At 43.4% G+C, this 62,944-nt stretch overlaps 4 protein-coding genes across 4 annotated transcripts; 3 read left to right on the top strand and 1 right to left on the bottom strand.

Annotated features, from left to right (window-relative positions):
- Positions 1–9,679: 9,679 nt before the first annotated feature.
- On the top strand, positions 9,680–11,547 carry LOC132889670 (C-C motif chemokine 4 homolog). Its single transcript, XM_060926410.1, has 3 exons — positions 9,680–9,824; positions 10,951–11,062; positions 11,269–11,547. The coding sequence occupies exons 1-3, from the start codon at positions 9,755–9,757 to the stop codon at positions 11,396–11,398; spliced, it is 312 nt and encodes a 103-aa protein (XP_060782393.1). The 5' UTR covers positions 9,680–9,754; the 3' UTR covers positions 11,399–11,547.
- Positions 11,548–38,942: 27,395 nt separating this feature from the next.
- LOC132886198 (paraneoplastic antigen Ma1 homolog) lies at positions 38,943–40,412 on the bottom strand. Its single transcript, XM_060920772.1, has one exon. The coding sequence runs from the start codon at positions 40,410–40,412 to the stop codon at positions 38,943–38,945; it is 1,470 nt and encodes a 489-aa protein (XP_060776755.1).
- Positions 40,413–42,194: 1,782 nt separating this feature from the next.
- Positions 42,195–43,506, top strand: LOC132882869 (C-C motif chemokine 4-like). The gene is made up of 3 exons (XM_060915980.1): positions 42,195–42,316; positions 42,905–43,016; positions 43,223–43,506. Exons 1-3 carry the CDS (start codon positions 42,247–42,249, stop codon positions 43,314–43,316), a joined length of 276 nt encoding a protein of 91 aa, XP_060771963.1. The 5' UTR covers positions 42,195–42,246; the 3' UTR covers positions 43,317–43,506.
- On the top strand, positions 42,197–62,733 carry LOC132882860 (C-C motif chemokine 18-like). The gene is made up of 4 exons (XM_060915971.1): positions 42,197–42,218; positions 59,663–59,766; positions 60,896–61,007; positions 62,455–62,733. Exons 2-4 carry the CDS (start codon positions 59,697–59,699, stop codon positions 62,582–62,584), a joined length of 312 nt encoding a protein of 103 aa, XP_060771954.1. The 5' UTR covers positions 42,197–42,218; positions 59,663–59,696; the 3' UTR covers positions 62,585–62,733.
- The last annotated feature ends 211 nt before the right edge of the window (positions 62,734–62,944 follow it).

Here is a 62,944-nt window from a genome sequence, read left to right as displayed (position 1 = left end):
GGTGTACCCTGCCTCTTGCCCATAGTCATCTGGGATAGGCTCCAGCTCACCCATGACCCTGCACAGAATAAGCAGTTACAGATAATAGGTGGACTTTACCTCTGTTTACAACATTTACACTGTTGAATGGCAAAATACTCCACCTTCACAATGCATACATTGCTACTTATTTAAATGACACTATCATTTAGAGTAATGATTGTTAGTAGCATTTACAACATCTGAGAACTGTCCTGAGATCCTTGAAATGGGCAAGACTCACAGCAAATTCAAATATGTGTGCAATTGGATGGGTGGAAGTACAGTATGTGGGTAGATTCAGTATCATGGCATCTCCAAAGTGATTAGGCAGCAGAACATATGACCTGATCAAGACTGAAATAAATAAGGGTGTAAGGTAGTTTCTGGGGCTATTATTGTGGGTTAGTGCCTGAATTTTTTAGATGTCACCAGCCTGCTGACTGACCTCACTAAAAGGGACTGCCAGATCTGGTAGTGGACAGAGCCATGTGAGTGGGCTTTTGGTCAAGTAAAAGTGTGTGTGTGGGTGGGGGGGGTTGTGGCGGTCACTTTTACATTCTCCTGACTTTACCTTTGGTTCTGCAAACTGATGTGTCCGGAGGGGCCGGGTGGTGAAGGGGGAGTAATGCTCCATTCTGTACACCAGCCAGAAGCTCTCAGTAACAGAGAGTAAGTACTGGTATCTGCTACTGCTGGTATTCAAATTTGAGGTGGTCCACAGGCCAGAGGATCAGCTGGTGGTGGTGGATTACATTACATTACATTATATTAATGGCATTAAGTGGATGATCTTATCCAGAGTGACATACAACATACCCAGAGCAGCCTGGGGAGCAGGTGGGGGTTAGGTGCTTTGCTCAAGTGCACTTCAGCCATTCCTGCTAGTCCAGAGAATCGACCCAGCAACCTTTTGGTCTCTAAGCTGTTTCTATAACCATGAGGCCATGGTCTTCACCTCAGGAATTACCCCTCCTATCAGTGGAATATGAAGTAGCAGGAGGTGTGGTTGAGCATCAAATGTGGAAGGAGAGGAGGCTGGTTGAACTAGAAGGTTAAATGCAATCATTCTCACCTTTTGTTTTATTACTGCCAGTCTTTTATTACTGCCAGTCTACTTATTTGTGTTTCTTTCACTACTGTAACTAGAGAGAGTGAATGATGTAGCTGGAGTCTCACTTGAATGGAGTGAAAGCTGCAAGCTAGTGACGGGCCTTCTTCTGTTGGTTTGTCTTTTTTGTTGAGCTTTAGAAAGTGTCCTAAAAAGGGTGGTAAAATAAATGAGAGCCTGGAGCTCTGCTAAAATTCTGCCTGCCTACCAAGTCTTCCTCCACACCCATACACACTGGGCTGGACAGTTAGTTTGTCCCATTACACCAGATGTAAATACTCTCAAATTACAGCTGCTTAAAATTCAAATTAATTAAATATAATATACTGCGATAGACAAACCGGCTAGTGGCCTAGTGGTAGCGTGTCCACCTCTCGATTGTGAGTTCTATTCACGGTCGGGTCATACCAAAGACCATCATAAAAATGGTACCTACTGCCATCTGACAAGGCATGCTGCAATACAGATGTGAGTGGGGAGTTAAACTCTCAAGGTTACCAGAGGACTAGCCCCCCACTGTAACCCTATCTATGTAATAGGCTAGAGGCCGAGGGCTATGGAGATCGGCATTGCCTGATGTGCCTCATGGTGCGGGAAGGACTTTAACTGTGATAGACAGCTAAAATAACAATAACTTTGTCAAAGGTCAAATATGTATAGCCCTGACTGTATTTTTATTAAGTTCATGCTAATATTGTTGAGATGGGAATGTATTTGCATTCTTTCTGCCCTCTGAGACTTTGGCATGAGAAAATATTATTTTCACTCCGAAATAGAAGATAAAAAATCAAAATTGGCACAAATTAATAACGATACTGCCTGACTGTGGAATAATTCTGAAGTCTGTGGTAAAGCAGCCTTGTCATATAAAACGATGACCTAATTTTCTTCCCATCCACCCCCCCCCCCCCCCCCACACACACACACGCATTTCTCTTTCTCTGTATTTTCCCTTCTCATAATGTTATTACACTCCACTCAATAACCCAGTGACCACTACAATGGGCGTGTGTGTTTCTGCTGCTTCACACACTCCATACACGGCTGATTATAAATTGATTATTTGCCTATAATCATTTTTTTTAATTGACCTATGTGTTTTATTATTTTAATACCACAGATAACAATTACACTATTATCATTTATTAAAGAACAACACATTCTCTTTATCTATTTAGAATTACATTTAATATAGTGGAACATCTGGGAAACTCAGATCTAATCTCAATCTGCATGCTAATCCCGTCCTCACTGAATTGTTTCCCCTCCCCCACTAAATTCTGTTAACCACAAAGCACCTTTTCTACTGCAGTCATTTTTGCCCTGCACTCTTTCTCTCTCATACATTCAGTCTCATTTCATGTCTTGTCATTTTTATTTTCTTCATAAATACTGCAAAATGACCCTAACTGAAAATCACATGAACTTCACAAGATTCACATGTCGAATTTGCAAACATGGTTTTTACTCATTTCACAAGTTATGAGTCACACAGTTTCTACCTATATATAGTGCATGTGCTTTTATTTTCATGTACCGTATGAGGTTTTTCATCCATCCATCCATTATCTGTAATCGCTTATACTGTGTAGGGTTGCGGGCAAGCTGGAGCCTATCCCAGCTGACTACAGGTGAGAGGTGGGGTTGTTGGCTCCTTTGATCTCGAAAGATCATGGTGATCTGTGCCAGGGGTCATCCATCAGTTGTTGCTGCCGCTGGTAGTGGCACTGGAGTGATCTCTCCAGGGCGCAGGCCTGGGCGATGATATGGAGATCCTGGGATGCCCAATCGTCAGGATCACCCTCTCGGTTTTGATCCCCCTTTGAGAGGATCCCCCTCTCGGCAGTCTCCAATGGAAAGGACGAGCCGATACGGTTGGCGCCAGCACAGCTGCAGGAGTTGCCGGATGGTGACGCAGTGCGATGACTATCCGTCTTCAGGGCTCCACTCCGAATTTTTCTGTCGGGGTTGTCTCCCTTAGCCTTGTTCACTCCCATTGCAACCACAAGGCAGTGATGCTATTTGCCCATAGCTGGGGGTTTGGTTTGTGGGCACCAGGGCGTGTTCCACCATAGAGATGGGCCATGCATGCCGCACATTAAGGGGGCCAGACCTCCTCCCCTTGTCCCTGTAGTACAGCCAGTGTCTGATAGGTCACTGTTACCAGGTATCGGCGCGAGGAGCCACTAACATAGGACATTGCTGGTGAGAGGCCAATATACTGACAGGGCAAGACTTACGCACTCTGCTTGCCTTTTTGCGGTGCTGCAAGCAATGTTGCTAGTCAGCAGTGAGGGCTGAAAGCAAGACGTAACAAGCACATGCACACTTCACATGCACATGCACACTTCACCAACACACTAGACGCATCAACCAACCATTTGATACCTAGAGAGGTGGGGTACACCCTGGGTAAGTCACCAGATCATCACAGGGCTGACACGGAGGTTTTTCTTGATTCATTTATTTTTACATCATGCATGTGGTTTCATTTTTCCTCACCATGGATGACGGTTTTCAAATGTGATCACATACATGATATGGTCAAAGGTTTGTGCAGCCCTGACCATCATACTCATATATGCTTATTGAGCATCCCTGTCACAGTCTCGTGGTTCATGGGAAAATGAAGAACTGAGAGACAGGCTTGTGACAACTTGGGGTGAATTTATGATTTTAATTTGATCTTTTCAGTTATCTTTAATGCTTCACATACATTTGACACACAGATAAGGCATTGTGCTGGTTCTCTCTCTCTGCTCGCTGCTTCTCAGCAAGCACACAAAAAAACACACATTCATGGATTGCCAGTGATTATACGCAGGTGAGACTCATCATGTGTTGCCTGCCAGTTCTACCTGACTCCTCTCCACCCACAGCCGATTCTAGATTACGCCCCTGCTACCACATACCCTCACTGCCCGACTCAGGCCAGGGAGCCTTCCAACCTGCAGCTGACTTCCCTCTTGACAGTAGAGGTAATCCACCACCACCATCTGCACCTGAAGCCTATGGATCACCTCAGATTTAAAGGGCTGAAGAAACAGATACCAATGAGTAAGTCCCACATGGATATCCTTCATGCTGTGGAACCACTGGAACAGGGTGTGGACAGAATATAGACCAAAAGGCTGCCCCAGCATGTACTACAGGAGGGTGAGGACTGCACTCCTCAGTCTTGGGCAGGATGCAATTGCTGCCATCTTATCAATTTGAGGACACACCTGCTCATGACACAAGTAGAAGCCCAGGTATCATCTCATCTCATCTCATCTCATCTCATCTCATCTCATCTCATCTCATCTCATCTCATTATCTCTAGCCGCTTTATCCTTCTACAGGGTCACAGGCAAGCTGGAGCCTATCCCAGCTGACTACGGGCGAAAGGCGGGGTACACCCTGGACAAGTCGCCAGGTCATCACAGGGCTGCCCAGGTATCATACTTCCATTATTTCCAGATACAATTACTCACTATGACTAATACAAAGTGAGGCCCTCATGCAGTTTGGTCTAATGGCCCAATGAGATCCATACTCATTCTTTTAAAGGGGATTTCAATTAATGTTAAAGGGCACAATGGCACTTTTGGGGTGGTCTGTGGATTCATGACATGCTGCACACCAACTGCAAACTTTGTCACAAATGCCCGGCCAATAGAAACAGGCCAAGAGATAATTGAGTGTTTTATCCTTCCCCAAATGCCCCACCATGGGATTATGATAAGCCACATGGAACATCCTTCATGTCCCTGTGACATGGCACTGATGCAGATAGTCCTTGGGCCACCTCCCCAGCTAATGCTGCACTGGAATTCCCTCAAGTTTCACTATAACAGGAGGCATCCATGAATATGCATTTTAATAATGCATACTCAATGACACACGATATGTTCCTGATCAATCCAGAGAAGCTTGAGACACATCAGGAATCTGGATAAGGACTCCTGCTCCCAAAAGGGAACAGTGATCCTGGAACGGCCTGGCTTTCCCACTGCACCTGCATACCTGGTTGGGCTTTGCCTCAATCCTGGTGGGCATGGAAGATTCCACCTGTGCAGAGAGAGGGAGTTAGTAAAGACCTCAGAAAGGAAAGGGAAGCGGGTGAGGAAAAACTTAGAGAAATATGGATTCAGGTAGCCGGTTTTGGGGGAATTGTTCCCCACTTCTATGGTGGCAAGATAGTGACAGGTTGAAAAGAAGAGAGAGAGAGAAGGTGAGAAGGGGCATTTTTTATTTTACCTTACTCTGGGCTGTTGTGAATGAATGAAGGCAGACAAGAACCAGCAAGAGAGAATGAGAAAACATGACTGCTGCTGATGATGAGGATGATGAGGATGATGATGATAAAGATCACAATGCAAACAGAATTAAGGCAGGTATCACCTGACTCTTGAGTTTATACAACCTGATAAGAGGAAGGGGGAGAGTGTGGTAAACAAAAAATGCGCCTCTTCTACTAAACAGCCTGCTGTGGTTTTCACAGATCATCAGAAAGATCTGAGCAGCATTTAAGACTCTCTCACCAAAATCATCTTCCTGCATTAAACTCTTAAAATAAAAATAAAATAAAGATGAATAAATACAGCTTTGTACGAGTTAAATGATATCACTGTAGAGTCAGATCTTTTAGAAGAGAATGCCTTTATTGTCACTGCACAAATGTACAATTAAATTTTAGTTCAATCATTAGAGAACAAAGCCACTGCATATGTGCGCACCACCACTCTTGGGCACAGCCATGCTGTCTCATCAGATCTTATGATAACCAACACACCACATCACACACAATACACAGAGATAATAAATCATTAATATTAAATGCTTAAATATTTCCCTGACTGTGTTTGGAGATATAGTGGTGTAGTGGTTAGGACTGTCACCTCACAGCAAGAAGGTTCTCGGTTCGAGCCTAGTGGCCGATGGGGACTTTCTGTGTGGAGTTTGCATGTTCTCCCCCTGTCTGTATGGGTGCTCTGGTTGTCTCCAAAGTCTAAAGACATGCGGTTAGGATAACTTGCTACTGTAAATTGTCCAAAGGTGTGCGTGAATGATTGATAGAAAAAAAATCTATAATAATCCAGGAAAGGGAACAAGAAACCACTACTGTAATTCTTCCCTAGAAACTTTGATGACTGAAGCCATCAGAGCAGACCTGCCATCAGGCAGAACACTAAAGAAGAAGAAGCAGTGAAAACATGAATGCCCACACAAGTGAGCAATGAGTACATCCAGAGCAGTAAGCAGCTATGATTAAATTAAACTACATGTGAAACCTCATGAATTGTGTCTCAAAATTACATGTGAAAAATAAATGAAATATGAAAATAAATTAATCTTTAAAAAGCTCACATGTGAAAATAAAAATACATGCATTATCTACATGTGAAAAATGTGTGAACCATAACATTAAATGTCTAAAAACTACATCTGTGAATTCCATATGTGAGTCATGTAATTATTCACTAAGGGTTGATTTGAAGCGTTTGAAAACAAAATAAAAACATATGGAAAACATGAATAAGCCAACTTGCAAGAGAGACAGAGTGCAGAGCATTGTGGGGAAAATGTTTTTAATCGATGTGCAGTTTGTGGTCTACAGAATCTAGAGGTGGAAGGGAAGTGGTTTGGTGAGGATGAGACAGCAATTAGCACGCTGATAATGATTAGAAGTTGTTTGGAGGATGGTCAACAACATTAAATGTCGCGATACTTACATAAAAGGTATGTGTTGTCTTTTAATAAATTAAAAGTGTTCCTGTTTTCAAATTGTTTACACTGTTTACACTGACTCATGCCTGTGCTACAAAGTACAACTCTAATCACATCATCAAGTTTGTTGAAGATCCTCCAGTTTTGGGACTCAGCAGCAACAATGACGAGTCTGAGCACAGGAAGGAGGTGGAGAAGCTCACAAAATGGTGTAGCGACAACAATCTACACTATATGGCCAAAAGTTTGGAAACACCTGTCCATCACACCCATATGTACTTCCTGAACGTCTCATTCCAGATTTATTCCCATTTGGCTGTTATAATAAGCTCCACTATTCTGGGAAGACTTTCCACTAGATTTTGGGGTGTGGTTGTGGGGATTAGTGGTAATTGAGCTACAAGAAATTTAATGAGGTCAGACACTGATGTTGGGATGTTTGGGAGGCTCCAGTTCCAGTTCATCCCCAAAGTGTTCAGTGGGGTTGAGTTCAGTAAGGGCTCTGTGCAGGAAACTCGATTTCTTCCATTGCAACTTCAGCACACCATGTCTTCATGGAGCTCACTCTGTATGCTCCATGAAGACATTGTCATGCTGGAACAGGTTTGGACTCTTTGTTCTAGCAAAGGGAAACTGTAAAGCAACAGCACAAATAGACATTCTATACTAATGTGTGCTTTCAAATCTGAGGTAACAATTTGGGGAAGAACCACATATGGGCATGATGGTTAGTGCTACACATACTCTTGGATATACGGTTTATACCATTTAACACCCTGTTTTGTGTGTGTGTGTCTATAAAGTAATAGGAATCACTGAAAAGTGTTAATAAAATTGAAGCATACCATGAATTACAGCGCCTGCTTCCAGTTCCTCATTGTCCACTCACACAAAGTTGTTACACTGGTGCCAAAACCCGGGACTGAGGAACAAATGCCACTGTGGAGTTCGAACTAGTCAGAGAGCTCCACCAGATGCTTGGCAACGACCTCCAGCACCAGCATCATGCCCTCATCATGCTGTCAGTAGATCAGGGGCAGCGCTTTTGGGCTCTGCTCAAGGCCCAGGCGGAAGACCAGCAGGTGATCTGGAGCTGGATCCAGTCAACAGGTGCTCCAGTGGTCATCCATGTGGCCAGCGTACCTGTCCATCTGGTCAAGATAGGGCTGCAGGACAACCCCGAAGCCTTCCTCGAGCTGTCCGAGCATGTCATGGAGACGAGCTCATGGCCAACCTCTCAGTGGGCAGCTCACCTATTGCTGCTCCTGTTGGAGGAAGCCCAGCTCATGTCTCGGCAACTTCCAGCCACCAGCTTGCTGAAGTACCCCAAGCTGAAGCAGGCCATCCTACAGTGAGTCAGTGGCGGCCCAGAAGAGCAGCACCAATGTTTCCACTTGCTGGCATATGGCTAAGTGGGTCGGGTGTTTGCGTTTGCACAACAGCTCCAGGATGCCTGCCAACAGTGGCAGCTGGCAGGCAAGTGCAACTTCGAGACCATCATTGAGTGAGTGACACTGGAGCAGTTTGTCACTCAACTGCTGAGCAAGACATCAACATGGATCTTGTGTCACCGAGCAGCGTCGCTGGAGGAGGCAGTCCGGCTGGTTGAGGACCACCTGACAGCGTTTCCAGGAGCAGGCGCTCCCACAGCTTTTCATCCTCTCTCTCTCACTTTCACGTTCTCCCCCTCCATCTCCCTCTCTCTCTCTCTCCTCACCCCTTCCCTATTCCAGCTCCACAGAAATGAGGGCCAATTCCCCTGAAATCTGCTCCCTGTACTCATGTCTGTCCTTGTGTTTCTACTCTCCCTTCTCCTTCTGTGTTTGTGCCACCATTAAACTTCTCTCTTTCTCCACAGGTAGACTTATCCATGACCACCAGGACCAAGAGCGAACCTGGGCAGGTCTATCGGTGTGGAAGGAAGGCAGGGAATCAGCGCTTTTGCAAGGAGGCAGGGCTACTGATTTGTGTGCCTGATGCACCACAGGATTCCCCTGATCACAGAAAAGTGTTAATAAAATTGAGGTATACTGTGAATTACAGCACCTGCTTCCAGTTCCTCATTGTTCACTCACGCAAAGTTGTTACAATATAATGTGGTGAAATGCACCTTTACATATTTTTCAGTCACATACAAGTAGAAAAACGTATGCTCCGGCTATCTAGAGGGTTTTATCAGAGTCAATATTTTTCAGTTGATTTTATTAAATTATTATTTTTTTGATGATGGCAATTTAAAATATTTTTTAATGATAAAAAGAAATATTGTTTGCACTGCAAACACAGTCAGTGAAATAATGAAGCTGCGTGAATAATTAGCCATCTTCAATATTAATTATATATTATCTCTGTGGTGTGATGTGGCCACAGGCCACCGTCGCCACAGGCTTGCTCATTGGGGATAGATTAGGGATAAAATTAGCTCATGTTTTAAGTCGTTCAAATTCTGTAAAGCTGCTTTGCGACAATGTTTATTGTTAAAAGCGCTGTACAAATAAACTTGATTTGAGAAACTTGATTTGATGTGGTGTGTTGTTTTACATAAGATCTGAGTTCTTATGTTCAGGTTCACAGTTTCACTGCAATAAACCTGCATTTATTTGTATGTATTTTACTTTAAGTGTTTAATACAGGAGTGTGATATGAGTTTGATTAAAGAGTGTTAAATGCTGCCCATTTACTTCTAATTTTAGGTGAAAACCACAGATGGGTTTTCTATGGAAGAAGTGTTTTTTTTTTCTCTCTCTTCAACATAGTGGAACTTTTTCATCATCTACACACCCCAAAACCACACTCTCCACCTCCTCTTTTCAGCTTATATAAACTGTAGAGTCAGGTGATATTTGCATTAATACCATTCTGTGTACATCGTGACCTTCATCATCATCATCCTCATCCTCATCACCATCTGCAGTCATGGTCTTTCGTTCTCTCCTGCTGGTTCTGCTGGTTCTGACCTGCCTTCAGTCCTTCACAATGGCCGAAAGTAAGCTTGAATTTATCTTTTTTTATATTTAACTCTTTTTTAATAATAATAATAATAATAATAATAATAATAATTATTATTATTATTAGGTGGCACGGTGGTGTAGTGGTTAGCGCTGTCGCCTCACAGCAAGAAGGTCCTGGGTTCGAGCCCCATGGCCGGTGAGGGCCTTTCTGTGCGGAGTTTGCATGTTCTCCGCGTGGGTTTCCTCCGGGTGCTCCGGTTTCCCCCACAGTCCAAAGACATGCAGGTTAGGTTAACTGGTGACTCTAAATTGACCGTAGGTGTGAATGTGAGTGTGTATGGTTGTCTGTGTCTATGTGTCAGCCCTGTGATGACCTGGCGACTTGTCCAGGGTGTACCCCGCCTTTCGCCCGTAGTCAGCTGGGATAGGCTCCAGCTTGCCTGCGACCCTGTAGAACAGGATAAAGCGGCTACAGATAATGAGATGAGATGAATGAGATTATTATTATTAATGGTGAGGACAATCTTCAAAACAAGTTAGTTTCCGTTCTCACTTCCATTACAGCAGTTATAAACAGTCGTTCCCTCTCCATCTCTTTATTCTCTCTCTCGAAGTGAAAAATGCAGATTGTCATGTTACAGAGAAACTGCAAAGAAGCCTAAACTCCTCCATCCTGAAGATGTCAGAAAACCTAAAATTACAGCTTCACCTCTGACTGTAACAAAGTACTGACACTGAATAAACGACTCCTTACAGAAATGTTACATAAATGATCGCTCCAGAAAACTTCACCATACAAACAATTTCACAGATTCTTTTTACCTCCGTCATCTTTGTTGGAGGAGGTTATGTTTTTTATTTTGATGTTGATATGTGGCTTGGTGGTGGTACGAACTCGACCGAGTGCCCTTCTAGTTTTAATCTGTTTATGTGGAGCTGCTGTACGAGTTCCTGTGAATGAGCTGTTACCATAGAAACGATAGCGTATGAGAACGAGGGCATGAATATAAACCTGTGATTTGTATCTGCACTACTGTCAGAGCTGCTGTTATAGATAATTAATCAACACCTTTTGACCAATCACAATCCAGAATTCAAATTCTAATATGTTTTTATTGAGTATTTAATCACAGAACTAAATGTATAAATGTTTTCACACAGGTGAAAAGGAAGGAATGAAATGCTGTGTCAGTTACCAGAAGAGTCGAATCCCTGTAAAACTCATTACAGCGTATGAAGAAACAGGCATTTGGTGTGCACACCCTGGAGTCATGTAAGCTTTCACCCCCTCATTTATTTAAATTATTTGTTTTAATTAATAATAAAAGGTTTGTATTTTCCTGTCTGTTATTGCTTTATGGTTCTGTGTAATATAATCTCACTTTAAATGATGTTGGAGGTTTGGGACGTGTGAGAGTGTTTGAGTTTCTGATTTTATTGCAGTTTAACACTGATGTAAATCTTCTCTCTCCTTTGCAGCTTTACTCTAGAGAACGGCAAAGTGGCGTGTGCAAATCCTGAAGACAAGTGGGTGCAGAGGGTCATGGAAAAAAATGAATTAAAGAAGAGCGAGATTACAATCCTGTCCTCAACTCAGCCGAGTGTTTAAATCCTCTCTCCATTAATACATATTGTTTCATCAGATTTAAACAAACTTTTGTTTGAATTATTCTTGCATTGTTTAGCTGAATTACACTCGAGGCTATGAGGATGAATTTATTATCTGTTTATACCTATTAAAGCACATTTTAACTGGCATACTATGACTGTTTCTATTTCTTTATTATCACATTTTCACATTTTAAAAGAAAACTTGTGAAATGTCGTTCACCTTCAAAGAGATTAAAATGTTCATGCAACATCTTTGATAGCAAAATTTGAAATTTAAAAAAAAAAATACGCTTTTCTCTGTTCTCTTTTTTTCATTCTTTCCCCTTTGTTTCTCATATGTATGAGCTCCTCCCAAACTGCCAAATTGTGTTTGATTTGTTGATGGCCACATGTCAAATGATGGATACTTAAACTATAACTATAAACAAAAAGTTAATTAATAAATAAAAAAATATATAATAATTGGCATCCTGCTGTGGTATAAGGGGAATGAAACACTTTGGGAAGTGCAGCAGGATCAATTTCAGGGTGGGAACAGTAACTCTGTGTCATTACTGACTATTTTACAAAAATAGGACCACACATGAAGTTTGATCCCTCATTTAGTCATCAGAATGTTAGCTCTTTTCCACATGTAAAGTCAACTCGACTTGCTTATAATGGAAAAATATATAGAATAGAATAGAATAGAATGCCTTTATTGTCACTATACCCATGTACAATGAGATTAAAAGCAACTCCAAAACAGTGCAAACAGTGTGTAGAGAAAAAAGGGGAGGGTGTAAGGGGGGTAAGGTGCACAGTCCTGAGGCATATGTGTTGTGTTTCATATTATGGAGTGAGGTATTGCACATTATAAAGTATTGCATGAAGAGAGTCACATTATGAAATAAAGTATTGCACATTATAAATTATTGCATGAAGAGATTCACATTTAAAATAAAGTATTGCACATTATGAAGTATTGCACAGGTTAGACTATAAAGTCAGAGCATATTCGAGTTCAGGGTAGTTATGGCTTTTGGAAAGAAGCTGTTTTTGAATCTATTTGTTTTTGTCCTGATGCACCTGTAGCGCCTCCCTGAGGGTCAAACAGACCAAAGCCAGGGTGGGAGTTGTCCTTGATAATGTTCTTAGCTCTGCTAAGGCAGCGGGAGGTGTAAATGTCCATCAGGGAGGGGAGAGGGCAGCCAATGATCTTCTGTGCTGCCTTTACTACTCTCTGGAGCCTCTCCCTGTCTGCAGCAGTGCAGCTGCCATACCATACTGTGATACAGTATGTCAGTAGGCTCTCGATGGATGAGCGGTAGAAGGTCAGCAGCAGGTTGGGGTCTAGGTTGTACTTCCTGAGGACTCTCAGGAAGTGTAGCCACTGCTGAGCCTTCTTAATGACTGCTTCAATGTTCTTTGACCAGGAGATGTCGGCGGAGATGAGGACGCTGAGAAACCGGAAGGTGTGGACCCTCTCCACATACTCGTTGTTGATGTAAAGGGGGGCTAGGTCAGTGCTGTGCTTCCTGAAGTCAACAATGAGCTCTTTGATTTTCTTGGTGTTCAAAGCAAGGTTATTCTCTGAACACCAGGTTGCCAACTTCAGGACCTCCTCTCTGTAGGCTGCCTCATCTCCCTTTGAGATGAGTACGACCACTGTGGTGTCGTCAGCAAACTTGACGACGAGGTTGTTGTTGTGGGTCGAACTACAGTCGTGGGTGTAAAGGCAGTACAGGAGGGGGCTCAGCATACAGCCCTGTGGAGAGCCGGTGCTCAACGTGCAGGTGGAGGAGAAATCTCACAGTCTGGGGCCAGTTGGTAAGAAAGTCCTTTATCCAGGCACATGTGAGAGGGGGGAGGCCGAGAGTGTCCAGTTTTCTAATAAGGATGTCCGGGATTATTGTGTTGAAAGCTGAACTGTAATCCACAAAGAGTATGCGGACGTAGCTCTGCTGCTGCTCCAGGTGGTTTAGCACAGAGTGGAGAGTTACGGCGATGGCATCCTCTGTGGATCTGTTTGTGCGATATGCAAACTGGTAGGGGTTGAAGTCTGGGGGGAGGTGGTTCTTGATGTGCTGAAGAACTAGTCTCTTGAAGCACTTCATGACTACCAGGGTGAGGGCCACAGGACGGTAATCATTCAGGCTGGTGATGGGAGACTTCTTCGGCACTGGGATTATTGTAGCTGATTTTAGGCAGGGCGGGATGACTGCCTGAGCCAGGGAGAGGTTAAAGATCCTGGTGAAGGTAGGGGCGAGCTGGTGGGCACACGCTCTGAGCACCTTACCAGGTACACCATCTGGGCCGGCAGCTTTCTTGGGGTTCACTGCCAGGAGCACCCATCTGACATTGTGCTCCTGTACAGTGAAAGGAGTGGTGTAGGAACTGTGTGGTGGTGGGGGCAGGGCTGGAGCAGATGAGTGCTGCTGAGATGTTTCAAAGTGAGCAAAGAAGCGATTTAGCTCCTCATCTAGCGGTGTACTCCAGTGCAAATATATTTATAATATAAATATATTATAAATATATTATGTCAAATTACATTACTGTAGCCAAAGTTGTAAAATATATATTTGCCTCCTCCACTCTTCTCTTTGATTGGGTTGTTGATTGTCTTTACTTCACAAACATACCTTGACGTTCTAGACCAGGGGTCATCAGTCTTCTCCACAAAGGGCCAGTGTGGCTGCTTTTATTCCAGCCAGGGACACTTGATTTTTTTTTTTTTGCATTCCAAGATGAACTGATTAAATGAGTGGAATCAGGTGTGGATCCTGTTTGGTTGGAATGAAAGTCTGTAGGCATACTGGCCCTTTGCAGAAAAGATTGATTTGAAGACCCCTGAAGATCGAAGAGCCCTGACCTGGACTTTGAATATCATAGTTACAGCAATAAAAAGTCTTCTGTTAAATATGTGCCACCTGTTGTACATTGATATTAACACAGCAGGCTGTATCAGGAAAACAGAAGAGAGTTTGGTGTTTGAAAAAAGATGTGGCAATTTGCCTAGATCACTCATGATGTAACAGAGAACCTGAAACTCTGAAGCTTACTTTGAAAATTATGAAGCAGTGTTTCCAAAAGCAATGATTCAAAGCTTGTATTGAAATGGCAAAGTCATGTGATTGAGTGATGACCAATATTTTGTTCTATACACACCCACGTAACTGTGTCATCAGTGGTTCAGAAGTAGTTAAAACTGGTTCAAACCAATATGTAGCATTTCTGTGCACATAGAATTGAGTGCTTTAGTTTTACAAAAGTTTTACTGATACAAATGAAACAAAGTCACTTCTCTGTTCCATGTGAACCTATTCTTTCAAAGGCAGGGAGACTGTTAATAAGAAAAGGAACAGATTGAGCCACAAGACTGTTGAACTTTTCTAAAATAAAAATCTTTAAACTCCTTATATTCTACTGTCTCACAAGCATGTTTATCCATCAGTCACATCAGAAAAATATACTCTGCTTTTACACATGTTAAATCAGTCATATATATTATGTAAACAGGAACAAAAACATATGAGTTGGCCTCTGCTATTATTATTTTTTTACCATTAGGGGCCGCTAATGTACACTGTGTTAAACAAAGCTTTGAGCAATGAACCTATTTTTGACTGATTTGGATTAAAAGCTTCATTGGTTCAGAAAGCTTCATTGTCCCCATCGCCATAGATCCCGAAAAGATACAGATGGGTCCCAGTTAAAGCATAAACCAGTACAAAATTACTAAGGTGATAAAGTGTTATGAAGGCTTTAAGCTACCATGAGCTTGTGATTTACTGTTAATTTAATATTATGATTATGCATCTAGTCCTGGGTATGACTTTAAACTGCAACCGGTGGTGAGTCTCAGGTCCAGGAGGACTTGAGTACTGGGGAAAGTGGAGTTACCCCTTAATCACCATTTCTCCCAGGTCCACTCTGACCTGGAGTGGTGGCACCTGCCTGGGTTCCAGCTATGGGTTAAATAGTGCATCACCAATAAGATGCTGGCAGCAAGGTGCTTTTCAGTGCAATGGGGCAGATGAACCCAACAGGGTCAATGGTGCACCACCTAATGGCATGCAGAAGAGCCACTCAAATGGCCAACAAATGGTATCACTCAGCAAGTCAGTTGTCACTACGGGGCAACTTCCATACCCATCAGGTCTGTGGCACTTTTGTGCACCACTTGGCATCAGGTCTGGAGGTCCAGAGAGACAATACGATGGGCGCATGACATTATTTGTCTTACCTTACCATTCAAGGTGCTTCATTAGGAAAGGAGAATAAGTCTGGTGTGGGTCTTGCAGCCCATCTGTGTTTCTGCACATCGTCATGAAGTGGTCATCATTGCTAGCGATGGACAGCAGATGATGACGATGATTATCCATCCATTATCTTTCCTGCTTATCCCTCACCACCACCACCAAGCGCCAGGCTCCCAAACACCATTCAGCACTTGTTGCCACTGAACTCAAGAGGTTTGATATAGATGTCACCTGCCTCAAGCGAATGCCATTTACCTGAAGAGGGCAAATTCATGGACGGTGACTACATGTTCCTGCACTCTTGCAGACCCAGTAATCAACCTCAACAGGAAGGTGTGGTGATTGCATTTAAAACCAGCCTTCACTCATCCATGTCCAGCTGGAAAGGCATCAACTCCCAAATAATGAGGATGCATATTAAGCTTGGTAAGATCTGCAACACTACAGTCATCAGCGTTTATGCGCCGACCTTCAAACAGTCTCTCAAAGGGTTGACCCTTTTCTATGATCAGCTATCAGAAGTTTTGTCATCTGTTCCCAGTGGCGACCATATCTTTCTTCTTAGTGATTTCAATGCAAGAGTTGGCAGAGATACTAAAACATGGCCCGACATCATTGGCCCTCATAGTCTTGGAGAAGAAAATGAGCAAGGAATCATGCTCCTTGAATTATGCATCCGTTATGGACTCATCATCTCCAACACAATGTTCACCCATCCGGACATCTATAAGGGCACCTGGATGCACCCAAGGTCCAAGCACTGGCATATGCTAGATTACATCATTGTACAGCAACACTTCCATAGCGATCTCACAGATGCACATGTGCGCCGTAGCGCTGACTGCTGGACAGACCACAGGATGGTCTGTGCTCGCTTGAAGCTCCACTTCCACAAATCCACCCAAAGCCGGCAACGATCTGAACCTAAAGACCTCAACACCATGTGTCTTCAGGTACCATAAGTAAGTCAGCAGCTTGGTGACACCATAGCTTCCAGGTTGGAAAGCATCACAACTTCCAATCTCGAGGATCATTGGGTGTCTCTCCACAACACTCTGTATTCCTCAGCTTTCAAGGCTGCAAGCTTAGGGCTGCAAAAGTGGCACCATCGTGACTGGTTTCATGAGAATAATGAGGCTATCAAGAACTTACTGGAAGAGAAGCACAGCAGCTTCCAGGCAGTCCTCTGCGATAACTCATCAATCAATCATCAATGCTACAGAGCAGGGAGGAACAGATGCCAAAGAGAACTACGGCAAATGCAAAATCAGTGGTAGCTTGACCGTGCTAGAGAGGTGGAAGCATATGCTGAGAGACACAATGCCAAGAATTTCTTCAAGGCCCTGAAACTGGTTTCTCAGCAATGTACAGTGGTGCTTGAAAGTTTGTGAACCCTTTAGAATTTTCTATATTTCTGCATAAATATGACCTAAAACATCATCAGATTTTCACACAAGTCCTAAAAGTAGATAAAGAGAACGCAGTTAAACAAATGAGAAAAATATTATACTCAGTCATTTATTTATTGAGGAAAATGATCCAATATTACATATCTGTGAGTGGCAAAAGTATGTGAACCTCTAGGATTAGCAGTTAATTTGAAGGTGAAATTTGAGTCAGGTGTTTTCAATCAATGGGATGATAATCAGGTGTGAGTGGGCACCCTGTTTTATTTAAAGAACAGGGATCTACAGTATCAAAGTGTGATCTTCAGAACACGTTTGTGGAAGTGTTTCATGGCACGAACAAAGGAGTTTTCTGAGGACCTCAGAAAAACCTTGTTGATGCTCATCAGGCTGGAAAAGGTTAAAAACCATCTCTAAAGAATTTGGACTCCATCAATCCACAGTCAGACAGATTGTGTACAAATGGAGGAAATTCAAGACCATTGTTACCCTCCCCAGGAGTGGTCGACCAACAAAGATCACTCCAAGAGCTAGGTATGTAATAGTCGGTGAGGTCACAAAGGACCCCAGGGTAAATTCTAAGCAACTGAAGGCCTCTCTCACATTGGCTAATGTTAATGTTCATGAGTCCACCATCAGGAGAACACTGAACAACAAATGGTGTGCATGGCAGGGTTGCAAGGAGAAAGCCACTGCTCTCCAAAAAGAACATTGCTGCTCATCTGCAGTTTGCTAAAGATCATGTGGACAAGCCAGAAGGCTATTGGAAAAATGTATTGTGGACAGATGAGACCAAAATAGAACTTTTTGGTTTAAATGAGAAGCGTTATATTTGGAAAAAGGAAAACACTGAATTCCAGCATAAGAACCTTATCCAATCTATGAAACATGGTGGTGGTAGTATCATGGTTTGGGCCTGTTTTGCTGCATCTGGGCCAGGACAGCTTGCCATCATTGATGGAACAATGAATTCTGAATTAAACCAGCAAATTCTAAAGGAAAATGTCAGGACATCTGTCCATGAACTGAATCTCAAGAGAAGGTGGGTCATGCAGCAAGACAACGACCCTAAGCACACAAGTCGTTCTACCAAAGAATGGTTAGAGAAGAATAAAGTTAATGTTTTGGAATCGCCAAATCAAAGTCCTGACCTTAATCCAATCGAAATGTTGTGGAAGGACCTGAAGCGAGCAGTTCATGTGAGGAAACCCACCAACATCCCAGAGTTGAAGCTGTTCTGTATGGGGGAATGGGCTAAAATTCCTCCAAGCTGGTGTGCAGGACTGATCAACAGTTACCGGAAACATTTAGTTGCAGTTATTGCTGCACAAGGGGGTCACACCAGATACTGAAAGCAAAGGTTCACATACTTTTGCCACTCACAGATATGTAATATTGGATCATTTTCCTCAATAAATAAATGACCAAGTATCATACTTTTGTCTCATTTGTTTAACTGGGTTCTCTTTATCTACTTTTAGGACTTGTGTGGAAATCTGATGATGTTTTAGGTCATATTCATGCAGAAATATAGAAAATTCTAAAGGGTTCACAAACTTTCAAGCACCACTGTACATCCAGTCTCAATCCCATTGATGATGTAAATGGTAATCATCTTCTGGAAAAAGCCGACATCCTATCTCGCTGGAGGGAATATTTTGTCACCCTCCTTAACCAGCCAAATGGTGCCAACCTTTCAGTCCTGGATGACATCCCGCAGGAAGAAATCCTTACTGACCTCAAAGAACCACCAACAACCCTCGAGGTCACAGAAGCCCTGCAGCACCTCTCCAATGGCAAGGCCTCAGGTCCAGAATCGATCCCTGCAGAGGTCCTTAAAGCTGGAGGGCAGCATGTTGTGAACGAGCTGCAGAAGCTTCTGCTTACGATTTGGGATGAAGAATGAGTGCCACAAGACCTTAGTTACGACACATTGTAATCACTCTTCAAGAAGAACTGCCATTTCATCTGCACCAACTTCAGAGGCATCACGCTTCTCTCAGTCATTGGGAAGTTGTACGCTTGTGTGATCCTGAACCGCATCTGGACCATCATAGAGACACACATTCCTGAGGCACAATGCAGTTTCAGAAGTGGCCGCTCAACAAATGGCATGATGTTCTTTATGTGTCAAATGCTGGAAAAGTGTTGTGAGCAGAACCAGCAACTCCATGTCATCTTTATCGACCTTGTCAAAGCTTTTGACAGCATAGACAGAACACTCATGTGGAATATCCTACTCAAGATCGTCATACTGCCCAAAATTGTTAACATCATCAGAAGCTTCCATGATGGCATGTATGCCAAAGTCTGCATCAGTGGGAAATTAACAGACCCCTTTGAGGTTACCAGCAGTCTGAGGCAGGGATGTACCTTGGCACCAACCCTATTCATCCTGTTCTTCTCCTATGTTCTTTGTCATGCTCACAAGTCAATGCTAGACTTTGGCCTAGACATACAGCACAAGATGGATGGCAAGCTGTTCACCCTGCACCGCCTCAAGTCTAAGTCTACTTCAACATCGAGGCTTAGTGACTTTCTATATGCTGACGATGCAGCGCTATGCACTTCCACCCAAGACTCTCTTCAAAATGCAGCCATAACATTGCACGACTCGTGCAAATCGTAGGGCCTCAACATCAGTCAGCCCAAAACAGAAATCATGCATGCTCAGTGCTCTGAACTACCCCTGATCCTGCTTGACAACTTCCAGTTGAAGAGAGTGCATAGCTTTACTGACCTTGGAGGAGAACTAGCAGATGACAGTGGCCTAATGCCTGAAATCAGGAAATGGATAAGTCGTGCTGCATTCGCCTTCTGCTCCCTCAACTCTAGATGCTAGAGCAGGGACGGCCTGTCCATTTCAACCAAGCTGAAGGTGTATAACTATCGTTCTTCCAACACTACATAAGTAAAACCTGGCCGACACTCGCCAACCAGCTCCACATTTTAGAGGTGTTCCATCAACAGTCCTTACATTGCTTGCTCAACATCAAGTGGTGGCATCACATCACAAACACTGAGGTCCTCAGACGTGCAAAATCAACGACCATAGAGACAATCATCTGATGCAATAGGCTCTACTGGCTGGGCTATGTCTGCAGAATGGACGACACCAGGATGCCAAAACAACTTCTCTTCGGTGAGTTAGCACAGGGTTCAAGGCCAAGGGATCAACCTAAGAAATGCTGGAAAGAATGCATAAAAGATGATTTGAAGGCTTTTGGCTTTGACAAAGACTGACATAATATTGCTTTTGACTTGGTGCTCCAACATCTGTCAGGAGAAGCGCTCTCAGAACGCAACCTTGAAGATCACCGGCAGGCCAGGTGGGCGAGACAGCATAGGGAGGACCCCAACTGTCAAATGTGATGTGTATTATAGGAGCAGGAGGATCCCTCAGGCTCATGGGGGAAGCTGGAGACAACCCCATCTGAGTTCTGATGAGAGGTGGGGTTCACTCTGGGCAGGTCATCATTCTATCACAGGGCTACACAGAGAAACAGACAGCCATTCACACCTACAGACAATTTACAGGAGCCAGTTGACTGACTCCTATTGTCTTTAGGCTGTGGGAGGAAACCAGAGCACCCAGAGGAAACCCATGCAGGCACAAGGAGAACATAGAAACTCCACACAGAAAGGCTCCAGTCAGCTGCAAGGTTCAAACCCAGAACCTTCTTACTGTTAGGCGACAGTGATGACCACTGCGCTTCCATGCTGTCCTGATTATTATTATCAGTTGTAGTGATTATTTATGCACAGGTTTGAATAATCACATGGCAGTGTTACAAATGAAGACAGTAAACAGATGTAATTGCAGTAAGAAGTTTTATTAAGACTCAGGCAGACAGATCCAAAACATGAGGCAAAAAACAAAGTCAAACACCAGGCATCACTCAAGTGATCAGCAAGGAAAATGAACCAGGCAAATTCCAAAATACAGGAAGCAAAGCAAGATCAAAAACCAGAATTATAAAAAAAATATCACAAAATACAAAGGCTTGGTAAGTCAGCAAAAGGAACACAGAGTGTGACTTCACAAAGACTCTTTGTATGGAGTCTGCTTATATAGGGTGTGAGCCTGATTGGAATCAGGTCTGTGTACTCAATAGTCATGCGACTGTGAGCCAGCAAGTGTAAGTTCGTGTGTGTGTTGGGAGTTGTAGTCTATGGCAACCATGTTTGAAGGCTATGATGCATTCTGGGAAGTGGCATTCTGGGTAGATTCTGGTAAATGCATGACAAGCAACTATTTGGCTATTTACAACCAGTTAGGATTAGGGTTTGTGTGTAAATAGCATTGTTGGCTCTGGACACCTTGGTGTTTATCTTGTCTCTGTGTGGTGCGATGTACACCTGGGTGTAATAGCCACATTGTCTATTCACTCCAAGTACAAATCACTTTGTTGGCTACTGACACCCTGGGAGCAAATAGCATGATCCACTTTCTTCATATTCTTACATTACATTACAGAAATTTAGCAGACGCACATCCAGAAACTGTTATATAGAAGCCAAGAAGCCTTTATTTATCACATATACACTCAAGCACAGGCTTAAGCACACAGTGAAATTTAACCTCTGCATTTAACCCATCTGAAGCAGTGAACACACACACATGCACACACAAGTGAGCAATGAGCACACACACATACCCAGAGTAGTGAGTAGCTATGCTACAGCACCCAGGAGCAGTTGTGGGTTAAGTGCCTTGCTCAAGGGCACTTCAGCCCAACCTCAGACCATGGCTGCCTCATGTTAGCCTAATCACATGTCTTTGGACTGTGGGGGGAAACTGGAGCACCCAGAGGAAACCCATGCAGACAGGGGGAGAACATGTACAGTGGTGCTTGAAAGTATGTGAACCCTTTAGAATTTTCTATATTTCTGCATAAATATGACCTAAAACATCATCAGATTTTCACACAACTCCTAAAAGTAGATAAAGAGAACCCAGTTAAACAAATGAGACAAAAATATTATACTTGGTCATTTATTTATTGAGGAAAATGATCCAATATTACATATCTGTGAGTGGCAAAAGTATGTGAACCTTTGCTTTCAGTATCTGGTGTGACCCCCTTGTGCAGCAATAACTGCAACTAAATGTTTTCGGTAACTGTTGATCAGTCCTGCACACCGGCTTGGAGCAATTTGAGCCCATTCCTCCGTACAGAACAGCTTCAACTCTGGGATGTTGGTGGGTTTCCTCACATGAACTGCGCACTTCAGGTCCTTCCACAACATTTAAATTGGATTAAAGTCAGGACTTTGACTTGGCCATTCCAAAACATGAACTTTATTCTTCTTTAACCATTCCTTGGTAGAACGACTTGTGTGCTTAGGGTCGTTGTCTTGCTGCATGACCCACCTTCTCTTGAGATTCAGTTCATGGACAGATGTCCTGATATTTTCCTTTAGAATTTGCCAGTATAATTCAGAATTCATTGTTCCATCAATTATGGCAAGCCGTCCTGGCCCAGATGCAGCAAAACAGGCCCAAACCATGATACTACCACCACTATGTTTCATAGATGGGATAACGTTCTTATACTGGAATGCAGTGTTTTCCTTTCTCCAAACATAACGCTTCTCATTTAAACCAAAACGTTCTGTTTTGGTCTCATCCGTCCATAAAACATTTTTCCAGTAGCCTTCTGGCTTGTCTACATGATCTTTAGCAAACTGCAGATGAGCAGCAACGTTCTTTTTGGAGAGCAGTGGCTTTCTCCTTGCAACCCTGCCATGCACACCATTGTTGTTCAGTGTTCTCCTGATGGTGGACTCATGAACATTAACATTAGCCAATGTGAGAGAGGCCTTCAGTTGCTTAGAAGTTACCCTGGGGTCCTTTGTGATCTCGCCGGCTATTACATACCTTGCTCTTGGAGTGATCTTTGTTGGTCGACCACTCCTGGGGAGGGTAACAATGGTCTTGAATTTCCTCTGTTTATACACAATCTGTCTGACTGCAGATTGGTGGAGTCCAGACTCTTTAGAGATGGTTTTGTAACCTTTTCCAGCCTGATGAGCATCAACAACGCTTTTTCTGAGGTCCTCAGAAATCTCCTTTGTTCGTGCCATGATACACTTCCACAAACATGTGTTGTGAAGCTCAGACTTTGATAGATCCCTATTCTTTAAATAAAACAGGGTGCCCACTCACACCTGATTGTCATCCCATTGATTGAAAACAGCTGACTCTAATTTCACCTTCAAATTAACTGCTAATCCTAGAGGTTCACATACTTTTCCCACCCACAGATATGTAATATTGGATCATTTTCCTCAGTAAATAAATGACCAAGTATAATATTTTTGTCTCATTTGTTTAACTGGGTTCTCTTAATCTACTTTTAGGACTTGTGTGAAAATCTGATGATGTTTTAGGTCATATTTATGCAGAAATATAGAAAATTCTAAAGGGTTCACAAACTTTCAAGCACCACTGTAAACTCCACACGGAAAGGCCCCTGTCGGCCACTGGGCTGAAACCCAGAACCTTCTTGCTGTGAGGCAACAGTGCTAACCACTACACTACCGTGCTGCCCAGTTATATCCAGTTATATTTATCCAGACACATCCAGAGCAATGTACAATCAGCATACACACATACCCAGTACCTGCAGAGCAGTTGGGTATTAGATGCCTTGTTCAAGGGCACTTCAGCCATTGAATTTTCCTGCCGGTCCAGGGAATGAAGCCAACAACCCTTTGGGCCCAAGGCTGCTTCTCTAAAATTGAGTCCATGGCTGTCCCTTGATGATGATGAAGATTATTATTATTATTGTTATTATTATTATTATTGTTGTTGTTGTTGTTGTTGTCTGTTTGTGAGTTGACTCTCGTGCTGAATTTATCTGATTTGTGTTTAGTTTGATATTTTAAGTTGATGTTTTTTTAAGTTGTTAATTTTCATGTGAACATGTTTGCACTTTTTGTGTCTTCTGAGGCTCTAGGATTTAAAAAATATATTTTGACTTGTGAACAGAAGAGAAAATTTATTTTTATATGCATTTTTTATTGTTGTGAATGTATACCAGAACAAAGTGAGTAGAAGAGAAGTTAATGCAGCAAAAATACGAGATACTTATCTGTCAGATTTTTATATTTATTTGTCATCAGTGCTTTGGTAAACTTGCTCAGTTGTATATTGCAATACTACATAGGAAGTGTATGGTAAAGTGGCTTTATCATATAAAACCATTACCTAATTGACTCCCTCTTCACCCTCCTCTACTCTTCTCTTTCTCTGTATATTATGAGGAAAAAATGACCTCCTGCATGAAAGCAAAATGATGTCAATATATAAATCAAAGGTAAATCTGGGAGCTATGTTCTAAGACAGAGAAACCCACCATATGCAAAAATGCTACATATCCCTGACATTTCTCATGGGGAAATGATGTCATTCACAAAATAAACTTGTTTGTATCAAAGATCACACCATCAGATCACTGCCCACTGCTCCGTGTGTGTGTGTGTGCACTTATTGCTGAATTGTGTGGGCAAGCGTGTGTTCACTGCTTCAGAGATACTTTCACTGCTTGAGTGCACATGTGACAAATTAAGGCTTCTTCTTCTTCAATCACTGATCACAATTATTCCCATCAACCAATCACCAATCACCGCGTTCCCTCCAGCCAATCACCAATCACTAGTGTTGCCACCTGTCCCGGTTTTTCCTGATTGTCCCGGATTTTCATGGTCTGTCCTGGAAAAAAAAAAATCCGGGACACTGAATGTCCCGTTTTTTTGTACATGATGGGCAAAATGTGTATTTCAACTTGCGAGCCAGCTGAGAACCAGTTTGCTTTTCTGTAGCTCGCCGTGCTAAGCGGAGGCACGTCATTACGTCGCTGTATAAGTCAGTAACGGCGCTACGTTTATATAAACCTTGGCGTGAATATCAAAGCAAAAACAACACGGAAGAAGCAGCAGCGGCAACAACAACAATAATAATAATAATAATGGATGACTTCGCGTTTGTACAGCTGCTGCTTCTCGTCGCTTAAAAATGGCGATCTTTCGCGCTCTTGTTGTTGTTGTTCTTAACAATTCCTCCGCCCCCCCCCCCCCCCCGCTGACGTAAGCGGTTCTTTCCTCTGGCCCAGCAGAGAGTTGGTGCTAGCCTGGAACCATTTTTTTCTGGCCCAGAGCCAGTTCTTTGTCAGTGGAAACAGAAAACCCGGTTCCAAACTAAGCACTGGCCCCGAACCAGCCCTGGAACTGCTTTGGTGGAAAAGGGGCAATGGAGGATGCTTGGACTGATAAAAGAAACAGACTCGCTGTTGCAATGGTGAAGGCTGAGCTTCAAGTCAGGCTAAACTTTCAGTTGTCCTGTACTGAGTTCAAGACATTCATTGAAAATCAGCCAGGACTCATAGAGCAGCAAAGAAAAACACCAAATATAAATGGAAGATTAGGTAAGGTTTTGGTGAATTAAATGAAATCCAAATAGTCTTATCTGCCTACTCCTGTATGTACTGTATGTGCCCAGTTATATCAGTTACATGTCCTGCTATGTATTTGTTTAGCCAAGAGCAGCAAGCAGCAGAGGCACAGGCAAGCACAAGCAAAGCACACACCACACTCTAAGCAACCAGGTAAGCTGTTTGACACTACACCTTACATTGTTACATTCAGGTATTCTTAGATACAATGAAAAATTAGATTATTTTTATTCCACATAAGCAAATAAACAGAACTTAATTATGTATTCCCCATTTACCTGTGCCCACTACTGCCCCCAGGTGTCCACAACCAAAAACTGTTGGAAATAAACCAAAATAATGCAGACCTGCTATATTATGTAAAGCAATTAACTAAACAAATAACTAGCAAAAGCGTCATTTTTACTAATTAGAGCAATACAATTTCATCGTAGAAGGGTGATTTTTGTCTTGGGTTAGATGTGCGAAGGGTGCCGTTGCTTACAAGCAAAAATGTCGATTGGATGGTCGAAATGCCCAGGATTTTTGTCAGACACAGGTGGCAACCCTACCAATCACCCCTGTTCCCTCCAACCAATCACTGATCACCCCTGTTCCCTCCAATTAATCACTGATCACCCCTGTTTGCTCCAACCAATCACTGATCTTCCCTGTTTGCTCCAACCAATCACTGATCATCCCTGTTTGCTCCAACCAATCACTGATCATCCCTGTTTGCTCCAACCAATCACTGAGCACCCCTGTTCCCTCCAACCAATCACTGATCACACCTGTTAGCTCCAACCAATCACTGATCACACCATTCCCACCAACCAATCACCGATCACAATTGTTTTCTCACCAACAAATCACTAATCAACACTGTTCCCTCCAACCAATCAGTGATCACCCATTCCCTCCAACCAATCACTGATCAAAATTGTTCCCTCTGACCAATTACTTATCAGTGATAAGTAATTGGTCAGAGGGAACAATTACTGAGCAACATTGTTCACTCCAACCAACGACTGATCACCCTTTTTCCCATCAACCAATCACTGATCACACCTGTTCCCTCCAAACAATCACTGATCATAATTTTTCCCTTCAACCAATCACTGATCACCATTGATTGTTCCACATTTTCTTTGGATTAAAGCCTATTCATGGTAATATTTACAGGCATAACTTTGAGATTTTCATCTGTAACTGTCTCCTTCATGTCTATTTCCTGAATCCTTACTACAGCTACATGTTGTTGGCTGTGTCCTTGAGAGAAATTATCTCATCTCATCTCATTATCTCTAGCCGCTTTATCCTTCTACAGGGTCGCAGGCAAGCTGGAGCCTATCCCAGTTGACTACAGGCGAAAGGCGGGGTACACCCTGGACAAGTCACCAGGTCATCACAGGGCTGACACATAGACACCGACAACCATTCACACTCTCATTCACACCTACAGTCAATTTAGAGTCACCAGTTAACCTAACCTGCATGTCTTTGGACTGTGGGGGAAACCGGAGCACCCGGAGGAAACCCACGCGGACATGGGGAGAACATGCAAACTCCACACAGAAAGGCCCTCGCTGGCCAAGGGGCTCGAACCCGGACCTTCTTTCTGTGAGGCGACAGCGTTAACCACTACACCACCGTGCCGCCCCGAGAGAAATTATCATATTTTGTAAATACATTTTCATAGGAAAAGACCATGATCATCTCCTAAATACACAAATTATTCCATGGCATCGTCTGATGAATTCTAATGAATTATCTACTGTGATCTTTTGCTGACCACAAACAGCACTGAGGGTGCTATTTTTATTTAGCGCTGAGGGTGGTTTTGTTTCTCATCATGGCCTACCAACGCCCGGCCAATAGAAACAGGCCAAGAGATGATTGAGTGTTTTATCCTTCCCCAAATGCCCCACCATGGGATTATGATAAGCCACATGGAACATCCTTCATGTCCCTGTGACATGGCACTGATGCAGATAGTCCTTGGACCACCTTCCCAGCTAATGCTGCACTGGAATTCCCTCAAGTTTCACTATAACAGGAGGCATCCATGAATATGCATTTTAATAATGCATACTCAATGACACACGATATGTTCCTGATCAATCCAGAGAAGCTTCAGACACATCAGGAATCTGGATAAGGACTCCTGCTCCCAAAAGGGAACAGTGATCCTGGAATGGCCTGGCTTTCCCACTGCACCTGCATACCTGGTTGGGCTTTGCCTCAATCCTGGTGGGCATGGAAGATTCCACCTGTGCAGAGAGAGGGAGTTAGTAAAGACCTCAGAAAGGAAAGGGAAGAGGGTGAGGAAAAACTGAGAGAAATATGGATTCAGGTAGCCGGTTTTGGGGGAATTGTTCCCCACTTCTATGGTGGCAAGATAGTGACAGGTTGAGAAGGAGAGAGAGAGAGAGAATGCGAGAAGGGGCATTTTTTTAATTTTACCTTACTCTGGGCTGTTGTAAAAGATTGAAGGCAGACAAGAACCAGCAAGAGAGAATGAGAAAACATGACTGCTGCTGATGATGAGGATGATGATGAGGAGGAGGATGATAAAGATCATAATGCAAACAGAATTAAGGCAGGTATCACCTGACTCTTGAGTTTATATAACCTGATAAGAGGAAGGGGAGAGTGTGGTAAACAAAAAATGCACCTCTTCTACTAAACAGCCTGCTGTGGTTTTCACAGATCATCAGAAAGATCTGAGCAGCATTTAACACTTTCTCACCAAAATCATCTTCCTGCATTAAACTCTTAAAATAAAAATAAAATAAAGATGAATAAATACAGCTTTGTACGAGTTAAATGATAACACTGTAGAGTCAGATCTTTTAGAAGAGAATGCCTTTATTGTCACTGCACAAATGTACAATTAAATTTTAGTTCAATCATTAGAGAACAAAGCCACTGCATATGTGCGCGCCACCACTCTTGGGCACAGCCATGCTGTCTCATCAGATCTTATGATAACCAACACACCACATCACACACAATACACAGAGATAATAAATCATTTATATCTCATCTCATTATCTCTAGCCGCTTTATCCTTCTACAAGGTCGCAGGCAAGCTGGAGCCTATCCCAGCTGACTACGGGCGAAACGCGGGGTACACCCTGGACAAGTCGCCAGGTCATCACAGGGCTGACACATAGACACAGACAACCATTCACACTCACATTCACACCTACGGTCAATTTAGAGTCACCAGTTAACCTAACCTGCATGTCTTTGGACTGTGGGGGAAACCGGAGCACCCGGAGGAAACCCACGCGGACACGGGGAGAACATGCAAACTCCACACAGAAAGGCCCTCGCCGGCCCCGGGGCTCAAACCCAGGACCTTCTTGCTGTGAGGTGACAGCGTTAACCACTACACCACCGTGCTGCCCAAATCATTAATATTAAATACTTAAATATTTCCCTGAGGGCGGCACGGTGGTGTAGTGGTTAGCGCTGTTGCCTCACAGCAAGAAGGTCCGGGTTCGAGCCCCGTGGTCGGCGAAGGCCTTTCTGTTTGGAGTTTGCATGTTCTCCCCGTCTCCGCGTGGGTTTCCTCTGGGTGCTCCGGTTTCCCCCACAGTCCAAAGACATGCAGGTTAGGTTAACTGGTGACTCTAAATTGACCGTAGGTGTGAATGTGAGTGTGAATGGTTGTCTGTGTCTATGTGTCAGCCCTGTGATGACCTGGTGACTTGTCCAGGGTGTACCCCGCCTTTCGCCCGTAGTCAGCTGGGATAGGCTCCAGCTTGCCTGTGACCCTGTAGAACAGGATAAAGTGGCTAGAGATAATGAGATGAGATGAGATATTTCCCTGAATGTGTTTGGAGATATACTGTAGTGGTGTAGTGGTAAGGACTGTCACCTCACAGCAAGAAGGGTCTCGGATCGAGCCTAGTGGCCGATGGGGACTTTCTGTGTGGAGTTTGCATGTTCTCCCCCTGTCTGTATGGGTGCTCTGGTTGTCCCCAAAGTCTAAAGACATGCGGTTAGGATAACTTGCTACTGTAAATTGTCCAAAGGTGTGCGTGAATGATTGATAGAAAAAAAAATCTATAATAATCCAGGAAAGGGAACAAGAAACCACTACTGTAATTCTTCCCTAGAAACTTTGATGACTGAAGCCATCAGAGCAGACCTGCCATCAGGCAGAACACTAAAGAAGAAGAAGCAGTGAAAACATGCATGCCCACACAAGTGAGCAATGAGTACATCCAGAGCAGTAAGCAGCTATGATTAAATTAAACTGCATGTGAAACCTCATGAATTGTGTCTCAAAATTACATGTGAAAAATAAATGAAATATGAAAATAAATTAATCTTTAAAAAGCTCACATGTGAAAATAAAAATACATGCATTATCTACATGTGAAAAATGTGTGAACCATAACATTAAATGTCTAAAAAACACATCTGTGAATTCCATATGGGAGTCGTGTAATTATTCACTAAGGGTTGATTTGAAGCGTTTGAAAACAAAATAAAAACATATGGAAAACATGAATAAGCCAACTTGCAAGAGAGACAGAGTGCAGAGCATTGTGGGGAAAATGTTTTTAATCGATGTGCAGTTTGTGGTCTACAGAATCTAGAGGTGGAAGGGAAGTGGTTTGGTGAGGATGAGACAGCAATTAGCACGCTGATAATGATTAGAAGTTGTTTGGAGGATGGTCAACAACATTAAATGTCGCGATACTTACATAAAAGATATGTGTTGTCTTTTAATAAATTAAAAGTGTTCCTGTTTTCAAATTGTTTACACTGTTTACACTGACTCATGCCTGTGCTACAAAGTACAACTCTAATCACATCATCAAGTTTGTTGAAGATCCTCCAGTTTTGGGCCTCAGCAGCAACAATGATGAGTCTGAGCACAGGAAGGAGGTGGAGAAGCTCACAAAATGGTGTAGCGACAACAATCTACACTATATGGCCAAAAGTTTGGAGACACCTGTCCATCACACCCATATGTACTTCCTGAACGTCTCATTCCAGATTTATTCCCATTTGGCTGTTATAATAAGCTCCACTATTCTGGGAAGACTTTCCACTAGATTTTGGGGTGTGGTTGTGGGGATTAGTGGTAATTGAGCTACAAGAAATTTAATGAGGTCAGACACTGATGTTGGGATGTTTGGGAGGCTCCAGTTCATCCTCAAAGTGTTCAGTGGGGTTGAGTTCAGTAAGGGCTCTGTGCAGGAAACTCAATTTCTTCCATTGCAACTTCAGCACACCATGTCTTCATGGAGCTCACTTTGTATGCTCCATGAAGACATTGTCATGCTGGAACAGGTTTGGACCCTTTGTTCTAGCAAAGGGAAACTGTAAAGCAACAGCACAAAGAGACATTCTATACTAATGTGTGCTTTCAAATTTGAGGTAACAATTTGGGGAAGAACCACATATGGGCATGATGGTTAGTGCTACACATACTCTTGGATATACGGTTTATACTATTTAACACCCTGTTTTGTGTGTGTGTGTGTGTGTGTGTGTGTGTGTGTGTGTGTGTGTGTAAAGTAATAGGAATCACTGAAAAGTGTTAATAAAATTGAAGCACACCATGAATTACAGCGCCTGCTTCCAGTTCCTCATTGTCCACTCACACAAAGTTGTTACACTGGTGCCAAAACCCGGGACTGAGGAACAAATGCCACTGTGGAGTTCGAACTAGTCAGAGAGCTCCACCAGATGCTCGGCAACGACCTCCAGCACCAGCATCATGCCCTCATCATGCTGTCAGTAGATCAGGGGCAGTGCTTCTGGGCTCTGCTCAAGGCCCAGGCGGAAGACCAGCAGGTGATCCGGAGCTGGATCCAGTCAACAAGTGCTCCCGTGGTCATCCATGTGGCCAGCATACCTTTCCATCTGGTCAAGATAGGGCTGCAGGACAACCCCGAAGCCTTCCTCGAGCTGTTCGAGCATGTCATGGAGACGAGCTCATGGCCAACCTCTCAGTGGGCAGCTCACCTATTGCTGCCCCTGTTGGGGGAAGCCCAGCTCATGTCTCGGCAACTTCCAGCCACCAGCTTGCTGAAGTACCCCAAGCTGAAGCAGGCCATTCTACAGTGAGTCAGTGGCGGCCCAGAAGAGCAGCACCAATGTTTCCACTCGCTGGCATATGGCTAAGTGGGTCGGGCGTTTGCGTTTGCACAACAGCTCCGGGATGCCTGCCAACAGTGGCATTCGGTAGGCAAGTGCAACGTCGAGACCATCATTGAGTGAGTGACACTGGAGCAGTTTGTCACTCAACTGCTGAGCAAGACATCAACATGGATCTTGTGTCACCGAGCAGCGTCGCTGGAGGAGGCAGTCCGGCTGGTTGAGGACCACCTGACAGCGTTTCCAGGAGCAGGCGCTCCCACAGCTTTTCATCCTCTCTCTCTCACTTTCACGTTCTACCCCTCCATCTCCCTCTCTCTCTCTCTCTCTCTCTCTCTCCTCACCCCTTCCCTATTCCAGCTCCACAGAAATGAGGGCCAATTCCCCTGAAATCTGCTCCCTGTACTCATGTCTGTCTTTGTGTTTCTTCTCTCCCTTCTCCTTCTGTGTCTGTGCCACCATTAAACCTCTCTCTTTCTCCACAGGTAGACTTATCCATGCCCACCAGGACCAGGAGCGAACCTGGGCAGGTCTATCGGCATGGAGGGAAGGCAGGGAATCAGCGCTTTTGCAAGGAGGCAGGGCTACTGATTTGTGTGCCTGATGCACCACAGGATCCCCCTGATCACAGAAAAGTGTTAATAAAATTGAGGTATACTGTGAATTACAGCACCTGCTTCCAGTTCCTCATTGTTCACTCACGCGAAGTTGTTACAATATAATGTGGTGAAATGCACCTTTACATATTTTTCAGTCACATACAAGTAGAAAAACGTATGCTTGTGGTATCTAGAGGGTTTTATCAGAGTCAATATTTTTCAGTTGATTTTATTAAATTATTATTTTTTTGATGATGGCAATTTAAAATATTTTTTAATGATAAAAAGGAATATAGTTTGCACTGCAAACACAGTCAGTGAAATAATGAAGCTGCGTGAATAATTAGCCATCTTCAATATTAATTATATATTATCTCTGTGGTGTGATGTGGTGTGTTGTTTTACATAAGATCTGAGTTCTTATGTTCAGGTTCACAGTTTCACTGCAATAAACCTGCATTTATTTATATGTATTTTACTTTAAGTGTTTAATACAGGAGTGTGATATGAGTTTGATTAAAGAGTGTTAAATGCTGCCCATTTACCTCTAATTTTAGGTGAAAACCACATGTAACCCCCTTTTTTTTTTTTTTTGGACAGGTGCTGATTACCCAGCACAGTAGGCTATAGGCTACTAAAGAGTTACCCTAAATCCCAATAAATAATGGCGCAACAGGGTCCTAAGTTCTCAGCGGTGGAGTGGTGAGCTGGCTGAGATTCCTGATACCATAAGGGTACAAGTATGAGTAGAGAGAGAGAATAATAAGCATAAATCTAATAAATGATAAATTTAACAGCGCGGTGCCTCCACTGCGAAAATACTACACTTACCTTTGAAGCTAGTGTATGGTGTATTTCCTCAGACTTTAAAATAACAGTAGCATGAGTGAAAGAACTAATAGCTAGTCTGCAGTGTGCATGTCAGAATGTTCAAATATAAACAACCAAATGAGCAGCCAATACACCCAAGATATAATTAAATAATAATGATTATATTTATTAATAAGCAATAATAATAATAATAATAATAATAATAATAGTATTTGACAATAAATGCTCCCAAAGAAGCATGCAATGTAATCACCAAGAAAATAGTAACACCGGCACAAGAAGAGCGGAAACAATTAGCCTACATAATAGAGATGTTACAGATAGCACATCAACAGTGTGTATACCAGCAGTACATAGTAAGAAAATAAAACTGGGTAAAGTATCAAAAGAAAAGAAGTGGACAAGAAAGAAAAACGCGCGCGCAGTTGGGGCCCGTTGGTGCACAGGTGGCAGCTCTGTGAACTGCAGACAGAACAGCAACCGCTGCAATGCCCTTCTAAAACGCTGGCTATCCAGGCGAGACCAGAGGAACGCGTGTGTGTGTGTGTGTGTCAGTGTAAGTGTGGGTTCGCGTTACTCACAATCCACCGGTCAAACCAGACGGATCAGGTTACAGATGTCGGTACAGTCACGCAGCAGATGCTCCTGAGCAGAGGGCTAGCTATTGCTGTGGGTTAGCTCGCTCGAATAAGATGCTGCTCACCCCAAACCCCTCGGTAGCGGGCTGGGTCCCAGACCCGACACAGTGAGTTCCCGGGACTGACGAAAGCGCTCCGGTGGGCACAGCACGGAGGGCAGATGTGTCCGCAGAAAAAAAAACAGCAAGATCACTCACTGGAGTGACACCGGAGTTTATGGCCACAAGCAGACCAAACTATAAAAAAAAAACTGTCTGCAAAATAAGTGCTGAAATAGAGCTCACAAACAACGCGATCTCTCTCTGCTCGGCAGCAGGCGGGAACCCCGTGAGCTTCTCCCTCGCGAAGTGATGAAACATCTCAAAAAGCCCGCGAACTCGCGGGCATTAAACATATACCAATTACCATTGGCTGACATCAAAATTCAAATAAAACTACAACGAGCAAATAAGTCTGATTGGTCCGAATGCACAGAACGTCACAACACATCAGAACAGTGAAAATATTCCAAACCACAAGGCATTATGGTAAATGGAGTTAATTACACAGAAAATAGGGCAATCCAATATAGAGTATAAAATACAGTGTTATTTTAGAGGACCTTACACTCTCCCCCCACCAACAAACAGCATGCCCCCATGCTGGGTTACATATATTATAAGGTGAACAGGAAAAATAGGTAAGAAAACAAATAAGCAAAACAAAGACCCAAAACAAACATGGCCTATTGCTTAAAAACTAGCTATGGGTGTAAAGGCAGGTGAAGTGCATGGCATAAGGAATGGCCGGTCTGTGCATGTACTGCAAAGAGCCTGCGGATTACACCACCAGGCATGAGAAACTTTATATCGTGCAGGGAATGGCTCGGCAAGTGCAAAGTGTGATGCTACAACATTCCTGCTCTGCACTCCTAGCTTGCCATAAGTCAAGCGGTCAGTAGGCTTCCTATCCCTATGTGACCTACGTACTAAGGGAAGAACGGAGTCTGTGGGAGCTGCAGAATAAACTACAGAGTGAACATCAGGACAACTAACATCCTGGTCTGTGGCTACTAAATCCTTCACTACCTCAGGAGACCTATGTGGAGAGGTAAGGAGTGCAGGGTTGAGTGGAGTTATCACATCTCTAGGTGTGGGCACTAACCTAGGGCTTCTAACTGTGGTGGAGACACACGGCGCAGTAGAATCTGGTACAGGCTGGGCATTATGCGTGCCAGCAGTCAGAGGAGCATGTTGCACTGCATCCTCAGCATAACAACCATATTCCGAATCAGAATCAGAAGTGCTAGACTGTGCATGTACCACAGGAGGCAACACCTCAGAGACACCAGTCCTACGATTTTCCCTAGCCCTTCTGTGTTTCACAGCTCTTGGGCCCACGGCTGGAGTGGTGGCGACCCCTGGACCTAGTCTTACCTCCTGTCCTAAAGGCAAGATATGGTTACGGTGCATCACCTTGACTGGTCCATTACCATCAACAGGCGTCAACCTGTACACAGGGAGGTCAGAAAGCTGACCATCAACACTGTAAAGACATGAGCTCCATCTATCCGCTAGCTTCTGCTTCCCTTTCAGACCCAAGTTTCTAATCAAAACCCGATCCCCAGGACTCAGGCTATGATAGCGAACTTTCTGGTCATACCTCTCCTTGTTGCTCTGATTCATCCTATCCGCAGAGGCACATGCCAGCTGGTAAGCAGCTTGCAACTCCTCTTTCATCTTTGCCACATACTTTAAATGTGATGCAAATGACGTGTCATCAGATGAAACACCAAAGCAAACATCAACAGGGAGGCGAGCCTCCCGACCAAACATCAAGAAATAGGGTGAGTACCCGGTAGCCTCATTAGGAGTGCAATTATACGCATGCACCAAATGTGCTATATGCTGACTCCACTTTGACTTTTGATGTGACTCTAGGGTGCCCAACATGTCTAACAAAGTCCTATTGAACCTCTCAGGTTGTGGGTCACCCTGGGGGTGGTAAGGAGACGTCCTCGACTTTTCCACACCCAACATTGTCAACATCTCAGTCACCAGTCTACTCTCGAAGTCCCTACCCTGGTCGGAGTGGATACGGGTGGGCAAGCCATAATGAATAAAATATCTCTCCCAGAGAGTCCTTGCCACTGTGACAGCTGTCTGGTCCTTAGTAGGAAAGGCTTGTGCATAACGCGTGAAATGGTCAGTGACGACCAACACATTGCAAACATTTCGAGAGTCAGGCTCAATCGAAAGAAAATCTATGCACACCAAATCCATGGGTCCAGAACTCTGTATGTGGGAAAGAGGAGCAGCCCTCTGAGGCAACGTTTTCCGCTTGATGCAGCGCTCACATGTCTTACAGTATTTCTCTGCATCAAGCTTCATACGAGGCCAGTAAAACCTGTCCCGAACCAGACTATATGACTTGTCAAACCCCAAGTGGCCACTATCGTCGTGCAGCAGCTTAAAAACCAGACCATGGAATTGCTTAGGGAGCACCAGTTGTCTCACACACTGACCACCCTGCTTAACAGTCCTGTATAGCAGTCCCTTGTCAATAGACAGCTTTGCCCACTCCTTTTTCAGGATCTTAAAGTCAGGATGCCGCGTCAGGATACTACTAGCAGGCTTCTTCAGACTTATAGCTTGCCAGACATCTCCTATAACAGGGTCGCTTTTCTGAGCTTCTTGAAGCTCACTAGAACTAAAAGTAGGCAACTGATCAGGTGCTACAGCAGCAACATGACAGAATGCTGTTGGAACAGCTGACTCATGGCTGCAAATCTGATCAGCAACCCGGGGGAATGGAGAACAACCAGCTCTCTGTGTGGCCACCACCTGACAAATAGCTCGCACTCCAGGGGCGGGAATCTCTTGCCACTCATCGTCAAGGGACAGACTGACGTGAGGGCGTCGCGACAGTGCGTCAGCATCCATGTTCTTCCGCCCAGGCCTGTACTTCAGGCTGAAGTCGTAAGTGGACAATGCCGACAACCAGCGATGACCAGTGGCATCCAATGTGGCAGACTTGGTTATATAAGTCAGGGGGTTGTTGTCCGTCCTGACTTCAAAACTGGCTCCATAAAGGTAGTCATGCAGCCGATCCACAATAGCCCACTTCAAAGCTAAAAACTCCAGTTTGTGAGCTGGATAATTCCTCTCTGAAGGGGAAAGACTACGACTGATGAACGCCACAGGACGCAATCCTTCAACGTACTCTTGATAAAGGATACCACCTAGACCATCCAGGCTTGCATCCACATGCAAAACATATGGCTTTTGGGGGTCTGCAAAAGCTAGCACCGGGGCCTGAGTTAACCTTGACTTCAACTCCTGAAAAGCGGATTCGCACTGATCGCTCCATCTAGGGCCAAAAGGTTCAGAGGGCCGGAAAGAAGGTTTCGAGTCAGCAGCCTGTGAACTCGAGCTCTTCTTCCGAGGCAGACAGCCCTGAAGCAACTCGTTCAGCGGTCGGCATAATGTGGAAAAACCCTTCACAAAACGACGGTAATATCCACAAAAACCCAAAAATGACCGTAGCTCAGTGACAGTCTGTGGTCGAGGCCATGAAACAACAGCCTCTATTTTGGAGGGGTCAGTGGCTATGCCATCCTGTGAAACTATGTGCCCCACATAGTTCACAGACGTCCTGCCAAACTGACACTTATCCAACGAAAGTTTGAGACCTTCATCTCTCAACCTGTCCAGAACCTTTAAGAGTCTCTCCTCATGCTCCTCCAAGGTGCTACCAAAGACAATCAGGTCATCTAAATACACCAGAACCTCCAGAAAATTCATGTCTCCGACTGTCCGCTCCATGACTCTCTGGAATGTGGCAGGGGCACCACAGATTCCCTGAGGCATACGCTCAAACTGATAGAAACCTAAAGGACAGATGAACGCTGTCTTTTCTTTATCAGCCTCGCTCATGGGAATCTGGTAGTAGCCACTTCTCAAGTCCAACACCGAGAACCACTTACTACCAGAGAGACAATGGAGGGCGTCTTCGATCCTGGGAACTGTGTACTGGTCAGGGATGGTCCGCTGGTTAAGCGTTCTATAATCAATACACATCCTGACTTTACCTGACTTCTTGCGCACTACAACAATGGGCGAAGCATACGGACTCCGAGACTCCGAAATGATGCCATGATTCTGGAGTTCCAGCAAATGCTGACGCACATCCTCTAGATCAGCAGGAGCTAAACGTCGAGATCGCTCCCGAAAAGGCCGCGAGTCATTTAACCTGATTTCATGCTGAGTGCTTTTTGAGCAGCCTACATCCCACTCGCTACAAGAAAACACTTCCTTCCTCTGCAACATCTTCTCGCAGAGGCGATGTTTTGCCTCCTCTGGCATAGAAGAAGTGCCAAAATCAAAAGAAGCAGAAGTAAGCTCACCAGCAGCTATGGGACTGCAAGTGGACGGAAACTGTGGCACCATCTCTACAGGGTATATGTGAGCGAGGGGACTACCTCTCTTCACAAGAACATCCCTGGAAGAAACATTCCTCACATTTACCGTAATACGACGGCAGGACACCGCAGAGACTGGATGGACTTCAGGCCGAACCTCAAGCTCAGGGACAGATGTATCATCAGCACTAAAAGGCTGGTCTACCAGGACTAAAGAGTCATTGAGTTCACCAGGAAACTTGGGCAGTCCTGAAAGCTGCAGCTCCTGCCCAGGCTTTAAAACAACAGGCTTAGGTTTCGTGAACCACACAGTACCGTGTTTATTCACATCCTCCGGTGATACACCTGTGTGCTTAATGGACTCAAAAACCTCTTTTATCACCGGGTGTATGGTCAGCGTGTTAAGAAACCCGTCACCTGCCTGTTCACGACAAGAGTGGAACAACTTCTTCACTAAGTGAGTGTTTGTGCCTACCAAAATGGCTATACCCTCTTTTGTCTGAGGGTCAGGACACACAAGAGCTAAAGTGTCCACCACCTGAGGCACACCAGTGACCGCTTCAGTGAACTCAAGCCTAAGAGGTAAATATCCATCATATGGGTATTTGTGAGAGCTCAAACCCCATATTTCCAGATTTTCCACTGGCTGCAGTGGCAAATGCTTCAAATATGCATTATAAAAGCTATGATACAAGATGGTGACCTGAGAACCACTATCAAGCAGAGCTTTAGCATAAATACCTTCTATCTGCACGGGCACCTCAGCCGAGGGCCCCACTAACCCAGACGGCAGTTGTGATTGGCTGACTTTGATTGGAGGTGAACAATGAGCGGAACGTGTTTTGTGTGATGGAGCTCTGTGCCGTTCCTTCACTGAGCTCCGGGGAAGTTTCCCTGCTGCGTGACCCTCTTAAGCAGCTTCTGATTCACTACCCTCAAGTTCTCAGGGCGTGTGCACTCTCGCTTGGTGTGGCCGTCTTCTCCACACTTGTAACAAAAAATGGCAGGAACAGAAGAGGATGTCGTAGACTTCGGCAGGTTCGAAGAAACAGCCCTTGTGGGAACAGCTGGGGCTGTGGTTTCTGTGCTGTGGCTTACACCAAACTGTGAGACTTGAGGATTTTCAGGAGCCACGGTAGTAGCAGTCAAAAGTTTAGTTACTAAAGACGTCAGCTCCTTGACCTCTTTCCTCAGACTGTCAACCTCAGACGCCAGGGGAGTAACAGGCACATGAGGAAGAGCGACAGCAGCAGTCACAGGAACCTGGCAAAATGTAGATGAGGCCACAGAAACCTTTGCACTCTCCCTTGCACTTACCCAGTGCTCTTCCTCTCTCACATTTCGCATTAACTGGGAAAAAGAAGGCGGAGCTTGCAAAGTGTGCAGAAGTCGCACACGTAAAGCCACAATGTCAGTGGTGAGAGCACCCTTGAACAACTGCTCCAGACGTGCACGATTCAGGCCTGCAGCTTCAATCCCTCCTCTCAAAAGAGCACGGTGGAGAAGCTTGTCCAAGCGATACAAGAAAGCAGAAAGTTTCTCACCATCTTCTTGAAAAGTATGGCGAAACGATGCCATAAGGTCTGCCCCACTCTCAGTTGATCCATAAGTAGTGTCAAGAGCGGTTAAGTAATCAGTAGCAGTAGCAGATGGGCTACTGACTTTCAAAAACCTTACTATATCCGCAGCAGGCCCACGCAAACTCTCAACAATGCGCTGTCGCTTAGCAGCATCACTGCACTGCCACTCAGTAATCATCTGAGTAGCCTGCTCCATCCAGGCCTCATATTCTTCCTCGCCTGGGGGAACGGGCCGTAAACCGGAAAACAGCCTCAGTTTTCTATAGCCAGGCACATCAACAGATGCCTGGTTACAGCGATCAACGAGCTGGCCTATGGCATTCACAAGATCCATGCTGACATCAGGTTTAGGAGGCTGCGTGCCCAAAACAGCCTTCACATCACCCATAGACTTGCCTTCCTGCTGTAATAATGAAAATAGCTTGGCTTCGAATCCATCACTTTCAAGAACAGGACTAGCAGGCAGCAAACTACTCACTACATGAACAGCCCATGGACCTGCCTCACCTACAATTCCCACTTCAGGAGGGACAGAGCTCTGATCCAACTCAGCAGAAGTCTCGACTAAAATGTACAGGTGCCTACCAGTCTTGTCACCACGGCGACCGCGTATCCGGGTCCTACCCAGAACCTTAACTGTGCTGAGCACACGGCTAACCACATCATCAGTGGCCTCCAATGGCACTCTGCTAAGTAAAATGGCATGACACAACTCCACATTCTCCTCACGGCTCCACTCAACAGCCTGACTAAGGTCCATGTTTAAAAAAAAAACTGCCCAGCAAACAGCAATAACTAACACAACACAAAACTAAGCAAAACACAGCGATCTACTTGTTCTGGTAAACAGGAAAATCCCAGCGGTGCCTCCAAAATGTAACCCCCTTTTTTTTTTTTTTTGGACAGGTGCTGATTACCCAGCACAGTAGGCTATAGGCTACTAAAGAGTTACCCTAAATCCCAATAAATAATGGCGCAACAGGGTCCTAAGTTCTCAGCGGTGGAGTGGTGAGCTGGCTGAGATTCCTGATACCATAAGGGTACAAGTATGAGTAGAGAGAGAGAATAATAAGCATAAATCTAATAAATGATAAATTTAACAGCGCGGTGCCTCCACTGCGAAAATACTACACTTACCTTTGAAGCTAGTGTATGGTGTATTTCCTCAGACTTTAAAATAACAGTAGCATGAGTGAAAGAACTAATAGCTAGTCTGCAGTGTGCATGTCAGAATGTTCAAATATAAACAACCAAATGAGCAGCCAATACACCCAAGATATAATTAAATAATAATGATTATATTTATTAATAAGCAATAATAATAATAATAATAATAATAATAATAGTATTTGACAATAAATGCTCCCAAAGAAGCATGCAATGTAATCACCAAGAAAATAGTAACACCGGCACAAGAAGAGCGGAAACAATTAGCCTACATAATAGAGATGTTACAGATAGCACATCAACAGTGTGTATACCAGCAGTACATAGTAATAAAATAAAACTGGGTAAAGTATCAAAAGAAAAGAAGTGGACAAGAAAGAAAAACGCGCGCGCAGTTGGGGCCCGTTGGTGCACAGGTGGCAGCTCTGTGAACTGCAGACAGAACAGCAACCGCTGCAATGCCCTTCTAAAACGCTGGCTATCCAGGCGAGACCAGAGGAACGCGTGTGTGTGTGTGTGTGTCAGTGTAAGTGTGGGTTCGCGTTACTCACAATCCACCGGTCAAACCAGACGGATCAGGTTACAGATGTCGGTACAGTCACGCAGCAGATGCTCCTGAGCAGAGGGCTAGCTATTGCTGTGGGTTAGCTCGCTCGAATAAGATGCTGCTCACCCCAAACCCCTCGGTAGCGGGCTGGGTCCCAGACCCGACACAGTGAGTTCCCGGGACTGACGAAAGCGCTCCGGTGGGCACAGCACGGAGGGCAGATGTGTCCGCAGAAAAAAAAACAGCAAGATCACTCACTGGAGTGACACCGGAGTTTATGGCCACAAGCAGACCAAACTATAAAAAAAAAACTGTCTGCAAAATAAGTGCTGAAATAGAGCTCACAAACAACGCGATCTCTCTCTGCTCGGCAGCAGGCGGGAACCCCGTGAGCTTCTCCCTCGCGAAGTGATGAAACATCTCAAAAAGCCCGCGAACTCGCGGGCATTAAACATATACCAATTACCATTGGCTGACATCAAAATTCAAATAAAACTACAACGAGCAAATAAGTCTGATTGGTCCGAATGCACAGAACGTCACAACACATCAGAACAGTGAAAATATTCCAAACCACAAGGCATTATGGTAAATGGAGTTAATTACACAGAAAATAGGGCAATCCAATATAGAGTATAAAATACAGTGTTATTTTAGAGGACCTTACACACAGATGGGTTTTCTATGGAAGAAGTGTTTTTTCTCTCTCTCTCTTCGACATAGTGGAACTTTTTCATCATCTACACACCCCAAAACCACACTCTCCACCTCCTCTTTTCAGCTTATATAAACTGTAGAGTCAGGTGATATTTGCATTAATACCATTCTGTTTACATCGTGACCTTCATCATCGTCCTCATCATCATCACCATCTGCAGTCATGGTCTTTCGTTCTCTCCTGCTGGGTCTGCTGGTTCTCACCTGCCTTCAGTCCTTCACAAAGGCAACAAGTAAGCTTGAATTTATCTTTTTTAAATTTAACTCTTTTTATAATAATAATAATAATAATAATAATAATAATAATTATTATTATTATTATTATTATTATTATTATTATTACTAATAGTGAGGACAATCTTCAAAGCAAGTTAGTTTCCGTTCTCACTTCCATTACAGCAGTTATAAACAGTCGTTCCCTCTCCATCTCTTTATTCTCTCTCTCGAAGTTAAAAATGCAGATTGTCATGTTACAGAGAAACTGCAAAGAAGCCTAAACTCCTCCATCCTGAAGATGTCAGAAAACTTCAAATTACAGCTTCACCTCTGACTGTAACAAAGCACTGACACTGAAGACTCCTTCCAGAAGTGTGACATAAATGATCGCTCCAGAAAACTTCACCATACAAACAATTTCACAGATTCTTTTTACCTCCGTCATCTTTGTTGGAGGAGGTTATGTTTTTGATTTTGATGTTGATATGTGGCTTGGTGGTGGTACGAACTCGACCGAGTGCCCTTCTAGTTTTCAATCTCTTTATGTTGAGCTGCTGTACGAGTCCCTGAAATAAATGTATAAATGTATAAATGTTTTCACACAGATGCAAATGTTGAAAAGAAATGCTGTGTCAGTTACCAGAAGAGTCGAATCCCTGTAAATCTCATTACAGCGTATGAAGAAACAGACATTTGGTGTGCACACCCTGGAGTCATGTAAGCTTTCACCCCCTCATTTATTTAAATTATTTGTTTTAATTAATAATAAAAGGTTTGTATTTTCCTGTCTGTTATTGCTTTATGGTTCTGTGTAATATAATCTCACTTTAAATGATGTTGGAGGTTTGGGACGTGTGAGAGTGTTTGAGTTTCTGATGTTATTGCAGTTTAACACTGATGTAAATCTTCTCTCTCCTCTGCAGCTTGACTCTAAAGACCGGCAAAGTGGCGTGTGCAAATCCTGAAGACGAGTGGGTGCAGAGGGTCATGAAAACAAATGAATTAAAGAAGAGCTAGATTACAATCCTGTCCTCAACTCAGCCGAGTGTTTAAATCCTCTCGCCGTTAATAAATATTGTTTCATCAGATTTAAACAAACTTTTGTTTGAATTATTCTTGCATTGTTTAGCTGAATTACACTCGAGGCTATGAGGATGAATTTATTATCTGTTTATACCTATTAAAGCACATTTTAACTGGCATACTATGACTGTTTCTATTTCTTTATTTTCACATTTTCACATTTTAAAAGAAAACTTGTGAAATGTCGTTCACCTTCAAAGAGATTAAAATGTTCATGCAACATCTTTGATAGCAAAATTTGAAATTAAAAAAAAATACGCTTTTCACTGTTCTCTATTTTTCATTCTTTCCCCTTTGTTTCTCATATGTATGAGCTCCTCCCAAACTGCCAAATTGTGTTTGATTTGTTGATGGCCACATGTCAAATGATGGATACTTAAACTATAACTATAAACAAAAAGTTAATTAATAAATAAAAAAAATATATAATAATTGGCATCTGCTGTGGTATAAGGGGAATGAAACACTTTGGGAAGTGCAGCAGGATCAATTTCAGGGTGGGAACAGTAACTCTGTGTCATTACTGACTATTTTACAAAAATAGGACCACACATGAAGTTTGATCCCTCATTTAGTCATCAGAATGTTAGCTCTTTTCCACATATAAAGTCAACTCGACTTGCTTATAATGGAAAAATATATAGAATAGAATAGAATAGAATAGAATAGAATGCCTTTATTGTCACTATACCCATGTACAATGAGATTAAAAGCAACTCCAAAACAGTGCAAACAGTGTGTAGAGAAAAAAGGGGAGGGTGTAAGGGGGGTAAGGTGCACAGTCCTGAGGCATATGTGTTGTGTTTCATATTATGGAGTGAGGTATTGCACATTATAAAGTATTGCATGAAGAGAGTCACATTATGAAATAAAGTATTGCACATTATAAATTATTGCATGAAGAGATTCACATTTAAAATAAAGTATTGCACATTATGAAGTATTACACAGGTTAGACTATAAAGTCAGAGCATATTCGAGTTCAGGGTAGTTATGGCTTTTGGAAAGAAGCTGTTTTTGAATCTATTTGTTTTTGTCCTGATGCACCTGTAGCGCCTCCCTGAGGGCAACAGGTCAAACAGATCAAAGCCAGGGTGGGAGCTGTCCTTGATAATGTTCTTAGCTCTGCTAAGGCAGCGGGAGGTGTAAATGTCCATCAGGGAGGGGAGAGGGCAGCCGATGATCTTCTGTGCTGCCTTTACTACTCTCTGGAGCCTCTCCCTGTCTGCAGCAGTGCAGCTGCCATACCATACTGTGATACAGTATGTCAGTAGGCTCTCGATGGATGAGCGGTAGAAGGTCAGCAGCAGGTTGGGGTCTAGGTTGTACTTCCTGAGGACTCTCAGGAAGTGTAGCCACTGCTGAGCCTTCTTAATGACTGCTGTAATGTTCTTTGACCAGGAGATGTCGGCGGAGATGAGGACGCTGAGAAACCGGAAGGTGTGGACCCTCTACACATACTCGTTGTTGATGTAAAGGGGGGCTAGGTCAGTGCTGTGCTTCCTGAAGTCAACAATGAGCTCTTTGATTTTCTTGGTGTTCAGAGCGAGGTTATTCTCTGAACACCAGGTTGCCAACTTCAGGACCTCCTCTCTGTAGGCTGCCTCATCTCCCTTTGAGATGAGTACGACCACTGTGGTGTCGTCAGCAAACTTGACAACGAGGTTGCTGTTGTGGGTCGAACTACAGTCGTGGGTGTAAAGGCAGTACAGGAGGGGGCTCAGCACACAGCCCTGTGGAGAGCCGGTGCTCAACGTGCAGGTGGAGGAGAAGTCTCACAGTCTGGGGCCAGTTGGTAAGAAAGTCCTTTATCCAGGCACATGTGAGAGGGGGGAGGCCGAGAGTGTCCAGTTTTCTAATAAGGATGTCCGGGATTATTGTGTTGAAAGCTGAACTGTAATCCACAAAGAGTATGCGGACGTAGCTCTGCTGCTGCTCCAGGTGGTTTAGCGCAGAGTGGAGAGCTACGGCGATGGCATCCTCTGTGGATCTGTTTGTGCGATATGCAAACTGGTAGGAGTCGAAGTCTGGGGGGAGGTGGTCCTTGATGTGCTGAAGAACTAGTCTCTTGAAGCACTTCATGATTACCAGGGTGAGGGCCACAGGACGGTAATCATTCAGGCTGGTGATGGGAGACTTCTTCGGCACCGGGATTATTGTAGCTGATTTTAGGCAGGGCGGGATGACTGCCTGAGCCAGGGAGAGGTTAAAGATCCTGGTGAAGGTAGGGGCGAGCTGGTGGGCACACGCTCTGAGCACCTTACCAGGTACACCATCTGGGCCGGCAGCTTTCTTGGGGTTCACTGCCAGGAGCACCCATCTGACATCGTGCTCCTGTACAGTGAAAGGAGTGGTGTAGGAACTGTGTGGTGGTGGGGGCAGGGCTGGAGCAGATGAGTGCTGCTGAGATGTTTCAAAGCGAGCAAAGAAGCGATTTAGCTCCTCATCTAGCGGCGTACTCCAGTGCAAATATATTTATAATATAAATATATTATAAATATATTATGTCAAATTACATTACTGTAGCCAAAGTTGTAAAATATATATTTGCCTCCTCCACTCTTCTCTTTGATTGGGTTGTTGATTGTCTTTACTTCACAAACATACCTTGACGTTCTAGACCAGGGGTCATCAGTCTTTTCCACAAAGGGCCAGTGTGGCTGCTTTTATTCCAGCCAGGGACACTTGCTTTTTTTTTTTTGCATTCCAAGATGAACTGATTAAATGAGTGGAATCAGGTGTGGATCCTGTTTGGTTGGAATGAAAGTCTATAGGCATACTGGCCCTTTGCAGAAAAGATTCATTTGAAGACCCCTGAAGATCGAAGAGCCCTGACCTGGACTTTGAATTTCATAGTTACAGCAATAAAAAGTCTTCTGTTAAATATGTGCCACCTGTTGTACATTGATATTAACACAGCAGGCTGTATCAGGAAAACAGAAGAGAGTTTGGTGTTTGAAAAAAGATGTGGCAATTTGCCTAGATCACTCATGATGTAACAGAGAACCTGAAACTCTGAAGCTTACTTTGAAAATTATGAAGCAGTGTTTCCAAAAGCAGTGATTCAAAGCTTGTATTGAAATGGCAAAGTCATGTGATTGAGTGATGACCAATATTTTGTTCTATACACACCCACATAACTGTGTCATCAGTGGTTCAGAAGCAGTTAAAACTGGTTCAAACCAATATGTAGCATTTCTGTGCACATAGAATTGAGTGCTTTAGTTTTACAAAAGTTTTACTGATACAAATGAAACAAAGTCGCTTCTCTGTTCCATGTGAACCTATTCTTTCAAAGGCAGGGAGACTGTTAATAAGAAAAGGAACAGATTGAGCCACAAGACTGTTGAACTTTTCTAAAATAAAAATCTTTAAACTCCTTATATTCTACTGTCTCACAAGCATGTTTATCCATCAGTCACATCAGAAAAATATATTCTGCTTTTACACATGTTAAATCAGTCATATATATTATGTAAACAGGAACAAAAACATGAGTTGGCCTCTGCTATTATTATTTTTTTTACCATTAGGGGCCGCTAATGTACACTGTGTTAAACAAAGCTTTGAGCAATGAACCTATTTTTGACTGATTTGGATTAAAAGCTTCATTGGTTCAGAAAGCTTCATTGTCCCCATCGCCATAGATCCCAACAAGATACAGATGGGTCCCAGTTAAAGCATAAAACAGTACAAAATTACTAAGGTGATAAAGTGTTATGAAGGCTTTAAGCTACCATGAGCCTGTGATTTACTGTTAATTTAATATTATGATTATGCATCTAGTCCTGGGTATGACTTTAAACTGCAACCGGTGGTAAGTCTCAGGTCCAGGAGGACTTGAGTACTGGGGAAAGTGGAGTTACCCCTTAATCACCATTTCTCCCAGGTCCACTCTGACCTGGAGTGGTGGCACCTGCCTGGGTTCCAGCTATGGGTTAAATAGTGCATCACCAATAAGATGCTGGCAGCAAGGTGCTTTTCAGTGCAATGGGGCAGATGAACCCAACAGGGTCAATGGTGCACCACCTAATGGCATGCAGAAGAGCCACTCAAATGGCCAACAGATGGTATCACTCAGCAAGTCAGTTGTCACTACGGGGCAACTTCCATACCCATCAGGTCTGTGGCACTTTTGTGCACCACTTGGCATCAGGTCTGGAGGTCCAGAGAGACAATATGATGGGGGCATGACATTATTTGTCTTACCTTACCATTCAAGGTGCTTCATTAGGAAAGGAGAATAAGTCTGGTGTGGGTCTTGCAGCCCATCTGTGTTTCTGCACATCGTCATGAAGCGGTCATCATTGCTAGCGATGGACAGCAGATGATGACGATGATTATCCATCCATTATCTTTCCTGCTTACCCCTCACCACCACCACCAAGCGCCAGGCTCCCGAACACCATTCAGCACTTGTTGCCACTGAACTCAAGAGGTTCGATATAGATGTCACCTGCCTCAAGCGAATGCCATTTACCTGAAGAGGGCAAATTCATGGACGGTGACTACATGTTCCTGCACTCTTGCAGACCCAGTAATCAACCTCAACAGGAAGGTGTGGTGATTGCATTTAAAACCAGCCTTCACTCATCCATGTCCAGCTGGAAAGGCATCAACTCCCAAATAATGAGGATGCATATTAAGCTTGGTAAGACCTGCAACACTACAGTCATCAGCGTTTATGCTCCGACCTTCAAACAGTCTCTCAAAGGGTGGACCCTTTTCTATGATCAGCTATCAGAAGTTTTGTCATCTGTTCCCAGTGGCGACCATCTCTTTCTTCTTAGTGATTTCAATGCAAGAGTTGGCAGAGATACTAAAACATGGCCCGACATCATTGGCCCTCATAGTCTTGGAGAAGAAAATGAGCAAGGAATCATGCTCCTTGAATTATGCATCCGTTATGGACTCATCATCTCCAACACAATGTTCACCCATCAGGACATCTATAAGGGCACCTGGATGCACCCAAGGTCCAAGCACTGGCATATGCTAGATTACATCATTGTACAGCAACACTTCCATAGCGATCTCACAGATGCACATGTGCGCCGTAGCGCTGACTGCTGGACAGACCACAGGATGGTCTGTGCTCGCTTGAAGCTCCACTTCCACAAATCCACCCAAAGCTGGCAACGATCTGAACCTAAAGACCTCAACACCATGTGTCTTCAGGTACCATAAGTAAGTCAGCAGCTTGGTGACACCATAGCTTCCAGGTTGGAAAGCATCACAACTTCCAATCTCGAGGATCATTGGGTGTCTCTCCACAACACTCTGTATTCCTCAGCTTTCAAGGCTGCAAGCTTAGGGCTGCAAAAGTGGCACCATCGTGACTGGTTTGATGAGAATAATGAGGCTATCAAGAACTTACTGGAAGAGAAGCACAGCAGCTTCCAGGCAGTCCTCTGTGACAACTCATCAATCAATCATCAATGCTACAGAGCAGTGAGGAATAGATGCCAAAGAGAACTACGGCAAACGCAAAATCAGTGGTAGCTTGACCGTGCTAGAGAGGTGGAAGCATATGCTGAGAGACACAATGCCAAGAATTTCTTCAAGGCCGTGAAACTGGTTTCTCAGCAATGTACAGTGGTGCTTGAAAGTTTGTGAACCCTTTAGAATTTTCTATATTTCTGCATAAATCTGACCTAAAACATCATCAGATTTTCACACAAGTCCTAAAAGTAGATAAAGAGAACCCAGTTAAACAAATGAGACAAAAATATTATACTCAGTCATTTATTTATTGAGGAAAATGATCCAATATTACATATCTGTGAGTGGCAAAAGTATGTGAACCTCTAGGATTAGCAGTTAATTTGAAGGTGAAATTAGAGTCAGGTGTTTTCAATCAATGGGATGACAATCAGGTGTGAGTGGGCACCCTGTTTTATTTAAAGAACAGGGATCTACAGTATCAAAGTCTGATCTTCAGAACACATGTTTGTGGAAGTGTATCATGGCACGAACAAAGGAGATTTCTGAGGACCTCAGAAAAAGCGTTGTTGATGCTCATCAGGCTGGAAAAGGTTAAAAACCATCTCTAAAGAGTTTGGACTCCATCAATCCACAGTCAGACAGATTGTGTACAAATGGAGGAAATTCAAGACCATTGTTACCCTCCCCAGGAGTGGTCGACCAACAAAGATCACTCCAAGAGCAAGGTATGTAATAGTCGGTGAGGTCACAAAGGACCCCAGGGTAAATTCTAAGCAACTGAAGGCCTCTCTCGCAGGGTTGCAAGGAGAAAGCCACTGCTCTCCAAAAAGAACATTGCTGCTCGTCTGCAGTTTGCTAAAGATCATGTGGACAAGCCAGAAGGCTATTGGAAAAATGTATTGTGGATGGATAAGACCAAAATAGAACTTTTTGGTTTAAATGAGAAGTGTTATATTTGGAGAAAGGAAAACACTGCATTCCAGCATAAGAACCTTATCCCATCTATGAAACATGGTGGTGGTAGTATCATGGTTTAGGCCTGTTTTGCTGCATCTGGGCCAGGACAGCTTGCCATCATTGATGGAACAATGAATTCTGAATTATACCAGCAAATTCTAAAGGAAAATATCAGGACATCTGTCCATGAACTGAATATCAAGAGAAGGTGGGTCATGCAGCAAGACAACAACCCTAAGCACACAAGTCGTTCTACCAAAGAATGGTTAGAGAAGAATAAAGTTAATGTTTTGGAATCGCCAAATCAAAGTCCTGACCTTAATCCAATCGAAATGTTGTGGAAGGACCTGAAGCGAGCAGTTCATGTGAGGAAACCCACCAACATCCCAGAGTTGAAGCTGTTCTGTATGGAGGAATGGGCTAAAATTCCTCCAAGCTGGTGTGCAGGACTGATCAACAGTTACCGGAAACATTTAGTTGCAGTTATAGCTGCACAAGGGGGTCACACCAGATACTGAAAGCAAAGGTTCACATACTTTTGCCACTCACAGATATGTAATATTGGATCATTTTCCTCAATAAATAAATGACCAAGTATCATACTTTTGTCTCATTTGTTTAACTGGGTTCTCTTTATCTACTTTTAGGACTTGTGTGGAAATCTGAGGATGTTTTAGGTCATATTCATGCAGAAATATAGAAAATTCTAAAGGGTTCACAAACTTTCAAGCACCACTGTACATCCAGTCTCAATCAAATTGATGATGTAAACGGTAATCATCTTTTGGAAAAAGCTGACATCCTATCTCGCTGGAGGGAACATTTTGTCACCCTCCTTAACCAGCCAAATGGTGCAAACCTTTCAGTCCTGGATGACATCCCGCAGGAAGAAATCCTTACTGACCTCAAATTACCACCAACAACCCTTGAGGTCACAGAAGCCCTGCAGCACCTCTCCAATGGCAGGGCCCCAGGTCCAGAATCGATCCCTGCAGAGGTCCTTAAAGCTGGAGGGCAGCATGTTGTGAACGAGCTGCAGAAGCTTCTGCTTACGATTTGGGATGAAGAATGAGTGCCACAAGACCTTAGTTACGACACATTGTAATCACTCTTCAAGAAGAACTGCCATTTCACCTGCACCAACTTCAGAGGCATCACGCTTCTCTCAGTCATTGGGAAGTTGTACGCTTGTGTGATCCTGAACCGCATCTGGACCATCATAGAGACACACATTCCTGAGGCACAATGCAGTTTCAGAAGTGGCCGCTCAACAAATGGCATGATGTTCTTTATGTGTCAAATGCTGGAAAAGTGTTGTGAGCAGAACCAGCAACTCCATGTCATCTTTATCGACCTTGTCAAAGCTTTTGACAGCATAGACAGAACACTCATGTGGAATATCCTACTCAAGATCGTCATACTGCCCAAAATTGTTAACATCATCAGAAGCTTCCATGATGGCATGTATGCCAAAGTCTGCATCAGTGGGAAATTAACAGACCCCTTCGAGGTTACCAGCAGTCTGAGGCAGGGATGTACCTTGGCACCAACCCTATTCATCCTGTTCTTCTCCTATGTTCTTTGTCATGCTCACAAGTCAATGCTAGACTTTGGCCTAGACATACAGCACAAGATGGATGGCAAGCTGTTCACCCTGCACCGCCTCAAGTCTAAGTCTACTTCAACATCGAGGCTTAGTGACTTTCTATATGCTGACGATGCAGCGCTATGCACTTCCACCCAAGACTCTCTTCAAAATGCAGCCATAACATTGCAATACTCGTGCAAATCGTAGGGCCTCAACATCAGTCAGCCCAAAACAGAAATCATGCATGCTCAGTGCTCTAAACTACCCCTGATCCTGCTTGACAACTTCCAGTTGAAGAGAGTGCATAGCTTTACTGACCTTGGAGGAGAACTAGCAGATGACAGTGGCCTAATGCCTGAAATCAGGAAATGGATAAGTCGTGCTGCATTCGCCTTCTGCTCCCTCAACTCTAGATGCTAGAGCAGGGACGGCCTGTCCATTTCAACCAAGCTGAAGGTGTATAACTATCGTTCTTCCAACACTACATAAGTAAAACCTGGCCGACACTCGCCAAGCAGCTCCACATTTTAGAGGTGTTCCATCAACAGTCCTTACATTGCTTGCTCAACATCAAGTGGTGGCATCACATCACAAACACTGAGGTCCTCAGACGTGCAAAATCAACGACCATAGAGACAATCATCTGAGGCAATAGGCTCTACTGGCTGGGCTATGTCTGCAGAATGGACGACACCAGGATGCCAAAACAACTTCTCTTCGGTGAGTTAGCACAGGGTTCAAGGCCAAGGGATCAACCTAAGAAATGCTGGAAAGACTGCATAAAAGATGATTTGAAGGCATTTGGCTTTGACAAAGACTGACATAATATTGCTTTTGACTTGGTGCTCCAACATCTGTCAGGAGAAGCGCTCTCAGAACGCAACCTTGAAGATCACCGGCAGGCCAGGTGGGCGAGACGGCATAGGGAGGACCCCAACTGTCAAATGTGATGTGTATTATAGGAGCAGGAGGATCCCTCAGGCTCATGGGGGAAGCTGGAGACAACCCCAGCTGAGTTCTGATGAGAGGTGGGGTTCACTCTGGGCAGGTCATCATTCTATCACAGGGCTACACAGAGAAACAGACAGCCATTCACACCTACAGACAATTTACAGGAGCCAGTTGACTGACTCCTATTGTCTTTAGGCTGTGGGAGGAAACCAGAGCACCCAGAGGAAACCCATGCAGGCACAAGGAGAACATAGAAACTCCACACAGAAAGGCTCCAGTCAGCTGCAAGGTTCAAACCCAGAACCTTCTTACTGTGAGGCGACAGTGATGACCACTGCGCTTCCATGCTGTCCCGATTATTATTATCAGTTGTAGTGATTATTTATGCACAGGTTTGAATAATCACATGGCAGTGTTACAAATGAAGACAGTAAACAGATGTAATTGCAGTAAGAAGTTTTAATAAGACTCAGGCAGACAGATCCAAAACATGAGGCAAAAAACAAAGTCAAACACCAGGCATCACTCAAGTGATCAGCAAGGAAAATGAACCAGGCAAATTCCAAAATACAGGAAGCAAAGCAAGATCAAAAACCAGAATTATAAAAAAATATCACAAAATACAAAGGCTTGGTAAGTCAGCAAAAGGAACACAGAGTGTTACTTCACAAAGACTCTTTGTATGGAGTCTGCTTATATAGGGTGTGAGCATGATTGGAATCAGGTCTGTGTACTCAATAGTCATGCGACTGTGAGCCAGCAAGTGTAAGTTCGTGTGTGTGTTGGGAGTTGTAGTCTATGGCAACCATGTTTGAAGGCTATGATGCATTCTGGGAAGTGGCATTCTGGGTAGATTCTGGTAAATGCATGACAAGCAACTATTTGGCTATTTACAACCGGTTAGGATTAGGGTTTGTGTGTAAATAGCATTGTTGGCTCTGGACACCTTGGTGTTTATCTTGTCTCTGTGTGGTGCGATGTACACCTGGGTGTAATAGCCACATTGTCTATTCACTCCAAGTACAAATCACTTTGTTGGCTACTGACACCCTGGGAGCAAATAGCGTGATCCACTTTCTTCATATTCTTACATTACATTACAGAAATTTAGCAGACGCACATCCAGAAACTGTTATATAGAAGCCAAGAAGCCTTTATTTATCACATATACACTCAAGCACAGGCTTAAGCACACAGTGAAATTTAACCTCTGCATTTAACCCATCTGAAGCAGTGAACACACACACATGCACACACAAGTGAGCAATGAGCACACACACATACCCAGAGTAGTGAGCAGCTATGCTACAGCACCCAGGAGCAGTTGTGGGTTAAGTGCCTTGCTCAAGGGCACTTCAGCCCAACCTCAGACCATGGCTGCCTCATGTTAGCCTAATCACATGTCTTTGGACTGTGGGGGGAAACTGGAGCACCCAGAGGAAACCCATGCAGACAGGGGGAGAACATGTACAGTGGTGCTTGAAAGTATGTGAACCCTTTAGACTTTTCTATATTTCTGCCTAAATATGACCTAAAACATCATCAGATTTTCACACAACTCCTAAAAGTAGATAAAGAGAACCCAGTTAAACAAATGAGACAAAAATATTATACTTGGTCATTTATTTATTGAGGAAAATGATCCAATATTACATATCTGTGAGTGGCAAAAGTATGTGAACCTTTGCTTTCAGTATCTGGTGTGACCCCCTTGTGCAGCAATAACTGCAACTAAACGTTTTTGGTAACTGTTGATCAGTCCTGCACACCGGTTTGGAGGAATTTGAGCCCATTCCTCCATACAGAACAGCTTCAACTCTGGGATGTTGGTGGGTTTCCTCACATGAACTGCGCACTTCAGGTCCTTCCACAACATTTCAATTGGATTAAAGTCAGGACTTTGACTTGGCCATTCCAAAACATTAACTTTATTCTTCTTTAACCATTCCTTGGTAGAACGACTTGTGTGCTTAGGGTCGTTGTCTTGCTGCATGACCCACCTTCTCTTGAGATTCAGTTCATGGACAGATGTCCTGATATTTTCCTTTAGAATTTGCCAGTATAATTCAGAATTCATTGTTCCATCAATTATGGCAAGCCGTCCTGGCCCAGATGCAGCAAAACAGGCCCAAACCATGATACTACCACCACTATGTTTCATAGATGGGATAACGTTCTTATACTGGAATGCAGTGTTTTCCTTTCTCCAAACATAACACTTCTCATTTAAACCAAAACGTTCTGTTTTGGTCTCATCCGTCCATAAAACATTTTTCCAGTAGCCTTCTGGCTTGTCTACATGATCTTTAGCAAACTGCAGATGAGCAGCAACATTCTTTTTGGAGAGCAGTGGCTTTCTCCTTGCAACCCTGCCATGCACACCATTGTTGTTCAGTGTTCTCCTGATGGTGGACTCATGAACATTAACATTAGCCAATGTGAGAGAGGCCTTCAGTTGCTTAGAAGTTACCCTGGGGTCCTTTGTGATCTCGCCGGCTATTACATACCTTGCTCTTGGAGTGATCTTTGTTGGTCGACCACTCCTGGGGAGGGTAACAATGGTCTTGAATTTCCTCTGTTTATACACAATCTGTCTGACTGCAGATTGGTGGAGTCCAGACTCTTTAGAGATGGTTTTTAACCTTTTCCAGCCTGATGAGCATCAACAACGCTTTTTCTGAGGTCCTCAGAAATCTCCTTTGTTCGTGCCATGATACACTTCCACAAACGTGTTGTGAAGCTCAGACTTTGATAGATCCCTATTCTTTAAATAAAACAGGGTGCCCACTCACACCTGATTGTCATCCCATTGATTGAAACCAGCTGACTCTAATTTCACCTTCAAATTAACTGCTAATCCTAGAGGTTCACATACTTTTGCCACCCACAGATATGTAATATTGGATCACTTTCCTCAGTAAATAAATGACCAAGTATAATATTTTTGTCTCATTTGTTTAACTGGGTTCTCTTAATCTACTTTTAGGACTTGTGTGAAAATCTGATGATGTTTTAGGTCATATTTATGCAGAAATATAGAAAATTCTAAAGGGTTCACAAACTTTCAAGCACCACTGTAAACTCCACACGGAAAGGCCCCTGTCGGCCACTGGGCTGAAACCCAGAACCTTCTTGCTGTGAGGCAACAATGCTAACCACTACACTACCGTGCTGCCCAGTTATATCCAGTTATATTTATCCAGACACATCCAGAGCAATGTACAATCAGCATACACACATACCCAGTGCCTGCAGAGCAGTTGGGTATTAGATGCCTTGTTCAAGGGCACTTCAGCCATTGAATTTTCCTGCCGGTCCAGGGAATGAAGCCAACAACCCTTTGGGCCCAAGGCTGCTTCTCTAAAATTGAGTCCATGGCTGTCCCTTGATGATGATGAAGATTATTATTATTATTATTATTATTATTATTATTATTATTATTATTATTTTTGTTGTTGTTGTCTGTTTGTGAGTTGACTCTCGTGCTGAATTTATCTGATTTGTGTTTAGTTTGATATTTTAAGTTGATGTTTTTTTAAGTTGTTAATTTTCATGTGAACATGTTTGCACTTTTTGTGTCTTCTGAGGCTCTAGGATTTAAAAAATATATTTTGACTTGTGAACAGAAGAGAAAATTTATTTTTATATGCATTTTTTATTGTTGTGAAAGTATACCAGAACAAAGTGAGTAGAAGAGAAGTTAATGCAGCAAAAATACGAGATACTTATCTGTCAGATTTTTATATTTATTTGTCATCAGTGCTTTGGTAAACTTGCTCAGTTGTATATTGCAATACTACATAGGAAGTGTATGGTAAAGTGGCTTTATCATATAAAACCATTACCTAATTGACTCCCTCTTCACCCTCCTCTACTCTTCTCTTTCTCTGTATATTATGAGGAAAAAATGACCTCCTGCATGAAAGCAAAATGATGTCAATATATAAATCAAAGGTAAATCTGGGAGCTATGTTCTAAGACAGAGAAACCCACCATATGCAAAAATGCTACATATCCCTGACATTTCTCATGGGGAAATGATGTCATTCACAAAATAAACTTGTTTGTATCAAAGATCACACCATCAGATCACTGCCCACTGCTCCGTGTGTGTGTGTGTGCACTTATTGCTGAATTGTGTGGGCAAGCGTGTGTTCACTGCTTCAGAGATACTTTCACTGCTTGAGTGCACATGTGACAAATTAAGGCTTCTTCTTCTTCAATCACTGATCACAATTATTCCCATCAACCAATCACCAATCACCGCGTTCCCTCCAGCCAATCACCAATCACTAGTGTTGCCACCTGTCCCGGTTTTTCCTGATTGTCCCGGATTTTCATGGTCTGTCCTGGAAAAAAAAAAATCCGGGACACTGAATGTCCCGTTTTTTTGTACATGATGGGCAAAATGTGTATTTCAACTTGCGAGCCAGCTGAGAACCAGTTTGCTTTTCTGTAGCTCGCCGTGCTAAGCGGAGGCACGTCATTACGTCGCTGTATACGTCACTTACGTCGCTGTATAAGTCAGTTACGGCGCTACGTTTATATAAACCTTGGCGTGAATATCAAAGCAAAAACAACACGGAAGAAGCAGCAGCGGCAACAACAACAACAATAATAATAATAATAATGGATGACTTCGCATTTGTACAGCTGCTGCTTCTCGTCGCTTAAAAATGGCGATCTTTCGCGCTCTTGTTGTTGTTGTTCTTAACAATTCCTCCAACCAATCACTGATTACCCCATTCCCTCCAATCAATCACTGATCAACATTGTTCCCACCATCCAATTACTGAGCAACATTGTTCCCTCCAACCAATCACTGATCACACTTGTTCCCACGAACCAATCACTGATCACACCATTCCCACCAACTAATCACTGATCACAATTGTTTTCTCACCAACAAATCACTAATCAACACTGTTCCCTCCAACCAATCAGTGATCACCCATTCCCTCCAACCAATCACTGATCAAAATTGTTCCCTCTGACCAATTACTTATCAGTGATAAGTAATTGGTCAGAGGGAACAATTACTGAGCAACATTGTTCCCTCCAACCAACGACTGATCACCCTTTTTCCCATCAACCAATCACTGATCACACCTGTTCCCTCCAAACAATCACTGATCATAATTTTTCCCTTCAACCAATCACTGATCACCATTGATTGTTCCACAATTTCTTTGGATTAAAGCCTATTCATGGTAATATTTACAGGCATAACTTTGAGATTTTCATCTGTAACTGTCTCCTTCATGTCTATTTCCTGAATCCTTACTACAGCTACATGTTGTTAGCTGTGTCCTTGAGAGAAATTATCTCATCTCATCTCATTATCTCTAGCCGCTTTATCCTTCTACAGGGTCGCAGGCAAGCTGGAGCCTATCCCAGTTGACTACAGGCGAAAGGCGGGGTACACCCTGGACAAGTCGCCAGGTCATCACAGGGCTGACACATAGACACCGACAACCATTCACACTCACATTCACACCTACAGTCAATTTAGAGTCACCAGTTAACCTAACCTGCATGTCTTTGGACTGTGGGGGAAACCGGAGCACCCGGAGGAAACCCACGCGGACACGGGGAGAACATGCAAACTCCACACAGAAAGGCCCTCGCTGGCCAAGGGGCTCGAACCCGGACCTTCTTGCTGTGAGGCGACAGCGTTAACCACTACACCACCGTGCCGCCCGAGAGAAATTATCATATTTTGTAAATACATTTTCATAGGAAAAGACCATGATCATCTCCTAAATACACAAATTATTCCATGGCATCGTCTGATGAATTCTAGTGAATTATCTACTGTGATCTTTTGCTGACCACAAACAGCACTGAGCGTGCTATTTTTATTTAGCGCTGAGGGTGGTTTTGTTTCTCATCATGGCCTACCAATGCCCGGCCAATAGAAACAGGCCAAGAGATGATTGAGTGTTTTATCCTTCCCCAAATGCCCCACCATGGGATTATGATAAGCCACATGGAACATCCTTCATGTCCCTGTGACATGGCACTGATGCAGATAGTCCTTGGACCACCTCCCCAGCAAATGCTGCACTGGAATTCCCTCAAGTTTCACTATAACAGAAGGCATCCATGAATATGCATTTTAATAATGCATACTCAATCACACACGATATGTTCCTGATCAATCCAAAGAAGCTTCAGACACATCAGGAATCTGGATAAGGACTCCTGCTCCCAAAAGGGAACAGTGATCCTGGAATGGCCTGGCTTTCCCACTGCACCTGCATACCTGGTTGGGCTTTGCCTCAATCCTGGTGGGCATGGAAGATTCCACCCGTGCAGAGAGAGGGAGTTAGTAAAGACCTCAGAAAGGAAAGGGAAGAGGGTGAGGAAAAACTTAGAGAAATATGGATTCAGGTAGCCGGTTTTGGGGGAATTGTTCCCCACTTCTATGGTGGCAAGATAGTGACAGGTTGAGAAGGAGAGAGAGAGAGAGAGAGAGAATGCGAGAAGGGGCATTTTTTTTTTTATTTTACCTTACTCTGGGCTGTTGTAAAAGATTGAAGGCAGACAAGAAGGAGGCAGGGCTACTGATTTGTGTGCCTGATGCACCACAGGATTCCCCTGATCACAGAAAAGTGTTAATAAAATTGAGGTATACTGTGAATTACAGCACCTGCTTCCAGTTCCTCATTGTTCACTCACGCAAAGTTGTTACAATATAATGTGGTGAAATGCACCTTTACATATTTTTCAGTCACATACAAGTAGAAAAACGTATGCTCCGGCTATCTAGAGGGTTTTATCAGAGTCAATATTTTTCAGTTGATTTTATTAAATTATTATTTTTTTGATGATGGCAATTTAAAATATTTTTTAATGATAAAAAGGAATATTGTTTGCACTGCAAACACAGTCAGTGAAATAATGAAGCTGCGTGAATAATTAGCCATCTTCAGTATTAATTATATATTATCTCTGTGGTGTGGTGTGATGTATGTGATGTGGTGTGTTGTTTTACATAAGATCTGAGTTCTTATGTTCAGGTTCACAGTTTCACTGCAATAAACCTGCATTTATTTATATGTATTTTACTTTAAGTGTTTAATACAGGAGTGTGATATGAGTTTGATTAAAGCATGTTAAATGCTGCCCATTTACCTCTAATTTTAGGTGAAAACCACAGATGGGTTTTCTATGGAAGAAGTGTTTTTTTCTCTCTCTCTCTCTTCGACATAGTGGAACTTTTTTCATCATCTACACACCCCAAAACCACACTCTCCACCTCCTCTTTTCAGCTTATATAAACTGTAGAGTCAGGTGATATTTGCATTAATACCATTCTGTGTACATCGTGACCTTCATCATCATCCTCATCATCATCACCATCTGCAGTCATGGTCTTTCGTTCTCTCCTGCTGGGTCTGCTGGTTCTGACCTGCCTTCAGTCCTTCACAATGGCCGAACGTAAGCTTGAATTTATCTTTTTTTTATATTTAACTCTTTTTTTTATTATAATAATAATAATAATTATTATTATTATTATTATTATTGGGCGGCACGGTGGTGTAGTGGTTAGCGCTGTCGCCTCACAGCAAGAAGGTCCTGGGTTCGAGCCCCGGGGCCGGCAAGGGCCTTTCTGTGTGGAGTTTGCATGTTCTCCCCGTGACCGCGTGGGTTTCCTCCGGGTGCTCCGGTTTCCCCCACAGTCCAAAGACATGCAGGTTAGGTTAACTGGTGACTCTAAATTGACCGTAGGTGTGAATGTGAGTGTGAATGGTTGTCTGTGTCTATGTGTCAGCCCTGTGATGACCTGGCGACTTGTCCAGGGTGTACCCCGCCTTTCGCCCGTAGTCAGCTGGGATAGGCTCCAGCTTGCCTGCGACCCTGTAGAACAGGATAAAGCGGCTAGAGATAATGAGATGAGATGAGATGAGATTATTATTAATAATAATGGTGAGGACAATCTTCAAAACAAGTTAGTTTCCGTTCTCACTTCCATTACAGCAGTTATAAACAGTCGTTCCCTCTCCATCTCTTTATTCTCTCTCTCGAAGTGAAAAATGCAGATTGTCATGTTACAGAGAAACTGCAAAGAAGCCTAAACTCCTCCATCCTGAAGATGTCAGAAAACTTCAAATTACAGCTTCACCTCTGACTGTAACAAAGCACTGACACTGAAGACTCCTTCCAGAAGTGTTACATAAATGATCGCTCCAGAAAACTTCACCATACAAACAATTTCACAGATTCTTTTTACCTCCACCATCTTTGTTGGAGGAGGTTATGTTTTTGATTTTGGTGTTATGTGGCCTGGTGGTGGTATGAACTCTACTGAGTGCCCTTCTAGTTTTCAATCTGTTTATGTGGAGCTGCTGTACGAGTCCCTGTGAATGAGCTGTTACCATAGAAATGATAGCGTATGAGAATGAGGGCATGAATATAAACCTGTGATTTGTATCTGCATACTGTCAGAGCTGCTGTTATAGAGAACTAATCAACACCTTTTGACCAATCACAATCCAGAACTCAACATATAATATGTTTTTATTGAGTATTTAATCACAGAACTAAATTTATAAATGTTTTCACACAGATGCAAAGGAAGTAAAGAAATGCTGTGTCAGTTACCAGACGAGTCGAATCCCTGTAAAACGCATTACAGCGTATGAAGAAACAGACATTCGGTGTACAAACCCTGGAGTCATGTAAGCTTTCACCCCCTCATTTATTTAAATTATTTGTTTTAATTAATAATAAAAGGTTTGTATTTTCCTGTCTGTTATTGCTTTATGGTTCTGTGTAATATAATCTCACTTTAAATGATGTTGGAGGTTTGGGACGTGTGAGAGTCAGGCCCGGCGCCATGGGGGGGCGAAAGGGGGCGTTGCCCCCTCGTGGCTACAGCCCCGCCCCCTCAACGGAGACTCAGATCACTTAATTGTTTTCTTATGAAAATATAATGTATTATAGACGTATTAATAATTTGCATTTTCAAGTACGAAATATTAAGTGGTTGAGCATTGCACAAATATACATTTCACATAAATCACTACTAAAACTGGCACGGTAGAACAAATCTGATTGGTTGTTATGATTCTTACGTTGCAATCGTAGAATTCAACTGTATTAAGGTAGGATTATTTCAAAAAGCCTGAATTTAATATTAACCCTGTTTTAGACATATGTATCAATCCTAACTACTGGGGACTAGTTATTGTGGGTGTATGTGTGAAATGCTGACACAGCCGCGCACACACAGACCTGTGATAAGGACAAGGGGAGGGGTCGTGCGGGCGGGCGGGGGTTTTACATGCACACTTACAAGTGCACTGTCTCTGCAATATCCTGTAATATGCAGTCAGTTTACAGGAGTAGTCTTTCCCCCACCGAATTAAACGAATTCAATCACAATATTGTGAATCCATTTTCTTTCTTTGTAGGCTAAGTTTATCTCCGTTTATGTTGGTGTATGTGTTCATATATGGTCCGCTTTGTGCGCAAATAGCGTAAGAATATGTGTCGTTGACATCACCCCCCATGCAGCGGGGGTGAAAATTCATCACTTCAGAGTGTTTAGTCCCCTACACGCCTAAACTGGGATCGTGGATTAAGTGGTTAGCGTTGACTCGGTGCGAGTCAGGAACTGGTGCAGCCGCGTCTGTTAATTTTTTTAAATTATGATTTTGGCCACCGAGCCAAGTACCTTAGACTTGCATTGACGTTTTGTTTTCATGCCGCGGAGCTATTTGTATGTATTTTAAATGTAAAGGACTTGCCTGTAGGTTTGTGTGTGTTGTTTTATGTTTGGCATCTTTCCGGTTGTAACGCGTGTCTGTGAGAAAATCGGAGGGGAGGGTTAACAGGTGGGCACGGGTGCTGATAAAGCGCAACTGCCCTGGTAATATGTCACATGATTTTCCCGGACTAAAGCAACCTTCAGGGCGGTGGTTTTGTGGTTGGCGCAGTTAATTGTTTGAAACACGTTGTCAGACCGCCATCACTACTACAGACTATATGAAAAATATTTGCCCCCTTGCGATTTCTAATTGCCCCCTTAGTAAACTGTTCCTGGCGCCGGGCCTGGTGAGAGTGTTTGATTTTCTGATTTTATTGCAGTTTAACACTGATGTAAATCTTCTCTCTCCTCTGCAGCTTTACTCTAAAGAACGGCAAAGTGGCGTGTGCAAATCCTAAAGACAAGTGGGTGCAGAGGGTCATGAAAATAAATGAATTAAAGAAGCACGAGATTACAATCCTGTCCTCAACTCAGCCGAGTGTTTAAATCCTCTCTCCATTAATAAATATTGTTTCATCAGATTTAAACAAACTTTTGTTTGAATTATTCTTGCATTGTTTAGCTGAATTACACTCGAGGCTATGAGGATGAATTTATTATCTGTTTATACCTATTAAAGCACATTTTAACTGGCATACTATGACTGTTTCTATTTCTTTATTATCACATTTTCACATTTTAAAAGAAAACTTGTGAAATGTCGTTCACCTTCAAAGAGATTAAAATGTTCATGCAACATCTTTGATAGCAAAATTTGAAATTTAAAAAAAATACGCTTTTCACTGTTCTCTTTTTTTCATTCTTTCCCCTTTGTTTCTCATATGTATGAGCTCCTCCCAAACTGCC

Source organism: Neoarius graeffei, chromosome 1, assembly GCF_027579695.1.
Source record: "Neoarius graeffei isolate fNeoGra1 chromosome 1, fNeoGra1.pri, whole genome shotgun sequence".
In the NCBI taxonomy this organism is placed as follows: domain Eukaryota; kingdom Metazoa; phylum Chordata; class Actinopteri; order Siluriformes; family Ariidae; genus Neoarius; species Neoarius graeffei.
Note: the sequence above shows the minus strand (reverse complement) of the source record. Positions and strands in the feature narration are given on the sequence as shown.

What these genes read in the sequence shown, in the direction of transcription:
- LOC132889670 (XM_060926410.1), top strand. Translation starts at nt 9,755, where the DNA reads ATGGTCTTTCGTTCTCTCCTGCTGGTTCTGCTGGTTCTGACCTGCCTT. An exon ending in GTCCTTCACAATGGCCGAAA is followed by an intron (nt 9,825 to 10,950) that starts GTAAGCTTGAAT and finishes GTTTTCACACAG; the next exon opens with GTGAAAAGGAAGGAATGAAA. An exon ending in TGTGCACACCCTGGAGTCAT is followed by an intron (nt 11,063 to 11,268) that starts GTAAGCTTTCAC and finishes TCTCCTTTGCAG; the next exon opens with CTTTACTCTAGAGAACGGCA.
- LOC132886198 (XM_060920772.1), bottom strand. Translation starts at nt 40,412, where the DNA reads ATGGACCTTAGTCAGGCTGTTGAGTGGAGCCGTGAGGAGAATGTGGAG.
- LOC132882869 (XM_060915980.1), top strand. Translation starts at nt 42,247, where the DNA reads ATGGTCTTTCGTTCTCTCCTGCTGGGTCTGCTGGTTCTCACCTGCCTT. An exon ending in GTCCTTCACAAAGGCAACAA is followed by an intron (nt 42,317 to 42,904) that starts GTAAGCTTGAAT and finishes GTTTTCACACAG; the next exon opens with ATGCAAATGTTGAAAAGAAA. An exon ending in TGTGCACACCCTGGAGTCAT is followed by an intron (nt 43,017 to 43,222) that starts GTAAGCTTTCAC and finishes TCTCCTCTGCAG; the next exon opens with CTTGACTCTAAAGACCGGCA.
- LOC132882860 (XM_060915971.1), top strand. Translation starts at nt 59,697, where the DNA reads ATGGTCTTTCGTTCTCTCCTGCTGGGTCTGCTGGTTCTGACCTGCCTT. An exon ending in GTCCTTCACAATGGCCGAAC is followed by an intron (nt 59,767 to 60,895) that starts GTAAGCTTGAAT and finishes GTTTTCACACAG; the next exon opens with ATGCAAAGGAAGTAAAGAAA. An exon ending in TGTACAAACCCTGGAGTCAT is followed by an intron (nt 61,008 to 62,454) that starts GTAAGCTTTCAC and finishes TCTCCTCTGCAG; the next exon opens with CTTTACTCTAAAGAACGGCA.